Genomic DNA, 63,438 nt, shown 5'->3' on the forward strand with positions numbered 1-63,438 from the left:
TAATATTAGGGGTGTAATGGCTCAAGTATAGTGATGTCTCCTCCTGCCACACCCTGTTGTATTCCTAACGCTCTTTAAGGGGGAGTGACTAATTGACTACCATGGAGCGACTAGTATAGTTAGCCATTGGCATGGTGAGTTTTTGTCCCGCTACTCCTTATAGGTTCCCCCCTGCTTGCAAGTGATGTAAGGACAGACGATTCAATTGTATCGATTGTGACGACAAATGAATAAGAGAAGTAGCCCGTTCTTAATATATTTGTGCCTCATTTTTTATTATGCTTGAGATGCTTATTCATATACGATGCTTATGATATTTTTCCTGATTGACTTGTTAAGCCATGCTAATATATTCATCTTATTGGATAGATTATCATGAGATTCTCGTGGTTGACTTGTCTTGAAAGAGTTCAAGCCAAGTATCACACAGTCCCAAGCGAGTGCTAAAACCTGGGCCCGTGATAGTTGGTATCAAAGCAACCACCGATCTGTGGATGGTGGAGAGCATGAAGGAAGCTACTATACATGTATTTACACGCTAGAGAAAAGGGGTCAAAGTGATTTTACTTGAGGTAATGTACGTCCCACTGATTGTCACGCCAAGCACTTTGAGAGGAGTAGACAGGGTGACTGAGTTACACATTGGTTGAGAATGTGGGGTGCTGCACGCTCCTTTAGTTGCATCTTTTAGAGAGAGGGTGATAATCCCAAGTGGGGGTGTTGCACACTCCATCAGCTACATCGTTTGGAGAGAGGGTAAACAATTTTGAGGGGGCTGGCAATAGAGCTTGAGTCAGTCTGCCTCACTCTTTGAGTAATGAGAAAAGCGCATTAAGGCTTTGGAAGAGAAAATTAAATATCTTTGGCTGTGGTAGCCTAGCTATATAGGGTGAGGTGAGCCAATAGAGCTTGAGGCCACCCAAAATCCATAGCTTGTAGGAAATATCTTTTAGCCATGGTGGCTAAGATTTCTGAGGGTGAGGGTGAGCCAATAGAGCTTAAAGCCTCCCAAAATCTCATGCTTACATGAAATATCTTCTGGCTATGGTAGCCATGCTTTCTAAGGGTGAGGGTGAACCAATAAAGCTTCAGGCCATCCAAGATCCCATTTCTTTTTGTAGGAAAGTTCAGTTGGGTGACTTTGAGAACACATGCGAGAGTTTTAGGTAGTGGCCTATCGTGTAAAAAGGTACTATGGAAAATTTAAAATCTATTACCACTTCTCACAATTCTCTTATAGGGACTGTGATCGAGATTAGCAACGAGGTCAAGGAGACTATGAACACGATTTCAAGGTGAACTACTAGTAAGAGCTACTAGCAATTCTAATGTGAGGACATACGAAATAACTAAGGCCAAAATTTCAAAACCAAAGGCTTTGGTGGTACTCGCAATGCGAGAGAGGTAAAACAACTTCTTATCTGATATGAAATTCTATTCCAATGCTACTCAAAATGATTTTCATGAAGACAAGTTAAAAAGATAATGCTGATGTATTTGGCTAAATGATGCCAAACTGTGAAGGCATGATAAAGTAGAAGAAATAATAGTAGAACTGGAAGCACCATTTTTACCTTATGCAGGTAACACACAATGTGAGTTAAATGAAATACAATAGATAGATTCAATCCAGGAGTATGTGAGGACCTTTGCGACTTTCATGCTAAGATAGCAAGAGTATAGTAAAAATAGACATGCTATTCAATTTTCTAATAAACTTGAAACTTTGGCAAAGAATAAGTTGATGAGATGAAAGTGAAGGGGCTAAATAACAGCTCAATCACAATAGAAAAGTCTAGACAACTACCCTAGCAAATGGGGCAAGGCTTTGAGTGGGGAAGTAATCCGGAACAACTCCATTCTTAGAAAAACAAGGGGAGACAAGCTAGCCAACCTAGGAAGAGAGCAATATTGTGCAAGATCGTAAGATAATCAATACTAGAGATCAAATAACTTAACAGTAGCTAAGCTTAGAATAACTTAACATCGCGTCTTGTAATGTTCCCATAAATGCCTTAAAAGGCCATCCAAGAAGAGGAGAAGGGTTCTAAAGAGAGAACAAAGGAAGAAAGATAGTGCTCCATCAAGGCATATGCCTTCTACTCTTTAGAGCCTTGGAGAAGCAAAAGCTAAAATCAACTATTGAATAGGGGTCGATGCATATTGGTCTGTGTATCAATGAGAAAGCAACCAGAGTTTTGGTGGAAATGAGGGCCATTGATAAGTTGGTAGTAGAAGTTGTTAGTAGTATGCCCTAGAGCATATCATTTAGTATGTATCTTGTACATATTTTTAATAATAAAAGGCATTTCCACTTTTCCGTTTACATAATATATTTATGTGTAATAGAAAAGGTCCATTGATATTTTGTTAGAAATATTATTCTTAAGTTGTTAAGAATATGAGTGACAATATTTCTAGCACAAAGTATCATAAATAGGTTCACAATCGAGGATACTTCATAATAAGGACATGACTTATCCAGAAAGATTGTATTCATGTTTGTTCCCAAGTTATTTATATGAGATATAAATAAGATGGAATGGTGAGTCTCATGCCATATAACAAACATGATAGGCACTTATAAATGATAAGTAGGCCAAACCAGTGACACTTATGACAAGCACATGGAGTTTACTCTTGTCAATGTTTTGTCATAAATCATATCAGTGCATATAATCTTTAGACCTGAGATAGCACAGTTATCTTGTATATAGGTAGTTTGAGTTTGATACTGCTTTCATACTTGTACAATGTATGTGTATATGGGCATGTGTAGGCTCCTACTTGTTATATATGGAGGTAGGTGTTGATCAAGATGGAATCTCTTCCTATAAGTAAATAGAGATAAAATTCTATTTTCAATTAATTGTTATTGATGTTTCAAGTTCATGGCCAGAACAGATAGATTTATTCAGAAAAGAGTTTCTGATGAGAAAATCTTTTTAATCAAGAACTGGAATTAAAAGAGAACATAATATTCATAGCAAATGGAGTTTGACATAAACCATGACTCCAGCTTGAGTTGGGATTTTATAACAGAGAGATTCTAGTGCATGGTAACATATGATTATAGGTTCATTTAAGGTAAACCTTATTACTAATTGGGTGGCCATGGCATGCTATGCTAGGTGTTAACCATGGTCTATGAGGTTCATAAAATGATTTAGAGAAATCATTTATGGTAAAAAGAGTTCTGATGATATTAAGAGTTGATATCATGTCTCATTGCCAATTAGTGATGAGCCTAGTAAGTCACACACATACACAAGTTATCACCTATTTAAATATGATTTAATTAATTAATTAAAGAGTTTAATTGATTAATTAAATAGATTTGGTTTGCAATTAAATTGCAAAGTCCCTAGCATGACTTGAAACCAAATCTAGATTATTGGATGTGTAGTATAAATTAAATTTATATTTAAAGTGTTTAAATATGAATTTAATTGATGAGAAATTAATTAATAGAGATTAATTAATTAATTTATATTTGATATAAATTAATTAGAAGAAGAAAATAATTATTTTGGGTTAAGAACTCAAAATTAAGACACAGAGGCATTTTGGTCATTTCACAGTGTGACACGTGGCACCATGAGATGGTGACACATGGGATTACACATAAGCTTGCCAAATGTTTTTTTTAATCATGTAAGATGATTAAAATCAAGATTAAATATAGTTTTGACACTTGGCACAATGTGATTGGGTCACTTAAACCTAGAGCTAATCAAAGGGTGACATGTGGCAAGGGTTTAATGTGTTAACCTAGCTATTTAAGTGTGGTTATGAAAAGAAAACATAACCAGCAGCCTCTCCTCTCATATGTCACGCCACTTTGAGCCTCTCCAGCCATTCTTCTTCATCTCTCATCAATTCAAAGAGATTAGCCATCAATCTCTTGAATTAAGAACACTAGAAATTGTTTCTAGTGTCTGTTTACATCTCTAATCTCTTAAAAGGCAGAACTTGAATTTCTAATTAATAGAAAAGGCTTTAGAAGCTGTTCAAGGTCTGCCATAGGTGTTCTTGGTGTGGACAAGCTAGAGGGACAACATCCGTGTCCTCAAGACGAATCTCAAAGCGCAGACACCTGCAAAGACATCAAGAGGTTAGTGTAATCGTTCTTGATTTAATCTAGGGTTCTAAAATTAATCTGATTAATTTTAAAATTTTAAATGGCAAATACAGATCCAAAAACATATTAAAAGAGTTTTAATATGTTGTTTATCATTGAAATCAAATAGATAAAAATAAATCTTGCATGGTGCATGTGACCCTAGGTGAAAATTTTTGAATTCAATGGTATAATCTTGTGTTTTTCACGCTTCCGTTCCTTCAATTGGTATCAGAGCCACTATATTTGCCATTTAGATTGTTGAATATATGATTTAATTGTGTGATTTGATCATGAGATGATTGATCCATTGCTGGTTGGATTAAGAGGTGTGGCGGCACACATGGTGAAGCCACCATTGGTGGCGGCAACAATGGTTCCTTGGGTGATTCAAGGTTTGGCTTTTAATTCTGCAATTGTTGTATGATCTAAGGCCTATTCTTTGACTAATTAAAGTGTTTAATTAGTTGTTTTAATCACACAATTAAATTATGATTCAAATCAGAATTTTAAAAAAATGTTTGAATGTGATTCAAATCTGAATTTTTAAAAGTTGTTTGAATGTGATTCAAATCTGAATTTTTAAAGTTGTTTGAATCATATTTAAATCTGATTTTTTAAAATTGATTCAATAAAATTCAGATCTGATTTTTTAAAAAATATTTGAATGTGATTCAAATCTGATTTTTTAAAAAATATTTGAATGTGATTCAAATCTGAATTTTTGAAGTTGTTTGAATGTGATTCAAATCTGAATTTTTAAATTTGTTTGAATGAGATTCAAATCTGAATTTTTAAATTTATTTGAATCATATTCAAATCTGGATTTTTAAGTTGAATATGAGATATTCAATTTAATATAAGTATGTATGTTTTATTTAATTGTTAAATAGTGATATGCATGATGGATGATCATGGACTATAAAAGACCAATGTGATTGGATTTATTTCTTTTATGTTTCTTTGGGATTGTAAATTAATTTATTTTAATTTATTTTGGGCATGTATTATTAAGTTTGTAATATTTTTGGGTTGTAATTTCATTTATTTAAGTTCTTGTAAATTCGCCTTGGTATGCCAAGGATTACTATGTAGTATTGGATTGCAAGAAGTTCAAGGAGGTCAAGAGCATTGGTGGGACCAGTGGGAGGAATTCAATATCAAGTGTTGATTATGTACTCCTTCAGCAACTCTTGTAAAATGAATGAATGAAATGCACCTAGGAATGCCCTGATTCAATTCTTGGTGGCTCAGAATTGAATCCCTTAGAAAGTCCATGATCATACCATATTTACTGCTTATCCATGAATGCATGAGATGTATGTGAATGTATGCAATTATATGATATATGCATGCTAAATGGATAATGTGCAAAGTGAGACCTTAATAGTAATTAGGATGGCTATAAAATCTTCCAAACAAATGATTAAGTTGGAAATGCTATAATTAAAGTAATTATAACATAAGCCCTCCATTGGGGCAATTATTTTAAGAAATTTTAAATAGTTGCATGAGATGCAATTAATTTAAGAGATTTTCTTAAGAATAATTGTTAAGCATGAGATGTTGTAAATATGTAAATGGTTTGGTGGCCAATATTGGATGTACCTGAGGACATTAAAATTATTTGCATAATTACTGGCTCAATGGGATCAACTTAACTAATGCAAGATAAGTCAATAATGGATGTACCTGAGATTTTGAGCATTAGGGGCTAGGTAAAGGATTGAACCTCACATGAGATGTGATGGGCAAGGAGTTGCTCACTTATAGTTTATTGTAATTCCAATAATGGATGTACCTGAGGATGATCAATAGAATTATAAGAATTCAATCACCCACTAGAAATCCATCCAACTAGGATTTCCGTTTTCTACTCTGGAAGTGTAGGATTCGCTAAGTTAGTGGGAGGACCAATTTGATTAAAAGACCATAATCATATTTGGTTAATTACATGATACATTTACTAATTAATCTGGTTATTTCTGCAATTAATTTTCTGATAAAAATGAGCACAAAACAACCACCACCATCCAATATCCTTGCAAGCATACTTGATCACAACAGGTTGACAGGACCTAATCATGCGATTGGCTAAGAAATTTGAAACTTGTCCTGAACCTTGAACATATAGGATATGTTCTAGATTCAAATGTTCCTGGTCCCTTACCTCCAGAGGCCACACAAGAGGAACATGATACTTTGGACAAGTGGAAGGAGCATGATATGAGAGCTAAGTGTTACATGCTTGCTTCCATGAGTAATGAGTTACAGAAGCAACATGAGAACATGCAGAGTGCGAGTGAGATCCTCCTTCACCTACAAGAGTTGTATGGTGAGCACAGCAGGAATGCTAGGTATGAGATATCTAGACAGCTATTCCGTATGAGGATGTCTGAGGGACAGAATGTTGGGGATCATGTCCACAAGATGATTCGGCTGATTGAGCAGTTGGAACATCTTGACTTCAACATGGATTTCCAACTACAGACGGATTTGATCCTTCAGTCCCTTCCTGAGTCTTTTGGGAATTTTGTGACAAATTTCCATATGACTAAACAGGAATGCACCTTAGCTGGTTTACTCAACATGCTAGTTATTGCCCAAAAGAATATGCCAGGCAATAAAGGAAAAAAGGTAGCTTTGGTTGCATCTTTTTCTGCTGGAAAGTCCAACAAGAAGAAGGGCAATAAGAAAAAGAAACCTCAGATTCCTGGTCCTTCTAAGAAAATAGCTAAACAGAAAAGGAAGACTAAAGCTGATGAAGGCAAATGAAAGTGTTTCCGCTGCCAATAGGAAAGTGTTTCCATTGCCAGTAAGAAAGTGTTTCCACTAGCCAGAGTATAGCAATCTAAATGAATACAATGCCATGATGAAAACCAACTCAAGTTCAAAATATATTTGGCACTTAAGGTTATGTCATGTTGCAGAAGATAGGATTACAAAATTGGAGAAAATGGGGATTTTATCCTCATTGGGTTCTGAGCCTACTCCAACTTGTGAATCTTGCCTTCAAGGCAAAATGACTAGATCACCCTTTGTTGGACAAGGGCTAAGAGCTGAAAATATTTTGGAACTAATACATAGTGATGTATGTGGTCCGTTTAAAGAAATGGCTAGAGGGGGCTTTCATTATTTTATTACCTTTACTGATGATAAATCAAGGTTTGGGTATTTGTATTTGATGAAATACAAACATGAATCCTTTGAAAAGTTCAAAGAATTTAAATCTGAAGTAGAAAATCAAACAGGAAAGAGTATTAAAGCTCTTCGATCAGATCGTGGAGGTGAATATTTGAGTACTGAATTTGATGAATACTTGAGAGAGCATGGCATTGTTTCTCAGCTGACTCCTCCAGGAACGCCACAGCTGAATGGTGTATCTGAAAGGAGAAATCGTACCCTATTGGATATGGTACGTAGTATGATGAGCTATACTGATATGCCAATCTTCTTTTGGGGGTTTGCATTAGAATCGGCTTTGTATGTTCTGAATAGGATTCCATCAAAATCAGTTTCTTCCACACCTTATGAGATATGGCATGGAAGAAAACCAAGTCTTAAGCATGTTAAGATTTGGGGTTGTCCAGCTTATATAAAAAAGCTAAAAACTGATAAATTGGAGACCAGATCAGAAAAAGGTCGATTTGTTGGATATCCAAAAGATAGTTTTGGATATTATTTTTATTTGCCTACTTCACAAAAGGTTGTGATAAGTAGAGATGCCACATTTCTTGAACAACAGTTTGTTCAAGAAGGAGGCAAAGGAAGGCAAATAGAGTTAGAATTGGAGAATTCTGACCAACCAGCATCGATGGATATAGATCCATCTAGTCAACCTATACTCATTGATGAAACATCTACACTGTTCCTCGTAGAACAACTGGGTATCTCACCCACGGTGAGATATGGTTTTCTTCATGAAGAAAAAAAAGAGATGTCTACTCATGATGAATTAGTTCATGGAGATGATCCACTTACCTATGAAGAAGCTATATCGGATATAGACTCTTCAAAATGGATTGATGCTATGAAATCGAGATTGATTCCATGTATAAGAATCAAGTTTGGGATCTTGTTGACCCACCAAGGTATTGTACCTATAGGGAACAAATGGGTTTTCAAGAAGAAAATTGGCTCGATGGAAAGGTAGAGACCTATAAGGCAAGGCTAGTAGCGAAAGGGTTTCGCCAAAGGCAAGGAATAGACTATGAGGAGACTTTCTACTTTGTTGCCATGCTTAAATCAATTAGGATTTTATTAGCAATAGTTGCATACTATGATTATGAGATTTGGCGGATGGATGTCAAAGCGACTTTTCTCAATCGATACATTGAAGAAAACATTTTCATGGAACAACATAGTGGCTTTGAATCTCAATATGGTTCCAAGATATGCAAGCTAAAGCGATCCATTTATGGGTTGAAACAAGCTTGAGGAGTTGGAACATCCGTTTTGATGAAGCCATTAAATCTTTTGGTTTTATCAAAAATGAGGATGAGCCATGTGTATATAAGAAGGTTAGTGACAGTGCTATCACTTTCCTTGTCTTATATGTAGATGACATACTGTTGATGGGTAATGATACAGGTATGTTGACGACTATAAAGGTATGGTTGTCAAATACATTCTCCATGAAAGACTTAGGGAGGCAACCTATATTCTTGGTATTCGCATATATAGAGATAGAGCGAAAAGAATAATTGGTTTATCCCAAAGTCTATACTTGGAAAAGGTGTTAAAAAGGTTTAACATGCTTGATTCCAAAAGAGGATTGTTACCAGTGAGACATGGTATCCACCTTTCTAAAGAGATGTCTCCAAAGACACCTGAAGAAAGAGATAAGATGGTCAGGATTCCATATACTTCGGCTATTGGAAGTTTAATGTATGCAATGTTGTGTACTAGGCGGATATCGCATATCTTTATTAGTTTGACTAGCGGTATCAATCCAATCCAGTTTGGAACATCGATAGTCACAAGAATATCCTTAAGTACTTGAGAAGAACTAAGGATTTATTCTTGATTTATGGAGTGGAGACTTGCAATTGGATGGTTATACCGATTCGATTTCCAATCGGATATCGATGATAGAAAGTCTACCTCTGGATATGTGTTCATTTGTAATGGAGGTGCGATCGGTTGGAAGAGTTCCAAAGCGAGCACGCATTGCAGATTCCACTACAGAGGTCGAGTATATTCTTTGCATCGAGATCTTTGCAAAGGAAGGCTATTTGGATAAAGAAGTTCATGACAAAACTTACAGAGTTCCTTCCATTGAGTCGGTTCCACTACACCGTGACAATAATGGAGCAAGCGATCATCTGAGCTAAGGAACTAAGGTCTCACACAAAATCAAACACATAGAAAGGCACTACCACATTATCAGACATATAGTTGGGCAAAGGCGATATAGCCATGCAGAAAAATAACATCAGCTGAAAAATTCAGCTGATCCATTCACTAAGCCTATGTCACAGACTCAGTTAGACCGACATCTTGAGAAGATAGGTCTAAGATATTGTAATGAATGGCTCTAGTGCTAGTGGGAGATTGTTAGTAGTATGCCCTAGAGCATATCATTTAGTATGTATCTTGTACATATTTTTAATAATAAAAGGCATTTCCACTTTTCCGTTTACATAATATATTTATGTGTAATAGAAAAGGTCCATTGATATTTTGTTAGAAATATTATTCTTAAGTTGTTAAGAATATGAGTGACAATATTTCTAGCACAAAGTATCATAAATAGGTTCACAATCGAGGATACTTCATAATAAGGACATGACTTATCGGAAAGATTGTATTCATGTTTGTTCCCAAGTTATTTATATGAGATATAAATAAGATGGAATGGTGAGTCTCATGCCATATAACAAACATGATAGGCACTTATAAATGATAAGTAGGCCGAACCAGTGACACTTATGACAAGCACATGGAGTTTACTCTTGTCAATGTTTTGTCATAAATCATATCAATGCATATAATCTTTAGACCTGAGATAGCACAGTTATCTTGTATATAGGTAGTTTGAGTTTGATACTGCTTTCATACTTGTACTGTGTATGGGTATATGGGCATGTGTTGGCTCCTACTAGTTATATATGGAGGTAGGTGTTGATCAAGATGGAATCTGTTCCTCTAAGTAAATAGAGATAAAATCCTATGTTCATTTAATTGTTCTTGATGTTTCAAGTTCTGGCCAGACAGATAGATTTATTCGTAAAAGAGTTTACGATGAGAAAATCTTTTAATCAAGAACTGGAATTAAAAGAGAACATAATATTCATAGCAAATGGAGTTTGACATAAACCATGACTCGGCTTGAGTTGGGATTTTGTAACAGAGAGATTCTAGTGCATGGTAACATATGATTATAGGTTCATTTAAGGTAAACCTTATTACTAATTGGGTGGCCATGGCATGCTATGCTAGGTGTTAACCATGGTCTATGAGGTTCATAAAATGATTTAGAGAACTCATTTATGGTAAGAAAGAGTTCTGATGATATTAAGAGTTGATATCATGTCTCATTGCCAATTAGTGATGAGCCTAGTAAGTCACACACATACACAAGTTATCACCTATTTAAATATGATTTAATTAATTAATTAAAGAGTTTAATTGATTAATTAAATAGATTTGGTTTGCAATTAAATTGCAAAGTCCCTAGCATGACTTGAAACCAAATCTAGATTATTGGATGTGTAGTATAAATTAAATTTATATTTAAAGTGTTTAAATATGAATTTAATTGATGAGAAATTAATTAATAGAGATTAATTAATTAATTTATATTTGATATAAATTAATTAGAAGAAGAAAATAATTATTTTGGGTTAAGAACTCAAAATTAAGACACAGGGGCATTTTGGTCATTTTCAACTGTGACAAGTGTCACCATGACATGGTGACACATGGGATTACACATAAGCTTGCCAAATGTTTTTTTAATCATGTAAGATGATTAAAATCAAGATTAAATATAGTTTTGACACTTGGCACAATGTGATTGGGTCACTTAAACCTAGAGCTAATCAAAGGGTGACATGTGGCAAGGGTTTAATGTGTTAACCTAGCTATTTAAGTGTGGTTATGAAAAGAAAACATAACCAGCAGCCTCTCCTCTCATATGTCACGCCACTTTGAGCCTCTCCAGCCATTCTTCTTCATCTCTCATCAATTCAAAGAGATTAGCCATCAATCTCTTGAATTAAGAACACTAGAAATTGTTTCTAGTGTCCTGTTTACATCTCTAATCTCTTAAAAGGCAGAACTTGAATTTCTAATTAATAGAAAAGGCTTTAGAAGCTGTTCAAGGGCTGCCATAGGTGTTCTTGGTGTGGACAAGCTAGAGGGACAACATCTGGTGTCCTGAAGACGAATCTCAAAGGCGCAGACACACTGCAGCACATCAAGAGGTTAGTGTAATCGTTCTTGATTTAATCTAGGGTTCTAAAATTAATCTGATTAATTTTAAAATTTTAAATGGCAAATACAGATCCAAAAACATATTAAAAGAGTTTTAATATGTTGTTTATCATTGAAATCAAATAGATAAAAATAAATCTTGCATGGTGCATGTGACCCTAGGTGAAAATTTTTGAATTCAATGGTATAATCTTGTGTTTTTCACGCTTCCGTTCCTTCAGAAGTGATAGCAACACGACTCAAATTTGTCCTTGCTTGACAGGGGACCAACCTTGTGCAATGCTTACAAGTTTTATTGCCATTTGCGAAAGTAAAGTGATATTGATTCTCAGATTCCAGGAAAGTGTTAAGCAAGCTTAAGGAAATTGATGTGTGTGGGAAGGATGAATCCAAAACCACATGTGTGACACAGTAGAAGTATCTTTAAAATTCTTGTTATACCTTTTAATTAACAAATGCTTTGGATATCTTTGTACTTCAATGACCTAGGTGTTTCGCAATTATTTCGACAAGTTGTGGTGGTCCACCTTGACGATACCATGGTGTATGAGCACAATCTAGAGGCACATCTCTGCTTTGCTTTGAGAAGTTGTAAGAGAATAAACTCTTTTATAAGAGAGAGAAAGGCGTCTCGAAGCAACCCAAAGTCAAGTTCTTTAGGCATATGTTTAACCAAGACAAGATTTCTTAAGCACACCACTTCATAAAGAAGTAAGAAACAAGACGTAGAGGTTGCAAGACCTCATTTAGAGAAAGCATATAGACTAATGAAGAAGTGGACATATGAAAACCAAGAGCCATAAGCATTCATAATACTGTTGAAGCGATTGCTAGACAACTGATTTCTTTACAACTGAGATAAGAGAATAATTCCTAAGGATGAAGAGCTAATGTTAATTGTTATTTGGGTTGATTAACCAACTTATAGAGTAGAGTTATCAAAATGACTAAAGATTCAACTACTTTCCCTTATCGCCATTTTAAAGCAATATCATGCAGATGAGGTAGATCCTAGCTGTAGCAGACTTACCAGATTAGCTTTCATCCATACACCACTAGTCAACCAAGGAGTACAAGAGTTCCTGACAGAGCGAGCTATCAAAAACACCAAGCATCAACCATACAAGGAGTACCTCATCAAATAGAGGGGTTCAACTATAGAAGAAACTAGTTGGGAGAAGGAAACGGACCTCCAACCACAAAAGCAGAAGAGTGAAGAGTTCTTGCAGGCTCAATCCCCAATATAAATATGCACTACACTCTTTTTCCTTCACCAAGGTTTTTTTCCACCGGGTTTCACTTGGTAAAGGTTTTTTAATGAAGCAGTATTCCATCGCGTATTCTATAACAGCCACAAGCACAACGCATGAGAGGGTTGGCGCAAGCTCAGTCCACAAGGACATCGATCATTTGAGTGGAGGAGAATGTTATGGGATTAGAAGTTTGGAAAGTAAATTGTAATTTTTAGAGACTAAAAGGGATATTTTGTATTTAATTTCATTTATGTAATATTAGGGGTGTAATGACTCAAGCATAGCAATGTCTCCTCCTATCACATCCCATTATGTTCCTAATGCTCTTTAGGGGAGAGTGACTAGTTGACTATCATGGAGCGACTGGTATAACTAGCCACTGGTATGGTAAGTTTTTGTCCTGCTACTCCTTGTAGGTTTCCTCTGCCTACAAGTGATGTAAGGACAGTCGATCCTGTTGACCCCGTGTAGCTTAAAATGAGCATTGATTTTGATGATAACAAAACTCAAAGAGAATCTATCTAACCCAACTTTAAAGTGATGTGTAGATTCTTTATTTTATTCCTAAAGTATCTTTGAAGTTGCATCTAAGGAGAAAAGATACTCAAAGGCATTTCAAGACAAATTCAAAATGAGAAAAGAACAAGACTATGTAAGCCAAGACTCAAAGAAAAAGTATGAAAGGCATAGTATTAGAGATTGAGTCTTAGGTCTTTTGTGAAAAGAATGGATGAGAATTTAGTCATATGAAGCTCAAAAATAAAATTTTATTTTCTGATTACTTTTTCTCATCATGACCTTGGATACTACCATTGAAATATTTTTTAAGGTCTAAATCATTTGACATTGCAAGTTGAGATATGCAGCTGTTGACATAGTTTGCTAACTGGTTTGCTAAATTTTTAGTTTGCTAATGAGTTTGCTAAAAACGTTAGTTTACTAACCAGTTTACTGACTGCTCCTAAAATTTCATTAGTTTGCTAATTTATCAGAGCTGCTCAACTTCGTACAAAAGGACAAAATAACGGCTATTTTGTCTTGGGCAGTGTGTATAACGTTCCAAAAGGGTTTCAAACGGTCTAAAATGATTTGGGACTATAAATACACATTCTCTACTTCATTTACACTTGATGAAAGCCTACATTTGAACTCCAACATTGATTTTTCATTTATTGCTTTCATTCAAGAGCTTTAAAGATTTTGAGCTTCCATTGGCAAATCAACTCATCTCTTCTTTATAGATTGATTTGTATTGAGTAAGAGTGAGTGTTGAAATATTGAATTGCATTTAAGAGAGGTTGTACAAGCACCTATTGAAGCTTGAGAGAGAAAGTGCTTGTGATAGCACTTGTGAAGGTTTCAAGCTACCTTGGTAAAAGCTTGGTGTTGAGAAATTGTAAAGGGCTTTTGGTCTCTTGCCTTCAAAAGAGCAAATAGTGAAGAGAAGACTCAAAGAGGGTTCTTTGAGAGAGTGGATGTAGGCTAGTTAAGCCGAACCACTATAAAAATCCCTGTGTTTGATTTCTCTAACCTTTACCTTTTACTTTTGTGCAATTTTAAATTTTCCCTCATATACATGATATTGAATGTTGGTTAAATAGATTGAGTTGATAAATTTGTTGACATATTGAGTGACTTGAGAAATTGGTTGTATATTGTATGATAAATGCTTTGTTAGATATTGCCATATAAATTGATTGAGGCTTGAATCGCAACTTAGGAACACATTGTTGAAGCACATATTATTTTCATTTTATATAGAAAAGCACCTAGTTGAACAAAGCCACAATTTTTCATTAGGCTACAAGCAAGGGCCGAAAAATTGTTAAAGTCCAATTCACCTCCCTCTTGGACTATTTTGGGACATCAAATTGGTATCAGAGCCTGACTCTCTTGCTTAGGGTATTACAACCTTAGAGTGATCCATAATGGCTAGTTCATCTAGTAATTCTGCCGGTATACCCGCACCATTAGTTGAAGGCTACTCAATCACTAGACCACCACTCTTCAATGGCACTAATTATTCATTTTGGAAAGTAAGAATGAGAAATTTCATACAATCTGTAGATATTGATGCATGGAGAATTATTAAAAATGGTCCACATGTTCCTCAAGAGAATGGTCCAGGAACTATAAAGGTTCCAAAACTTGAAGATGAATATGATGACAATGATTGGAAGAAAATCTCTATAAATGCTAAAGCTATTAATATTTTGCATTGCTCACTTGACCTTAATGAATACAATCGTGTTTCAGGATGTCAATCTGCTAAGGAAATTTGGGATAAGCTTGAAGTGACTTATGAAGGAACTGATGTTATTAAAGAGTCCAAAGTAAACCTTCTTATTCGAGATTATGAGCTGTTTGAAATGAGGCCAAGAGAATCAATTGCGGATATGAGTACAAGGTTTACTGATCTTGTGAATCTTCTCAAAGCGCTTGGTAAAAGATTTGAGGAAGCTGAACTTATGAAGAAAATTCTTAGATCACTTCCAAAATCTTGGGAAGCAAAGACTACAGTTATCCAAGATACCAAGGATTTTAAAACTTTCACCTATGATGAACTCATTGGCTCTCTCATTGCACATGAGATGGTATATAAGAAAGATGAAGTTGAAAGTGAGCAAAAGAAGAAGAAAAGCATTGCTCTCAAGTCAAACAAGGATGAAGATAAGAAGAAAGGAGTTGCATTCAAAGTTGACTCAAGTGACAACTCAAATGCGTCAAGTGATGATGATAATGAAATGGCTATGCTTGCAAGAAAATTCAAAAGAGCTTTCAAGAAGGGAGGAAGCAAATACAAGAAATTCTTGAAAAAGTATACTCCCAAGGATAAACACTTTAGAGATTCAAAAGAAGAAATTGTATGTTATGAGTGTCACAAACCTGGACATATCAAGCCCAAATGTCCATTGCTGAAAAAGAAGAAAGGAAAAGAAGATAGGAGCAAGAAAGCTATGAAAGTAGTTTGGAGCAACAGTGAAGAATCTTCAAATGATGAATCAAGCGACAAAGAGACTGCTCTTCTTTGTATGATGGCACTTGAAGAGAAAGTCGAGAGTTCACAAAAGGAAGAAGAAAGTGACAATGAGGTAAATTCTTATGAATCTCCTAATGTAGAAGAACTTGAACTTGCATTTGCTAGAGTATATTATGAGTATAGAAATTATAAGAGAAAATGCAGTAAAATGAATTTAGAGATTGAATCATTAAAATCACAAAATATTGCCATGTCCAATGTGTATAAAGAAAATGAATTTTACAAAGGACAAATTGCTTTGTTTAAAGAACTAGACTTAGAGTTAAAAACCTCAAAAGAAACTTGTGAAATGCTCATTGAGAAAAATAAAGTTCTTGAAGCTAAAGTAGAGTCTTTGACAAATGATTTGGCAAAATTTACAAAAGGAAAAGAAACTCTAAATGTACTTCTTGGAAACCAAAGAATTTCAAATGAGAAATATGGAATTGGTTTTGATGGTTTCATGAACTATGACAAGTACAAGAATCATTTCATTAAAGCATCTACATCCTCTTTGCCTAATGTTACATGTTATTATTGCAATAAAAGAGGTCATATGATTAGTTCTTGTGCACTTAGAAAAGGTCATCTTGAGGTAAAGAAGGTATGGGTACCAAAGGAAACCTTACCTAAGGTCACTAACCCCCAAGGACCCAAAGTTGCTTGGGTACCTAAAGTTCAATAATTAAATTTCAGGTTTGTTTCAAAGGGATGAAGGAAAGTGAAAAATGGTACATAGATAGTGGTTGTTCAAAGCACATGACTGGTGAAAAGGACAAGTTTTCAAAAATCACAATGAAAGATGGAGGATATGTAAAATTTGGAGATAAAGGAAAAGGAAAAATAATTGGAAATGGCTCAATTGGAACCAAACCTTGTATTGAAGATGTATCACTTGTTGAAGGTTTGAAATACAACTTGCTAAGTGTAAGCCAACTCTGTGATAAAGGTTTTGAGGTAAAGTTTACTTCTTCTCTGTGTACAATCAATAACTTAGATAATTATACATTGTTCATTGCCAATAGATCCAATAATGTTTACTTGCTTGACATGAATAATTTTGAAACTAATCATGGTACATGTCTAGTATCTCTTGATAACTCTAGTTATTTGTGGCATAGAAGACTAGGTCATGCAAGCATGCATGCACTCTCAAAATTGTCTAAGAAAGAACTTGTTACTGGTCTTCCTAAGATTAAGTATGAAAATGAATTTCAATGTAGAGCTTGTGCACTACGAAAGCATACTAGAGCATCTTTTAAATCTAAAAATATTGTGTCTACCACTAGGCCATTAGAATTGCTTCATCTTGATTTATTTGGACCCGTAACTCCTACTAGTCTTGGTGGAAAGTCATATGCTTTAGTTATTGTTGATGACTATTCAAGATATACATGGACATTTTTCCTTGCTCATAAAGATGAAACTTTTGAAAAATTCACCTCTTTTAGTAAAATGGTTCAAAATGAAAAAGGCTTTTGCGTCTCATCTATAAGAAGTGACCATGGAACTGAATTTGAAAATCATTTGTTTGAGAAATATTGTGATAAATATGGAATTAATCATAATTTTTCAGCTCCTAGAACACCACAACAAAATGGGGTAGTGGAAAGGAAAAATAGGACTTTGCATGAAATGACTAGAACTATGTTGAGTGAAAATAATTTGCCAAAATACTTTTGGGCTGAAGCTATTAATACATCTTGCTATGTGTTGAATAGAGTTTTGATTAGACCAATTTTGAAAAAGACCCCCTATGAGCTATGGAAAGGAAGGAAACCAAATATCTCATATTTCAAAGCATTTGGTTGTAAGTGCTATATTTTAAATAACAAGAAGGATAACTTAAAGAAATTTGATACTAAATCCGATGAAGGAATCTTTCTTGGGTATTCAACAAAGAGTAAAGCCTATAGAGTGTTCAATAGAAGAACTTTGGTTATTGAGGAAACTATTCATGTTTTGTTTGATGAGACTAACCTTTCTATTAGAAGGAAAAATGCTTGTGATGATAATAATGAGCAGATTTTTGGAAAAGAAAATTTAATATCAAGTCAAGAAATGGAACAAGTTGATGACAAAGATGAGGAAACTCAAGGAGAAACTACAATAGATGTCCATGATGCTAATGAAGATCAAATTAATGAAGAAATGCCAAATTTGAAAGAATTACAAGTAAATGAGCCCCAACATGAAGATTTACCTAAAGAATGGAGATTCTATAGAAATCATCCTCAAGAAGACATTATTGACGATCCATCTCAGAGGATGATGACTAGAGCTCAATTGAGAAGATATTTTGGTAATGTTGCTTTTGTTTCACAAATTGAACCTAAGTGTTTTGAAGATGCTCAAAATGATGAAAGTTGGATTCTTGCCATGCAAGAAGAACTAAATCAATTTGAGAGAAATAAAGTTTGGAATTTAGTGCCTAAAACAAAAGATCATTCAATTATTGGTACTAAATGGGTTTTTAGAAACAAAATGGATGAAAAAGGCAATGTTGTTAGAAACAAAGCTAGACTAGTGGCTCAAGGCTACAACCAAGAGGAAGGGATTGATTTTGATGAAACCTTTGCTCCGGTTGCTAGAATTGAGGCTATTAGGATGTTGTGTGCCTTTGCATGTTTCAAGGATTTTATGCTTTATCAAATGGATGTCAAGAGTGCATTTTTAAATGGTTATATTGATGAGGAAGTGTATGTTGCACAACCTCCAGGCTTTGAAAATCATGAGCATCCAAATCATGTTTATAAACTCACTAAAGCTTTATATGGTTTAAAGCAAGCTCCTAGAGCATGGTATGAAAGGCTTAGTAAATTCCTTTTACAAAATGATTTTCAAAGAGGCAAAGTGGATACAACACTTTTTGTTAAGAAGCATCATGATGATATGCTCATTGTGCAAATTTATGTTGATGATATAATTTTTGGTGCTACTAATGAATCTCTTTGCAAGAAATTTTCTAAGATTATGCAGAATGAATTTGAAATGAGCATGATGGGTGAGCTCACATTCTTCCTTGGACTTCAAATTAAGCAAATGAAAGATGGCATCTTCATAAATCAATCAAAGTACATCAAGGATATGCTAAAGAAATTTAAAATGGAAGATTTGAAGAGCATGGGCACTCCTATGAGTTCAGCAATTAAAATGGACAGTGATGAAAAAGGTAAAGAAGTAGATACCAAGCTTTATAGAGGTATGATTGGCTCTCTTTTGTATCTTACTGCATCTAGGCCAAACATACACTTTAGTATTTGCTTGTGTGCAAGATTTCAATCATGTCCAAAAGAATCTCATCTAAGTGCAGTTAAAAGGATTTTTAGATATCTCATTGGCTCACAATCAATTGGTTTATGGTATCCAAAGTGTGAATCATTTAATCTTGTTGGCTATAGTGACTCTGATTTTCTTTGGAAGTAGATCGATAGAAAAAGTACTTCAGGTACTTGTCAATTTCTTGGTCTTGCACTAGTTTCTTGGCACAGTAAGAAACAAACTTCAGTAGCTTTATCCACAGCTGAGGCAGAATATATAGCTGCTGGTAGTTGTGTTGCTCAAATCTTATGGATGAAACAACAATTTGAAGATTTTGGTCTAAAATATAATCTTGTCCCAATTAGGTGTGACAACACTAGTGCCATAAACTTGGTCAAAAATCCAGTCCAACATTCAAGAACTAAACACATTGAGATCAGACATCATTTTATTAGAGATCATGTTCAAAATGGAAATATCAAAATTGAGTTTGTTACCTCTGAAAATCAACTTGCTGACATTTTTACGAAACCTCTTAATGAAGAAACATTTTGTAGAATTAGAAGGGAAATTGGTATGTGTGAACTGTTTGTTTGAAATTTAATTCATAATAATTTTATGTTTTACATTTTGTTTAATATGTGAGTGAACTGCTGTAATATAAGTTTGCTAAGAAATCTTTAAAGAATATTAGCTAACTTGTTTGTGTACTCGTGAAATTAGTTTACTAAGTTGTATGCTAATATTGCGTGACGAAAATTAGTTTGCTATATTTTGTACTGTTCAAATTTCAAACCGAAATGTGATTGTTCTTGAAATTTTTCTGCATGTCCAGCAATATATTTATCTTTTCACATTTGATATCACATTCTCAGTGCTGTGTCAGACATGTAGAAATGTTTATGTGTGCATATAGGGACAGATAAATTTGTTTGAAATATAGAATAAAATAAAAAGTAAGAAAACTGGTTCAGTTGAAAGTACAGTGACACTGAAAAGCACGGGACTCAAGAGGACTTAAACCCTCTACCACACGAAACCTCCACGCTTTCTCTCTCTCCTCTATTTCAATTTCCGACACCTCCCAAAACATACCCAATACCTCTTTCCGGCGAAACATACCCTAACTCACCAAAAATCTCAAGTTTCCTTTCCTCTTCCTCTCTTCACTCACCGAAACACCATTACCCGATTTCATTTTTGTCTTAATGGCTCGCACCAAACGAAAATCCCCTGTCGCTGCAGTTGCTTCTTCTTCCTCGTCAGCCTCTGACGATGTTCCTGTCGCGGCATTGCGAAAGAAAATGAAAGGAAAACAAAACTTGCCAAAATCGAAATCAGCTAGTGAGTCTTCAAACTCGTCTAAGGGTGTCGAATCCTCTAAATCGACGCCAGAAAAGAAAAAGGCAGGACAGAAGCAAGGGATGGATACCAAACGAAAAATGCGTACCGAAAAATTTTCGGGTTCAGTGGATAAAGCACTGTTGGATTGCAAATTCATCAAATGGGAGAACTTTAATCAGGTAAACTTTCAATTTAAAGAGCTTTTTGAGTTTCAAGGATGGTTGGATGTGTGTGAATGTGCAAATGAGTACTACCCTAGGCTTGTTCAAGAGTTTTATAGAACCATGAGAACTGTTGATGATGAGGATCGATTTGAAGTGATTTTGAATACCAATACATATAGTGTTTCTGTTGAACTGATAGCCACGGCTTTGAAATTTCCCAATGATGGAAATAAAATTTCCACACATAAGGATGTTGCTAGGGTGGCAGGATTCAATTTGGTTGAGTTTGAAAACGAGGTGTTCCCAGCCAACACTGCCAAAAACGAGAAGTCCACTAGCACAAAGGCACTTCAACATATCAAAATCATTCATAGTATGGTGAACTATATTTTCTGTCCTAAATCTGGTAGTTATGGTTATTTGAGTCACTTGGACATGTGTATTATGTGGCATATTGTGCATAAAGTTAGATTGAATCTAGCTTATTTAATTTTCAAAAACATGTGCAAAGCTTATGGGATTGGAAAACTGCCGTATGCACATCTTCTGTCTGCTGTGTTTAAAGAGCTACATGTGAATGTTTCTAAGGAAAGTTCTAGGGCTGACTTGATAGTACTTAGAGAAATACATTCAGACACTGATGGGAGAAAGACACGATTTGAAAAGGGTGGTTCCTCCTCTGCTAAGGTTGATTCTGAATCAGCTAGTGCAGTTTTGAGTGAAATTCAAGGGATAAAAGCTGCTGTTAATGAACATTTTAGTTCAACAAATCAGTCCCTTGACATTCTCAGAAAATTTGTGGATGTGGTTGACTATAAAGTGAGTCACCTGCTCACTCAAAATGAGGAGTTAAAAAGGCTGATTATGGATCTTCAGCAGACCAAGGAAACTGGTGTTCCCACTAAAGTTGAGGCTGCTACTCAAGTCTCTGCTGATAAGGGTGAAAGCAACAAAGTTGATGAGTCTCCTGCTGCTATGGCACATGCAAGTGGCCAAGTAGCTGAACCTGACCTTGAACCTGCAGTAGAAGCCCATGTTGAGCATGCTAGTGACCAGGTCATTGAACCTGAGATTGGTCCTACAGCTGATGTACCTACTGAGCTTGATGGTAAAAAGGTTGTAGCTACTGAAAGTGAGTTACCAAAGGAAGTTGAAATGGTTCTAGAATCTGAAAAAGCTGTTGAACCTCCACCTGCACCACCAGTTGAGCCAGCTGCTGCTCCTACGCAGCACCAGGAACCTTCTTTAAAAGATCACCAAGCTAGTGCTCAAACTTAGCTATCTGCAGTTGCTGCCCCTGCAGCAAAGAAAGGTAAGAAAAGGCACAAGTCAACCGTGTCAAATCCATACCAGACCCTCGCTGCTGCTCTTCAACCACAATCTGAAGAAGATGAGCCCGAGAAAGATGATCAAGTGGCTGAACAAGCACCTCAGCCCCCTGTTATTAAACTCCCTAGGAAGAAAATGGTGCCTTCAAAATCCACTCGCAGAAGTAACAGACTTAAATAGCATCTCATCTGGATTTTTAGTTTACTATCTGCATATTTAGTTTCCTAGTCTGTTTGGTACTATTGGTTTTTAGTTTGCTACTGTCTACCTTACTGCGTTTACCTTGGGCTAACATGATTCTTTTTGGATTATTTTCTCCTGTTTCCTTTTTGATTGATGACAAAAAGGGGGAGAATGGATATGGATATGTGATATGTGAATATGTGTTCATGTGTTCATACTTGTGTTGATGAACATGGAAATATGGAAATGTGTTGATATACTTGTGAAGTGTGATGATATGTGTTGATACTTGTGTTGATGGAAATGTGTTTATACTGGTGTTTATACTTGTGAATTGTGAATATGCTTTATAGCATAAATTCAGGGGGAGCTTATAATAGATTTCTTGGAAATTATGAGCATATATTTAGGGGGAGCATTTTTGGTATACTATACTTGAATTTACATACTCACATAAACTTTCACACACCTTTATTTTTTATTGTTGATTCAGTTGAGTTTTGTCATCATCAAAAAGGGGGAGATTGTTGACCCCGTGTAGCTCAAAATGAGCATTGATTTTGATGATAACAAAACTCAAAGAGAATCTATCTAACCCAACTTTAAAGTGATGTGTAAATTCTTTATTTTATTCCTAAAGTATCTTTGAAGTTGCATCTAAGGAGAAAGGATACTCAAAGGCATTTCAAGACAAATTCAAAATGAGAAAAGAACAAGACTATGTAAGCCAAGACTCAAAGAAAATGTATGAAAGGCATAGTATTAGAGATTGAGTTTTAGGTCTTTTGTGAAAAGAATGGATGAGAATTTAGTCATATGGAGCTCAAAAATAAAATTTTATTTTCTGATTACTTTTTCTCATCATGACCTTGGATACTACCATTGAAATATTTTTTAAGGTCTAAATCATTTGACATTGCAAGTTGAGATATGCAGCTGTTGACTTAGTTTGCTAACTGGTTTGCTAAATTTTTAGTTTGCTAATGAGTTTGCTAAAAACGTTAGTTTACTAACCAGTTTACTGACTGCTCCTAAAATTTCATTAGTTTGCTAATTTATCAGAGCTGCTCAACTTCGCACAAAAGGACAAAATAACGGCTATTTTGTCTTGGGCAGTGTGTATAACGTTCCAAAAGGGTTTCAAACGGTCTAAAATGATTTGGGACTATAAATACACATTCTCTACTTCATTTACACTTGATGAAAGCCTACATTTGAACTCCAACATTGATTTTTCATTTATTGCTTTCATTCAAGAGCTTTAAAGATTTTGAGCTTCCATTGGCAAATCAACTCATCTCTTCTTTATAGATTGATTTGTATTGAGTAAGAGTGAGTGTTGAAATATTGAATTGCATTTAAGAGAGGTTGTACAAGCACCTATTGAAGCTTGAGAGAGAAAGTGCTTGTGATAGCACTTGTGAAGGTTTCAAGCTACCTTGGTAAAAGCTTGGTGTTGAGAAATTGTAAAGGGCTTTTGGTCTCTTGCCTTCAAAAGAGCAAATAGTGAAGAGAAGACTCAAAGAGGGTTCTTTGAGAGAGTGGATGTAGGCTAGTTAAGCCGAACCACTATAAAAATCCCTGTGTTTGATTTCTCTAACCTTTACCTTTTACTTTTGTGCAATTTTAAATTTTCCCTCATATACATGATATTGAATGTTGGTTAAATAAATTGAGTTGATAAATTTGTTGACATATTGAGTGACTTGAGAAATTGATTGTATATTGTATGATAAATGCTTTGTTAGATATTGCCATATAAATTGATTGAGGCTTGAATCGCAACTTAGGAACACATTGTTGAAGCACATATTATTTTCATTTTATATAGAAAAGCACCTAGTTGAACAAAGCCACAATTTTTCATTAGGCTACAAGCAAGGGCCGAAAAATTATTAAAGTCCAATTCACCCCCCTCTTGAACTATTTTGGGACAACAGATCCAATTGTATCGATTGTGATAAATAAATAAGAGAAATAGCTCGTTCTTAGTATATTTGTCTTATTCTTTGTTATGCTTAAAATGCTTATTCATATACGATACTTATGATATTTTTCCCGATTGACTTGTCAAGTCATACTAATATATTCATCTTATTAGACAGATTATCGTGAGATTCTCGTGGCTTACTTGTCTTGAAAGAGTTCAAGTCAAGTGCCGCATAGTCCCAAGTGAGTGTTAAAACCTGGGCCCGTGACACTGTGCACGTGCTTTGTACATATGTCCTAGAATCTTTTTTTCAAGCATGGAAAATGTGGGCGTCTGATCACAAGTGAGAAGGAGGCACTGGAATTGAAAAGGAATTCCATATTATTTTCCGATGTATTAAAAAAAATAAAAAAGAATTGAGAATGGGATGAATATTGTTTGTGTATTCTTTTCCCACAAACCATTTTTATAAAGACTCAATCGTAGGACTAGGAAAGATTAAGATCCCTGCAATTGCCAAGAAATCGGCAAAGTGTACTTTCGTTTCGGTGATGGGTGTCTCAGCATTTAATATTACAATAGAATATAGCGATTTGACTCAAATTATGTAGGACAGAGAAGGCACCGTAGTCTATGGACTCAAGGAAATTCAGTTTCTGAATGAATATCGCCATATTGCCAAGCCTTTCTGTAGACCACAGAGCGACAAAAACCCAACCTCTTGTCACTCATCGTCAACCTACTTCATCAATTTAGAATTAGCGCCGGCACCGGCGGCAGGGACGATGAACTTTCAAGACAACTTCACAAGCTTAACCAGCTGAACTGAACTTCTAAAATTTTTTATTTTATAGCCATTTACTTTGATTTTTAAGTACGCGGTATTTCTGAAAAGATCAATTCCCGCTATTGATCTAACCACCCCTTGTTGATATAAAATTTTCATTTATAATTCATGGCTATTTATTTTTTAAATAAATATAACAATAATTCTTTTTTATTTATATTAGTTTTTAAATTATATATTTAAATTTATATTTTTCTTTGGTAAACAATAAATATAATAATTTATTTAAGTTATAGTTCAGCTTAAAAGTTCTCTGGGAAAGTTTAAAATTAAAAATTAGGAAATGAATAGTAAATTGTAAACAAACATGTATAGAACTATAGAATTTCATTCAGTAAACATAAAAATTACTAATAATTTTTCCATAGTTAATGTAACTTGTTAAATTACACTTTCTTGTAATTGATTATGTTTACGTAAAAAAATATAAATTAATTGAGAAGGTTAATCAACCTAATGGGGTTGGTATGAATGATAACTCTATATCCTTTAAGCAAGGTTAGTGTTTCATTTTTGTAAACAAAGAAAATCCTCGTTGGAAACGCTTTACTCCCATAATAAGCCTCCCTGGTAACCGAGTAAGTTAGAAGATATTTGTGATTTAAGTAAAAAAAAAAAAAAAAAAGTTGATCGAATGCTCATCTACCATCAATTGAGTTTATCCATTGCATAAGAGCGTTGAAATAGAAAAATTCTTACTTAGATTGTATTTATTTTAGATTTAAGATATAATATGTATAATGAAATTCATATATAAAATAGATAAGATTCACATATGTTTGTTTCTTGAAATCATGATGGTTCAAATTTTAATAAGATTTTTCATCCAAAGATATATTTATTAGTAATATAATTAATGGACATGGCATTCTACTTGTGAGATCATTTTATAATCTCCAAGCTATCAGAAACTAAATAATGTTGTATAAGTGTCTCTTCCCTCAATCTTTTGATAGTAGGAGAAAAATATTGAAGCGAGTTCTCATGGGATAGAGAATTTTGATTAGATTTAAAGCATTTGGCAGGAGTAGTTGAGCAAGAAATGTTGCGTTTAAGTCTATCCCATGAAGCTCAGATGAACATTTCCCAGATGACCATAGAATTTGCCGGAATATAAAAGCAATTTGTAATAGTCAGAAAGAAGCATGATGAAAGTGTGGAGCCATTTTTTTACTTTGAAAACCTGTCATGGCTTACACAGTATCGCGACAGATTTGCATGAGATTCAATTTTAAAGAAAATCATGCAGATAGTGAGCAATTCTCAGCTGAATTTGATTAAAGCTTTTAGGCTCTTTTGTGTCTTCTCCAATTTTATTTCTAGGCACTAAGTGTGTGACCAAGCAGTACCTAGTATAAGTAAGGTTGTCCAATATTGTTACCTCTCTTGAAAAGATTCTACTAATTAATCTCTTCATGCTCATCAAACTCTCTCTTCCCTTTCTTTCTTTGCTCTTGGGAATCTTCTTCCATATTCTGGCAGTTGATATACGTTAGTTATGTCACATTTGGACCTAACCAGCTGCAAGAAAAGGAAGAGAGGAGAGAAGGTGTTTAGGTTCAAGACTTTTGGTGAACATGGGTACCCAGTTGAGTTTGATGGGTCGTTTGGACAGAATGTCCAAGCTCTTCTGGAATTTGGGTATTCTGAGAGTAACATCTGCAGTGGAATTCCAAGCTGGTCATTTCAACTTGAAGTCAGCTGCCACCCTCCTTTCCATATCTTGTTATTTGTCATTGAAGAGCCCATTGAGGCATCTCTGGAACACCATTGCAAGCATTGCCTTTATGTTGGTGAAGTCTCGATTCCCTGGTTATTTCAATGTAGCTTTAACTATTTCTCCCTTTCACTTCCATTAAGACTCTGTTGGCTTAAATAAGAACCACTAATTGTTATCTAAGAAATAGAAGTAATTGGAACCACATTCTTTATAGTGCAAGAAGTTGTATTATGTGAGTTATGGCTGTTTTTTTTTTTTTTTTTTTTTGACTTTCTTATTCTCTCATGGAGTTGTTGATTTCTTTATAGCTCAGGCTGGGGTCACCATCTAATTTGCAACAAGAAGTATCACTTTGTGCTGCCCTCCAAGGACACAGTCATTGCTTTCCTCAACTGTGAAGACAACTTTGATGGGGCAATTTCAATTAAGGGTAGGTTTAACATAGTGGAATTGCAGGGACATATCATGCATGGTGTCTTTCATGCAAATGGGTTTGGGCATTTGCTGTGTGTTAATGGGATGCAAGCTGGTTCCAACTTGTCTGGACGGCAGATCATGGAATTCTGGGATCGTTTGTGCACTGGATTACGAGCAAGGTTTAGGCATCTCTCTTATCACCTCCTACCCATCCATCTTAAAGAAATGTTCTACGTGCAAGTTACATTATAAGAATGTCACTTTGTTTTGTTGGAAAAATTTTGAAGGAGAGTGCTAAATTTGAATACCTGAACTCTTTCCACTATCAGACGAGCATTCAACTATTGAATTACTAATTCAGTGATACAATAAAGAAACATGTTTACATCCTTTGAATGATTCATCAACAAGCTGATAAAAAATCATGCTCAATTTGCAGGAAAGTGAGTTTGAATGACATCTCACAAAAGAGAAGCATGGAATTGAGGTTACTCCATGGGATTGCATATGGGGAGCCCTGGTTTGGTCAATGGGGTTACAAATTCGAGCGAGGAAGCTTTGGTATCACTCAATCAATCTACCAGAAAGCCATAGGAACCATCCAAGCCATTCCCTATTGCATATTAGTCCATTATCTTGGCAATTCTAATCATGATCTTCTAGCCATTGTCTCTAGGTACCAAACTTTATCAGACTATTCCCTGGCGACCCTTGGTGACCTTTTCCGCTTCATGCTCGAGCTTAAAAGTCGCCTTCCTGAAGATAGTTGTATTGATTCCTATAACACAGGGATCTTCGTGGAGACTGCCTGTAGATGGTCTCCAAAACGAATTGAAATGGCAACTCGAGTGATCGTGGAAGCCTTAAAAAGAGCAGAGTTCAGGTGGGTTTCAAGGCAAGAAGTTAGGGATGCTGCTCGCGCATATATTGGTGACACAGGGTTACTAGACTTTGTTCTCAAGTCGCTGGGAAACCGCATCGTCGGAAACTATTTGGTTCGCCGGAGCTTGAATCCAGTGACAAAGGTTTTGGAGTACTGCTTGGAAGATGTCTCCAATGTATTTCCCACCCAAGAAACTTTGAGCATTAACAATTCCAAAGTGAAGGCTCGATATAAGATAACAAGGTCTCAAGTAATGAAGGATATGTACTACTTTTACAAATACATTATCAGAGACCAAAAGCAAACCCTCAACATGGGAATTCTTACTGCAATACAAGCAGCTGCAAGGATAATTCTTGACACTAAACTCCTTGCCAAAGACTATCATACAGAATTGCCTTCTAGAGCTGAATTAGGCCTAGAAGGGAAATTAGAACTTTATTGCACGGTTGTCTTGAGAAACATTGAAACTGCTAATGAAGGTACAAACAAGGCAATGCCACCATTTGAATGTATCTTATTGAAAACCAATGCTACCTGTGATGAGCTTAAGCAACAAGTGGAAAAGAACTTCAGGGAATTGTACTGGGGTTTGAGAGGCTTGGTCGTTGAGTCGATACTGAACTTGAATGCTAAGGGGAGTGATCTAGTTTTTGGACTCGTCCAAGTAGGTCAGAAAATCCTGTGCGAGGGAAGCAACAGGGATAGAGGAATGATCAATGAGTTGATATATGAGAGTGGTCTTAATAACCGAGTTATCGATTGCCCTTGTGGAACCAAAGATGATGATGGTGAAAGGATGGTATCGTGTGATGTTTGCGAGGTCTGGCAGCACACCAGATGTGTTCGCATTCCAAATCATCAGGAAATTCCCCATATATTTCTTTGCAGCCGTTGTGAACATGAAATCATAATCTTACCTTCTATACCATAGAAACTATCAAGCTTCCTTTCACTTCTAGTTCATGTGTTATGTTAAATATGACCATACTAGGTAGCATAAAAGAATGAAAGTCGAGCTTTAGGATATGTTCATGATTAGGCAACAATTTAGCCTGCAATAAGGCTAAAATCTATCTACAAATTTCTGACATGCTTTCGTAGAATGATCTTGAGCATGTTACACGTGTTATCTGAGATGAAGTTTCTGTTGGAAAAGTAAATGAGGAAAATCAAAGAACATTTTTATTGAATGGTAAGTAACTTTTTATACAACTCAAATTGACACAATACTAATTAAATGACCTGTTTATATAACACTAAAGTCTAACTAAATAAAATAAAATCCACGTAAATTTCAATTAGTCAAGATTAAATTACTACTTTAAAAATTAAAATGCAAAAATCTAAAAAACTATTATTATAAAGACTAAATGAACCTATGTTTGAATTAAGTTCTAATAGTTTCCTGCATGCATCCCTCCAAATAAAAATTGATTTGTTACATTTAATTGATATTATATAATATGCTAAGAAGCTAAGAGCAGTTTTCTCCAACAAAAACATACTGAACAAGCTTTACAGGTGGCAGGGCATTTATTTCTTATTAGGTACGGCACCACAATGATCCTACAGTATGCATCTCCCAATGCGTCAAGCTTCTTACATCAAATGATAGTCCATCACACCGTAGTGCACACTATATACACATATAAGCAAACCACAAGCAAATTCCACGAAAACACATGGTCAGCATGCTACAATAAGACTGCCATATTGGTTTCCCCTATACCGTTGAACAAGACATGAGGTTAACAAGTACTTCTAAACTATTATCTACGGTGTTTGAACCCTGCCAGAAGCCAATATTCTTCAAAGCAAATTGCGGCTCACTGCATATTCACAGCTGTCAATAACCACTCCCCATGTACTCCTAACAAATCACAATGATACACTAGTGTATATCTGTTTGATATTCACAAAGCTCCACAGCTTTAAATTGTAGAGTCAAATGGCTGAACTTCTCTAATGTCACCTGTTCCACAATATACATGTTACCAATTCCTTAGTGTAATCAGAAGTGCAAAGACAATTAAAATTTCATAAGAGGATTTTTGGAGAAATACAATATACATCACAAATAAAATTCTCCCTTATGCCTGGCATAACATCTGAATGTGCAAGTGCATATCTCTATGTGTGTGCATCGGTCTTCATGTTTCCCAGGGGAAAAAAAAATGCTAGTGTGCATTATCTTTTTTCTTTTCTTTTCTTTATCAATTATCCTCATATTTATTGCTTGCCACAAATAGGAACTGTTGGATATGCATCTATTACTACAACAGAAAAATATGCTAAGTTGTTACAAAAGATTAAGTAAAAAGCTGAAGATAAGGAGGCTGATTAGTTTTGTTTTGATGTGTTAGTAGTTGTTTTGATTTAATGAGATTTTTATGCAGTTTGTTATATTGCATTGTGGGCTGTAAAATTCAGTAAACATTTTTCAGTCTCATTATAATCCTATTATAATATTTTGTTTGCTATCTTTTGTGAAATTGAGAGAGATTTAAAATAAAAAAGAAGAAGAAAAAAAAAAAGGGCTATGAATTACCAAGACTGAAGATGGAAAAAAAAAAAAGAAAAGAAAAACTATAAAGAGCCATAGTTCACAAACCATGTGCAAAGAAAAAAAAAAGCCAAGAAAGACTAACAAAATAGGCACAAGCAGAAAGCAAGATTGAAGCAAGCAACCAGGAAGACTCTTGTCATTCAGTCCACATGAAAAACACAACCAGCGACTTCTCCGAAAACGACAAAGTCAAATCAAGAAGGGCAAGCTATAAACAAAATATGCCCTGATATTCTTTAAAAAAAGGACATAATGCTAGGACCAAAGTCATGAAAAATATGCAAGATGAAGATATTATGACCAAAGCCATGTCTAACACCAGATTTGAAGTTTTAAAAAATAAATTTGGAGTTAGCAGCAAATGACGCAAGGAGGAACGTGGATATGCATCTGTTGGTGCAGCAGAGAAGACTTATTAGTTTTGTTTTGATTTGTTCGTAGTTTTATTATTTAATGAGAATTTTATGCATTCTATTATATTTTGGGTTGTACAATCTTTTGTCTGTTGTCTTCCTTCCATCTCTATTAAACACTTCTTTTCTTTAAAAAAACCAACACAAACAAAAAGAAAAAGGCAACGGTTAAAGTTAACCAAAGCATACCACTCACAGTTTTAACTTAACACTGAGGAGGAGAGCCTGGCTCAGAATCACAAACAGATGCAAATGACATTGTGTCTTCCTTTGTTATGGCCACAAAGTTCAGTGGTGCAGTAGACAACCTTCTCATTTCCTTGTAGTATCCATTTTGACGTCCAGAATAAGATCGAAGTGTGAGGAGCTCAGGAGTTGCACCACCAACTGAGTTCCGACGAGGTGTGGGTGTCATGGAGCCATTTCCATTTGAACTATAACCATTTGGTTTCCTAAAGCTGTTTGCTTTTCGTGGACTGGGTTTAGAACCATACATGGCTTCCTTCTCTGTTAGCAGCAAATCTTGGAGTTTCTTCTGCTCCTGTTAAAAATTGGAAAAATAAATTGTAAGCAGCAGTAGAATTCAACATTGGATCATTTCCATGCATAGGACCTCAATAAGAATATATTCTATTATTAATCTAAATACAGTTAACAAAATAAAGCTTGAAATTAAAAAGGAAGAAACCAGTTATCGTTTTTTTTTTCATTTACAAGAAAACATATAGTATGTGAAACACCAAGGAATTCCTTAACAACAGCAATACATCAGCACAACTTAATCTCCTCTTATTTACCCTGCATCTCTTTTTCTCCTCTTCTCTCTGTTGTCTGGCCAGTTTGTAATCCTGCAATATTGACACTAATCTTACCTGCAAACAATATCAAGATATAAATTTATAAGAAAATGATGTAGAAAAAAATCTGCATAAATACTCTGCAATTAAAATAAAAAAACTCACCCCATCATAGAGAAATGACGTCTTCTTTTCATCTTCCCAAGCAAGAGTTTTATTTATCAGATTGTTGACCATTGCTGGAAAGAGTAAATTATTAGACTCTGAAAGGTAGTGGAGACGAAACAAAGAATAACATCATCCAAAGAAAGCGCTACCTGGAATTTTGCTAACAGTAACTCGAGCTCGTTCTGCACATTTAAGGTTAATGTGTGCACCCCTCCCAGCATTGTACCGGTTGCCATCCTGAAATGCAAGAAGAATCTTTTTAAGGATGACTAGATAGGTCGGGAGCAATTGGTGGGTGGTATCTTGTAAAATACTATTATGGTCCAAAATTGTATCGAATTGAACTTCTTGCCATGCCAACAATTAAAAAAATGAGAGTAAGAAGTGAAAATTCCCTATTCTTAATGATTTAATGCTACAATAAAAACTAATCCACTACCTCAATTAACATTAAATCCAGGCAGTTGAACATAAAAACCTAGACACAGGGCATGAAGAGAAAAAAAACAATGTGATGATAGACCAGGTAGCACTAGCAGATGGTTTCAGCTTACTTGATTATACTCTTCAAGCCATTTTTCCTCCTCACAAGCCAAAAGCCACCGATCAGTCCTATCCATAACTTCTTTTCGGTTCATAGCTTCCTCTTTAGCTTTGACTATCTGGGCTTCAATGCTTGCTAAAAGTTCAGAAGGATCCACTAAACCTGAACAACAACGGAAAGCCATATAATTCAACAATTCCTTTACCAAGGAAATAGCCATATTAAACCATGACAAACTAACCAAACAAAAAGAAAAATGAGAGAACAGGACTATCCATACCAGAATCTATTAATGCAATGGATTTCTCAGTAGCAGTACTTGTATCAGGTTCAATATGAGTCATTTTGCATATCTCCTCCAATTCTGATCTCCTTTTCATGACAAGTTCTTTCATTCTACTTGCTTTCAATTTAGTAAGCCTCTCCACTTCTGCTGATGCCTGTCATACAGGTGAGTAAACCTAAAGATGCATTCTCCAATCATTAAAAAAGAACCATTTCAGAGTGCATTCAAACCTGTTCAATCATCTCTGTTGAGAGAACACCTGATTCAATGACCTCAGATTCAGATGATCCAAGAATAGAAGTAATTCTCGAGAAGGTATTTTTCTCTTCTTTTGGTGAGTCCATCAAATTCCAAAGTTCAAATAATGATGCCACGATATCTTTCAGCTGGATTTCAAATAGGGTTTTACTTAATATGGGAAAGGAAAATCAATAGTGAAGCACAGGTGTTATCCGCATTACCTTCTGGATTCGAGCTTTTCTTTCTAACTTCAACTTGATAATGGCTTGTTCTAAACCTTCCAGAGTGCTATTGCTTATATTAGTGGATTGTTCTTGGTTTGCTCCATGCAAACTTGGATGCACATCACTGACAGTCTTGCCAAAATCCAACCCAAGCACACCACACAGAGAGTGCACCTCATTCACATAGTCAAAGACCTTATGGAGACGATCAGACTGCAAACAGAAGGAAGAATAATAAATTATTAGACTAGAATGGTAAAATATCATATTTTACCTTGCTGCCTTCCCAAGTGTTAAAGACACCAACAAAGTTCTACACAAGTATAAGAATTGCATCATCATCTATCCAAGTGCACCTCTATATATTTATGACCTCTACATATATATGTAATATCAACTGCATAATGAAAGAAATGCAAAACATTTCAGCTTTTCAATTATGCAAATTATGACTGCACACACCGGAAAGTAGTAACAAGACAATTTCTTGCAAGAAAATTTCTCAAAAAATAGAAGTGGCAACGTTTGTTAACTACTCATGCTTTGTTGAAACCTTACGCCCCTATTATATTAATCAAGAGTGCCCCCTCCTTCGATTTTGTTCTCACTTATTTACATAGCAGAATAATTATGGATTGCCAACAATATAAGACGTGATATGATAAATTTAACGCTAGCATCCACTAGGAACTTTGGCATCAATTACATACCTTCTTCTTTTGAAGGGTGCGAAGATGTGTTTTATATTCATTAAGCTTTCTTAGAGATAAATCTTGCTCATCTAGAGTTAAAGAACTCATCAGAGAATTGTTGAGATTGTCGTATCCAGAAATTTCCCCACTGATCTTTTCAATTTGTGCCTTTATATCTGCAAATTGCTTCGTCCGTTCCTCTTTCTTCGTCCTCAGATCATCCACCAGTGGATTAACAGATGCAAGTTTCACTTTCAATGACGGTGCCCTCTTCTCTGTCCAAGTCTGAAAAATTAATGACAATGAGAGTCAAGTGAGCGAGCATTCACCTACAGAAATTTGTTCTGCCCAGAACAGTAAGTAATAACTACTTAGGAAAAGCATTCACTTTGCGTAGAGAACTTATTACCGGTGAGTGAATATTAAGTTCCCCAAGGGCAGCCATGAGTGTCGCAAGTTCAGCTTCCTTGGCTGCGACTGATTGATTAAGGCGTGCTTTGGCATTGGCAGCTTCCTCCACCTTTCTCCGATAAACTTCCAAGCATTCTCTTTCCAACTCCACCAGCATGCGGTCCTTATCTGCTTCACTCTCACCAATGTCATTCCAAATTTGCTGCTCTCATAACAACCAAGAAGTCCATTAAAAAAAAAAAAAAAGAGAGAATTTTCTTCTCATCATGATAAATATGCAGAAATATTACTCAATTTCCATTTATTATGATAAAAGACATATTAAATGCTTTTGATAATATTAGCAAATATAAAGTTAGCCATCAAACTATCTACTTGAAATAAAAACAGCGAAATACGAGAATTAACAGAAGAAATATAAGGTATAATTCAGCTTTCAGAACAAAGCACAGAAGTTGACATGAAGTAACAGCAGAAATTTTAAAACTAGAAAAATCCACTAAAATCCATCAAAAACTAAAAGCCACATCGTGAATTATCCCACTTTAAAATCCACATAGAAAAAGAATGCTGAGACAATGAAATTGACCCAAAACCACTAAATTTAAATTTAGAGAATACCCACTAAACTTCAACAACCCACCAGTTCAATTAGAACAACTACCCATGAATGAATTAGGAAATGTAAGCCAAAAAAAAAAAAAAAGATCACAGCAATCATGCAGGAGGAAAGAGCAACTAAATTTTGAAATTAGCAAAAAAAAGAAGCAGCAATTAATTCTCTAGCAAACAGATCACTATTAATACCAAAAGAGACGTAACACATAACTCCCGCAGACCCATTATGATTATATTAAAAGAAACAAATGATGCGACAGAGCAAAACAATAAACTTTCTTAAAAATCCATCATTACTAATGTCAAAGTAAGTTTCAAAGAAGCTAAAAGGAACCCACATATTTTCTTAGCCGCCAAACATCAGTGATCAGACTGTGCCAGCATCAAGAAAAACCACACAACATACCAAGAAAAATAAAAGAAAAAGAGAAAAGGGGAAAAGGAAAGACCTGAAGCTCTCTGAGTAAAGCATTACAGCTAGTGCTTGTAAGCACGCTGATAGTAGGACTCCCAATAGCCAGCATTTCCACTAACGCCTCTCTCTCCTTCTCACTTTCTGTGTATAGACTCCTTTCTTTTTCTAAAAATTTAAGCAAGAAAAGCAACTACAGCTTCTCTCAAAAATAAGGCTCAAGAGTGGAGATAAAAAAACCCAAAAGGAAAAAGCAAAACTTACTGAAAAAAACCAAATAAAGAACTAGAAAGAGGAAGAAGGGAAAGAAGCAAGTGGGCTTTTACTAAAATGACAAAAGAAATAAAAGAGGCATTGCATGAAACAAACTTCGCTTCCTCAGATCTGAACCTCAAATAACACCAACTCCTCTCCTCTCTCCCTCAATTCTTTAATTTCCCAAAACTAGAATTAAAGAAATAAAAGAAAAGAAAAGAAAAGCAAGAGAACAAAAGGAGAAGAAGATAATGATTGGCAATTAAAAAAGAAAGGAAAAGGATTAAGCTGAAAGAGCACAACAAAGAAAGAGGACCCCACCCCAACCCAAGTGAAATAAACAGAGTGACAATGTGAATTTTTGGAAGTTAAGCTTAAATGCGCCAAAAATATTTAGCTAGCTGCTTACTGACACAAGGAAGGATCTGCTTATCCGAAATCTTCCTTTCTCTTCCTTCTCTGCACAAGACTGAAAATACAACTGAGACTAGTGAGTCGAAAAAGGGCACTGTCCAATAATACGAATAGGGTGAATTACTCTGACTTTTTTTTTTTTTTTGAAAGAATTACTCTGACAAAGTACAGTGATTATTTCTTTGGAAAAAAAAAGTTCGGTGATTATTTTTTTTATTTTTTTTTTTTTCATCATATGGGTGGAGAGGGTATTGGTGTGCATTATTTGATTATTAAGAAATTCATGTAATTTAATTATTTTAATAAAAATAAATTTTATTTAATTAATAATATGATTATCTTTCAACTTAATAATTAAAATAATTGGATTATTATTAATTAGTATATTAATTATAATTTTATTAATAATATATTATTTATAATTATTATTTTTATAATTTTATAATAATATTTAATTTATGTTTATTATTTTATTAATATTAAATTATATTTATTATTTTTTATAAATAAAAAATTATAAATATATTTTTTAAATATTTTATTAAATAATTAATAATATAAAATTTATTATATTTTATATTTTTCATTAATTTAATTATAATTTATAACCAATTGAATATTTTTTACATTGATTAATTTTAATTTTTTTCAATCTTAATTTAATTCTGATAATATTTTTAAAATTAATTAATAATTTAATTAATTAAAATTTTAATTCAATTTGATTCAGTTAATGGAATACTCACATTTAATAGCAGAAGAGGGAGTTGAATCTACTGTTAGCCTATGCTCATTATTTCTTAGTTATTTCTTATTGTTGATTAATTAAAACTTTATTTTAAAATTATTAATATAATTTTATTTTAATTTTGTTTAATATTTAATCTTTTCATAAAATTCAGATTTTTAAATATAAATTACAATTTAGTCTTGAAGTTTGGCAAAAACTAAAGATTAGTCTTTATATTTTTAAAATTCACCTATTTAATCTTTAATATTTTAATAAACTTATAGATTAGTCTTTATTATCAAAATTACAGTTAAATCATCGTTAACTTTAATAAAAATGATTAAAATTTTTATTTTATTTTCTCTCTAAAATAACTTAGACCCTAAAATTTAACAAAACCTATAAATTAGTCTATGAGATGTAGTGAGACACACAAATTATGTTCTTGTATTTTTAATCTACCCATTTAGTCCTTGACTTTTAAAAAATTTATAAATTAGTCACTCCGTCTAATTTTCTATTCAAATTATAGCTAATTTAAAAAAAATAAATAAAAATGCCCTTCGTTTATGAATTTCAATATGAAACAAAATATTTTTTGAAATTTTAATTTATTAACCAAATAGTCCATGTGGCAAAATTAAAAGTTTTAGTATTTTAATTTTTACAAATTAAAATTTTTTAAATTACACATTAACTTTTTAACATAATTAATAGTTACAAAATAACTATTAATTAAAAAATTAACTATTAATTATTGGGTGAAATTTTACAAAATTAACTTTTAAATTGTGTTTATGTTTTATATTGTATTGTTAAAATGTAAGGATAAATTTGTAATTAATAAACATATAAGGATTAATTTGAAAATAGTTAAAACTATTAAAATACAAATTAATTATTTTAAGATCCTTATATATTTATTAATTACAAAAATATAAAGATTTATTTATAAATAATTATAATATTTAGAAATATTTTGTAATATATAGATTTTATCAAATTTTAAAAATTAAATTATTTTAGGTAAAAAATAAAGTAAAGGGTATATTAATATTTTTACTAAAATTAATAGTGATTTAATTACAATTCTAACAGTATAAATTAATTTTTATGTTTACTAAAATATAAATAACTAAATAAATGTGTTTTAAAACTACAAAAATTAAATTATAAATTTTTTCAAACCCCATATACTAAATTATAATTTAAAAGAAAGATTTAAGAAAAAAATTAAAAATTCAAATTTGTCCTCATTTCTCATATGTCTCTCTCTTAACTGAAATATATATATACACCTTTGTGACATAATTTAAAAGCTTATTTACACTTTTATAACGTTTTGAGCTTTTATATTTATCTTTTAATGAGAGTTTTGCCTCGTTGTGGGAGCTTTTGATCTTGAAAATTAATTAATTAATTGTGATATTTATTTAAATATTTTTATTCAATACAATTTATTAAGATTAATCTATTATATTATATAGATTTGAACTTCAAAACATTATAAGTCACCAATTATGGTGAAAATCTTCAATAAATAAAATTTATCACTAATTCTCTTTTAATTAATTATAATTGAAATTAAAATATAAATTTAAAATATTATAATTTTGAGAACTCCAGTATTATTAAAGTAAAATTTATTCATAATAAAACTCAATTATTTGTTAAGCTATACAATTAATGTGGCTAATTGCATTTATAACATTTTAATTAAAAAAAGCTTTAAACTTCGAATTATAATTTTATTTGGAAACATTTAAAATATTTGAAAAAACTATATTTTTTATGGAACTTGTTTGCATTAGAGACATTAAAAAGAAATCATATTCAATGACAAAAAAAAAAATCATATTCAAATCCATTAATTTTTTTTTCAGTTGGGCAATACTGATTTTAATATGCTAAAATCATCATTAATAAATTAATATTTTATGTCAAATAAATAATTAATTTTCTTAAACTATTTAAGAAACTATAAATTTAATAGAACACAATTAAAAATTAATAAATAAATCTAAAAAAATTATAAAATAAAAAACATATATATATATATATATACACACACACAGATTACTTTATATCTAGTGGCATTAGAATATCACTTGTAAAAATTACAGGAGAAAAACCACAGTAAATGTAAACCCTTTTTCCCATTATTTACACAAGAAAATGAAAAACTTCAAATTCTCCCATTATTTCCAATATCTAATAATGGCCTTCCATACCCCAAATTTAGCAATGAATAGGAAAAAAAAATTAATTTATTATGAAAAAGAAAATTTTGATTATATATATGTATAAGGCTAACATTTCAATTCAGTCATTTCATGATGGGAACTTGGTAGGATCTACTTTCACTCTCATCCATCTTAATTAGGCAGAGATTGTTATTGTTAAACTACAATTAAGGTGCACTTATTGTCTTTAATTTCTTTTGTTATCAGATAATTAGCAGTTTATTTTTATCTTGGCAATTAATTTCTCTCATCATTTTATGAGCTAGGTTGTCTTTATCTTAATGTTGGAGTATACCTACCATTTTCTGGTATATCATGGTTTACTACAACAAAACATGCCTTTTGTGAGAAGAAAATTCACCATTAAAGTCTTTAATTTTGTCATTAATTTTTTTAGTGGTAAAAATTAAAATTGCTATTAATTTGTTACAGAAAGTGCAGAGCTAAAGACTCTAATGTTAAAACAATATGTTTTTTACATAAAAATTATTGCCCAATTTATTTATTATTAATTTTTAGTTTAGAAGATTGATTACATTTAAAATTTTGTAATATAAAAATTATTAAAATTTAAAATTTCAATTTTCTATGTTATAGGGCATACATTTGATAAAAGGAAAAGGCAATTTCATTTTAGACAATGCAATTATGCAAAGCTAGGAGGCTAGGCCCACTCTTAACTCTTTATTTCATTGTCTTTGATTACCTGAATTTTGGGTAATTTGACTTCCATTAGTAACATGATATCATGATATTTAGATCACATGCAATCCAAATGTCCTCTCTAAATTATTATTATTATTATTATAAGGAATTAAAAAAGCGAGAACTAATAGATAAATAATATAACTTTAACCGCTGAATCAAGTTAAACCGTTTATTCTTCAAATTAGTCGAATATAACGTATATCTAACCTAAATTTAAAAATTAAATAAAAAATAAATTATTATTTGAAGTACCTTAATTTATCTCCATTTATATATTTTATAATAAGGAACATGAATTCATGTATTATTTTTAAATTTATTATTTTAAAATGAAATTTGTTAAAAAATGACTATTTTTATTATATATAGTTAATTAATTATAATTTAATTTATTAAATTACTTTTAAATAAAAATAATAAATTACCCTATCTCAAATGTTATTGATGATTACTTGATTGACATACGATCTGCCTTCAATATAACATTATCTCAATTATATAATTATTGAGATAATTGAGATAATGATAATTGGGTAGGTGGATTAATTAGGTGGCATAATTTATTATTTGCCAAAAATATTTACAAAAGCCCATAATAGAATATCTACTAAAAATAATGAGCAATTTGAAAATTTTTGCAAAAAAAAGTAATCAAATTTTTGAAAATAAAAGGAGTATCACCCAATATGCTGCAAAGTAGGGGTGAGCAATCGGTTCAAACTGAATCGAACCGAACCAAATCGAATTAAATTATTAAAACCGAACCGCCAATTTTAGAAACCGAACCGAACCGAAATTAGTGAAAAACTGAATCAAATCGAACCGCTTTAATTCGGTTCAGTTCGGTTTAAACCGATCAGTTTGATTTTTAATTGATTTTTTAATTTAGACTTGATTTTCAAGTTATTTGGTCTAATTTTAACTTTGGTTTGAACCTAATAACCATTAATCAATGAAATTAAATAATTAATATATATATAATTAAATATAATTCATAAATTTTCCATAAAAATAAATTAATTCAAAAATCGATTCGGTTCGATTTAGTTCGATTTGACTATATAAATCACTATTTAGTTCGGTTCGGTTTTTTCTCTTCAAAACCGAACCGAACCGAAATAATCGAAATTTTTATAAATTAAAACCGAACCTAACCGATTAACTTTTAAAATCGAACCGATTGAATCGAATTGAATCGGTTCGATTTGATTTTTCGATTTGAACCGTATTATGCTCAGCCCTATTGCAAAGGAGGAATCCGCATCGAGTTAACTCATTAAGAGATATAACATTCTTAATAGACATTTTTTTATTAAAATAATTAAATATCTAACTTTACTTAAAAAGTAAAAGTAACACCGTTCATAACAAACATCCGGTTGGTTGTTGCTTCTTCCTTGTTGGTAATTACCAAATTGCTAGAATGGCTAACTGATCAAAGGACAGACATTTTGCCGTGTGGATGAGGTACATGCTATGCATTTAAATTTCAATGCCACTAAGTACATTTTTCCAAAGAAAAAAAAAGTACCAAGTACAAACAAACTTATTGTAGTGGGGATAGAGTCTTCTATTGCCAATTATTTTTTATATTCATATGGCATATAAGTATACAATTTTGAATTATAAATAATTAAATATAATATAAATCAAAATAAATGTCTGTTTAGAGAAAACAAATGAGAATTCAGATCATTTCGAGTTTATTATTAAATATAAAATTTAAAAATTCATTATATATAAAAAAAATTTATTAAATAATATTAAATTGTTATATATTAAGTCAGTGTAAGCACCTTAATTAGACAAGGGAATTGTTGAGGGAGAGATGTGGAGTTGGAAAGGACAATACTTGACAAGAGTGAAGAGCCTGCCCAATTGTAGGTACATTGTCCACAAGAGAAGTGAGAAAAAGCCTCTCCACGTACCAACCTTTGCCACATTAAAAGAAGAGGAGACCTTTGGTCGTTGGGTGGAGGAGATAAGTTGTGCAATTTTTGCACCAATTGGAATTGCGGGGTTGCCTAATTAACAACTACGGCCGACACAATCAAATGATATGTGGCCTTGCCCTAAACAAAAACAAAACCCATTTGCACTTTGCGGGTTTTGTTTAAATCTTAATTAAGGTGCCTTAAATGTGATGATTAGTGAATTTAGAAGACAAGCAAGCGTCACATTGTAACTACTTAATCATGTTCACATTGCTAGCTATTGTGATTTGCATATATAACACACAAGCAAATGAGTCATTTTGCCATGATTGACTTGCTTAATTCATTTTATACAGAGAATGTTTGGAGAATTTAATGTTTTTGGACTTTAAGCAATTATTAGCATCATTAAGTCATGGATTTGATGGTTCATACATTGTCTGGATAGTAATGGACATTCGCCTACACCACAAGTTTTAAAATAGTTACACCTAATAGGATTGGAAAAACAAAACAATCATAGGGGTCTCCTGCATCAGGAAATTACACTTGAACCTTGACAAATTCATCCTATGGGAAATAAAACCATTTCTAAACACTGCTTCCCGTTCTAGCATCTTACTATAATTTTATAAAATTTTAGAATTTACAATAATTTAGTATTTTAAAAAAAACAATAGCATTAAAAAATGGGAAAAATCTGTATGATTTTTACAGATCGAATCAGATTCCCCCGTGTGGTGGACCTAAAGCGTAGCAATTTAATTTTGTAGAGAGAGAGAGAACTCTAGACTTCAAGAAAAAAAAATGATCCCACAATCTGACCCCTGAGCAAATAATGATCCCACCAGGGGCCTCAGCCGCTCAGAAAATCGCCATCGACTGGCACTGTCTGTATGGATCCCAACCGCGTGCCCCATCAATTTATTATCCTAATAAAACTAGTTTGATTCTTTTTTTCATGAAAATCAAATAAGATTTTTCCTCTTTTATGCCTTAATAATATATATATATATATATATATATATATATATATATATATAAATATTAATGCTGAAATGCAACAAGGGACATTTGAACAACTTGATATGAATAACAGATGCCCATCCCGATTATTGAATCGTTTATGTATCTAAATGTCTACGTAAAAATGAACTTGATGTGAAATTGAAAAGGTTTTTATATGGCTTGGGATGAGTTCACTCTTCTAGGTATGTTGGTGTATTCAATTAGAGTCTGGCCCTCTAATATCATATCATACAAGATATAAAATCATCATGGGATCAATTAGAAGGATAACAGTAACAGTAAAGATGGCAGCACACAAAGTTGAAATCTAAAGGCAAAATATATCTCTGCATTCCACTTTTTCTCTTATGGAACCACGAAAGAAAGCTTTAAAAAAAAAAAGTATTCTTTTAATTCCCATTGGAAATTAGTTGGCAATGAGGTAGAACACCATAGGCCACAGATAGATCATCACAGATTTGTTGGAAAGCAAAGTATTCATTTATTGATCAAGGTCCCACCATCTTTCCCTCAAATTTAGTCTTTATGTTCCTCTTTTACAGAGCAGATGAACTCCATTGAAATGCTGACAGGGAAGCTTTTTTACTTTCCCCAGCACCATGTCAAATTAACTCTCGCAAAGGTTAATAAAAGTATGGAGCTACTGAGACATTTTTAATGGAGTAGGAGAGACATACGGTACTCATACACCTCAAAGGAATGGTTTCACTTCCAATTCCAAGATTTTGCATCTGGTTTGTCGAGGATCAAACACATGCTTAAGAATGTCTCTCACAATTTCTACAATATCCTCTTCTTTGAATGAGGTCACAAACTTCACTGCATCCACCAACAAAATTCTCTACATTAATGTTTCGTATCTCTGTTGGACAATCGACTAGCTATCTATCTTAAACTCCAATAAATCAGATTTAAAGGCTTCACATGCTACCATATTTGATAACTAATATAGGAGATTACAGAAGTTTCCACACGTGGGAGCTGACATATAGTGTACTTTTTTTTTTTTTTCATTGAAGATTACTTCTCCTGTGGTTGAGAGATGGATAAGGGAAAAAAATTTTCGGCATATTCATGGTGGAGCCCACCCAATGCAGTTAAAAACATTAACTGAATCTAGTAAACACTTGACTAGCCATGTGTAATCATTGATCTACTAGAAAATTTTTGATAAAGGATGCAGCAAACACAGGTTGATTTGGCTTATGACCATATATATCGACTAAACTTAGATAATACCATAATAGTATAGTTTTGAATAGGATTAGTTTTTAGCCAAAGGAAGCTTCAAATAAGACAAGCTTTACACCTATGCACCATTAAATAGTAATTTTTAACTATACAATATTAGTCTAAGCATTCAACACATGAATGACAAAATCACGAGTCTTTTTAAAAAAATAATAATAATTCATGTGATCAATGGACAGATGGATAGAAATTGACCTAGAGAGAGAATGAATACATTGAAAGTAGAAGTAATGCAAGGATCAAACATCTGAGGAGGCTAGGCGGCACTTGCATGATTAACATGATATGATACAGAGTAATACTGTAGCAGGAAAACACAGAATAATGATAACCATTATTTAAAATAGAAATACAGTAAGCACCGAACAACTAGGTAGAGTAGGTGGAGAAGCAAGAATGGCATCTTCCTTGGAAGTAAGACAACTAAAACTGGGCACCGGTCGGTCCAGTGGAGTCCTTTCTATGTTATGATAATCGATCTAGCAATATCAAAAATTATGTCTGTTCGCAGTGGATAAAATCCAATATACACCAGAGTCATCGACAGGCTGTTGAAGGAATCCATCCTACCATCATCATTATCATCTTCTTCCTTAATCATACAAGTCCATACCTACTCACTAAATGATATTCACACATGCGGTTCTCTCCTGGAAAAATTTGGCATTAAAAAAAAAAAAAAAAAGTTTCATGCATCACCAAGCCAAAATTCCAGTTTGATGGGCCCCCCAATTTATATATTATGCATCGGTATAATGAATACAATTATTGTTTCTTATCAAAATGTGTAATAGCTTAACAAGAAAAAATTCAGGCAATTCCGTCACCCGAACCAAATTCTCTTATGTTACTAATATAAAAGTAAATAAAACAAAAGAGGGCAATATTTGCTTTGGAGAGGTGGGTTTGATTAAGAACAAGGAATTTTTGTTTGGAGAGAAGGGGGAGTCTTTTCATTTATTGGGAATTTTTTTTTAGTTTTACAATTTGATTCAAAAAGAAATTAAGTACAAAATACTCAATAGTAATATTTTATTTATATAATAAATTCCTTATTGATTGAAAAAGGGGAAACTGACCAAAAGTAAGAAGCGTATCTTAATCAGGCCAAATTAAAATTTTAGGGAATTTGGCCTTTCTCCATCTTGACCCTTTGATTTCCTTTTTTACACAACTGTATACAGGCTGGCTATTTTGCACAGCCCTTGTATCATATTAACTTATGGGTACTGGTGAAGGGACATCTAAACAGAAACAGCCAAAAACCTTACCTACCTATTAAATCAAACACATCCAGGAAGGAGACGACTAGTCCAGAATAAATGGGACCATTGAAAACTGGTGAATCATATGATCTCATCGATGATCCTGGTCACTTCCTACTGTGAATCTTAAGCAACATATAACTCATCATATGTAAATTCTTGAAAGAAAAAAAAATACATTTCACGTTAGTGGAGTATAGTTTATACTGTTAAGGAGATAAAAATAATAAAAAAAAAAAAATTGAAGTTACACAAAGGAAGTATTAAAATGATTTCGTGTGCAAGTTCTTGCATGCCAATGGAATTGTCTGAAAATAAGTTAGATAAAATTTGCTCATTCAGTGTTGTACTTGTACATGTGAGAATTTAGATATTCATGAAAACAAAGCTTATCTAGTCATCTTTAAGAAGTTTGATTCTTGATGCAGTTTTCTATAATGCCATTGATTGGTGACTTATCAAATAAAACATCCAAAATGTAATCAATTGGAAAAGTTTTGAGTTGTTTTAACTTCAAATATGACAACGACCCCCAAAACATTGTGCGTGTTTTCCATTGTGTATTAGTTGGATTGCGGTTCTCTAGTGCTCCTTGCATGCGAGACAAACATTACATATGACGACTCGAGCATATAAATCCAATGTAGGCTTTATGGTACAGAAGATTTGGATGCATTCTTATTGGCATTACGGCTTACCGAAAGAGAGGCCAATTTGAATAAAGAAACTTTGATTGGGACCCATAAGTTGGGGTACTCTGGATAGTGGATACAGCTTGTAATCCGCCAAGGCAAGAACCAAACTGAAGAATGAAGGAAGAAAAGAAAAGGACTGTTGAAATTTTATAGTGACAATTATCTTCTACAATGGTAATAGGGTGTGTCAGCGGTGATTTTTTATGGATTATGTACCAACGATAGCATGGACCATACTCCACAAGGGCTGAAATTGGTGGTGGACCACCAAATCAAGTATCTGATATGGCCGGTGGTCAGTAGTCAATTTTTGTTGGCCTAAAGATCTAAAGTACCAACGAAAGGGAAGTACTCGGTTTATTAGGGCAAGAAATTGGAATTGATTTGCACCGGTTAACAAAAATCTCGAATACAAGTTTCAATTAAGGAAAATGGGCCTGACTAACATCAAGGCTCAATGTGCAACTCACTAACTTTCAAGCCCAAATAATGGTCAATAACAGTTTCATGGTTGACAAAATGTCTACCCAAAAAAGAAAATTGAGTCAAAATTTTATAGTGCCATGATATCTTCAAATCAGGGTATTATACTCCATTTGGAAACATAATTCTCTGAATTCCATTTCTGGGGATCTAGAGAACTAAAAGAAGACCAGCGCTTAGAGTTCAAAAGAAGAAGTTGAAGGAACAAAATGCATATACCATATATAGAGGTTGCAAATTTATGGAACCTCCAAGAAAGTAAGCATCACAATGTGGTCATACTAAATTATAACCTACTCAACCAAGGTGTGGGATTGGCTAAATTCTGCACCTGTAAATCATTTTCGATAACAAAATGTACGTAAGAAATGGTAGATAAGCCATGGTATTCACATCATAATAAATTAGCTTCCTAACCATTGTCGTCTCTTTTTCATTACTCCTTTGGGATTTAGCCTTTAGGACCACAACTGTTGCTGTGATCTCGAAGTGCATGTCCATTAATTTCTTGTATTACTTCATCTCTGTTTTCTATAATGCATGCAAGTAAACTTTTTTCTGACTCATTGTATGCTAACGTATATATTTTTCTCAAATTTTCCTAGAGAAACACTCACAGATTTATTCCAATTGGCAGGTTTACCCTGTTATTGCGTGCAACAAATATTGAAATCTAAATATACTATTCCTACAAGGCTACAACCCCTTTGTTGTCCAAACTATTCTCGCAGTCCTTCCTTAATGACCCTATAACCCGGAGAAACCAATATTTAAACCATTCTCAAGCATGAAAAATTTTCTGAAAACCAACACAAAACCCACCCAGCTAATTAGTTTTCGGAAATTTTTAGTTTCCAACCAATAGAAAAGTGTTCTCTGGGCCAAACAATCAGTTTCTAGAATAAGAGATTTGAATGGGAACAATGCTTGGATTTATGGTTATTATTACACTTCCTAACATGGAACTGCGGAAAGGTCTTTATTTTTTATAGGTAAATGTTCATACTATGTACCTCTAGTTTGGTTTTTTTCCAAACTTCTACCTCATTCATCTTGAGGAATATCAGCAAGACATCAAAATCCTTTGGAAAACCAGAACACTTTAACTCAGCAAATTGGCCACTGGAATTTCAATTATCAGTCACTTTAGTGCTAGTCATGGAATTGATGTTTTATAGAAACAAAAATCTGCCCAGCAGTCCGATAAATATGAAATCAGCCAAAAAAAATTAGTTGAATCTCCAAAATCCCAAGCCAGAAATGTTTCACAGGTTCTTGTATCAATATATTGACATTGGTTTACCATCCTACAATCAATAATTCCATGGTAGAAACCTTCCATAAGAATTAGAAATTTCATCCAGGAACTTTTCCAGCAACTATATAATGACTACCACCTCATTTAAGGCTTCAAAAGTGGTGTAGTGCATTTCCCTGTTGACCTAGATATCTTGTTTAACTAGGTCTCAAGCTTTTAGAACAACTGCAATGGGCACTAATGGTCAGAGTAGACAATTAGATCTCAGTATCCCAAGAAGATCTATTTTCATATTAAAGTCATGCTAAGCTAAAGATTATCAAGGCAGGTTATAAAAAAAGGGTAAAGATGTCTAAGACTTGGTGTTTGGAATGAACATTGCTGGAAACAAATTACCAATCTTTAACAGCCCCACATCAGAAAGCAGAACAGAACTAAATAATTTATACACACACTAGGAAAAGCTTCCACATCACCTTGTACACTGCTTAAATTCGTATTACCGTTTGTTACAAGATTAACAACAATGTTGTCAAGAGGCGTCCAGGCGAGGCGAAATCCAGGTTCCTCACCTAGGAAGCCTCCAAGCGAGGTGCCTTCAACTAGGCACCGCCTGCCTAGGTGCCTAGGCGAGGCGGCACCAAGCACCCTCAGGCAAGAAAAGGCGACAAATTTAAAAATAAAAGAATGAGAAAGAGAAAAGCTGATATGATTTCTTTTCAACTTTTGACATCCAAACATGTCCCCATGCTCCCTGCGACCTAATTCCAATAAAGTACAAAGTAGAGAAAGTGAAAAGTTGTCTTTTCCCAAGACTCAAATCAAGTCAACTTCTTTTCCCACTCTCACACATATTTCTTTCTGCTTTCTTCTCTTTTTTCTTCTTTCTCATACAACGGGCTGCTATTTTATTCTCCTCCTCGTCCTCCTTCATCTTCTTCTTCTTCTCTAAACCCTAATTAGGTACTTGCTATGATGGAAGAAATTGTGTAATATGTTAGACTTATTTATATTGTATATTAAATTATTTATTATTTTAGAATTAATTAGCATCTCACTTCGCTCAGGCAAGCACTAGCACCTCAAGTGATGAAGGACTTCTCGCCTTAAGGGCACCTAGGGCTTTTGACAACAATTGTTAATAAGGGTAATTATTAATCTTATAATGTTTAACCATTCATTAATGTTATTTGAATACTTAAGAAAAACTAGTAAGTTTTTACTTCATTGATACTTATAGCTTTTGAGGGGTTAAATGTTATTCTTGAGGAACTAGGTTTATAATTACTCTATTTAAAGTTTAAAACTTAGAAAGGTGATTTTTTAACCTTCTACCAAACACATTAAGAGATTAAAATACTTTAAAGTTTCTCACTCTCCACCAAGACTGCCAAGTTTCCCAGTGAGGAAAGCAGAGCAAAAGCCCTGAAATATTTAATGAATATTAGAGAGAAAAGGGAATTTTAATGATAATTTTGTCCGTAGCATTTTTTTTTTATCCTAAGATGACTTCTAAGTTAGTCTATAAATTGAGCTCTAGAAATCTGAATGCAGGACAAAGTATCGTTGTATCAATCATGCCATAATAAATTCACTGTCTTAATTTGTTCACTCTTTTGGTTCGTTCAATTTTAAAAATGAAGGGAAATATACTAGTGGAAAGAAAAACAATGAGCACTTTGAAATGAATCTTACGCCAAGGAAGGACGGGAAACCTCCATCTCTGTGTAGGGACAGTAATAACATATGAAGCAACCTGGTAGAGATTGAAATCTATTAAATCTTGCTAAAGGAAAAAGAATAGCAGAAAATAAAAATTAGAAGGGGATAGTAAAACATGCCAAGGTGGATGCAGCGAGAGAACGAGGAGAACAATAAAGAACTGATGTCTCCTCCTTTTCGTAGAGAAGATCCATGATATCCATACACGCCTCAAAATCGATAAGTTCCCCAACTTTGGCCACTCCCCTGAATTCAAAGATGCGGAAAACCATTCATTATAGGCTACTTTAGTCATCCATTTGAGAAAACATTAATTCACAGCATACATAATCTTTGATCACTTAATGAAGACAGTTACCTGAATTGAGCTAGGAGCTCTTCAAGGAAAACAAAAGCAATATTTCCAGCACCAATCTCATAATTCAATACCTTAAAATTCCAATATCTTAACCATCCGAGTGGAATTAAAGTTGTGCAACGAACACCAAAAATTCTATGAGATTTACCTGCAAAAAGACCATCTCCTACACAATGGCCTCATTAACCGCTCAAGTAAATGGGAAACTAGGAGTAAGGAGATTCTAAAACCTTAGTAGATGATAACTAGCTTACTGCTTCCAAGAAATCTCGAGCTGTAAAATGTTGTTCTTTGATGCTTTTATCTCCCAAGGTCTTCAAACTCTTGATAGACAATGGACAAGAATCATGTATCTAAAGAATATTGATACATTACTAATTATCAACACTCAAAGAAAATGAAAGGTAAAGTCATAGCAATGAAGCATGCTAACTTACTTTGCTGGAAATCCATGTAGAAACAAGTGCAAATAGCTGCAAATTGCTTTGTGTTATCGGTTGCAAAAGCCAGTTTCCCTTGTTGTGTTGTCCCCCAAACCTTTTAGGAGCAAAATGAAGAGGTAGCATAAAATTGGAATTATCAATAAATCTAAACAGTGAACAAATGAAGAATATAACATCAACAATCTAGAAACGAATAATTGGACAAAAATACAAATTCCTGGAAAAAAATGCACTAGAATGAAAACTACGCAAAACAATGTTTAATCTCTTGACATGCAAAAGTTGAATTTTGATCCAAAACACAAATTTGTAATCCAAGCTAAGGATTTCTTACTGACACATTCACGTATCAATAAATACGCAAATTCACACGAATTTTCAGTCTCATAACTTTTTCCAAATTGAACTTAACAATACGACGCACAACGATTATAGAAATTTCGATTGAATGGCTACAAAATTGACTATTCCATCGACTTAAATTCGACGGCTATAGCATATATACCTGGAGAGAGAAGGATAGAATCGATCAGCGAAGAGGGACAATGCAGTGTATTTGACGATCGGAGTAACTTCAAGTCGCTATAATATTTTTTTTTTTCAGCAATCAAAAAAGTAAACTAAATCACATTATAGAATGTACAAAAATTCCAAAAATATAAAGTTGTGTGTGTTTACACTGACATGAGCAGATTCTATGAGAAACTCCATAGCTAGAAGTCGGAGATCGGACATCGCTGTTTCCTTCTAAAAGCTTCAAATTAACCGCGTAGATTTTGGTGTGGACTTTAGCGGGAGCTTTCAAATCAAATTTCGGAAATGCCTCTCACTCAGGCTCAGCAGGGCGTCACTGCTTTCATCTTGTATTTCGCCCGCGGAGCCGTTTCTATTAGTGGATCAGTTATTGGACCTAAGCTGGGCCCAAAGTATGGGCCAATTCTTCAGATTTTTTTTTTCTTAAGTTCTTAACAAGTCCTCCATTGACAGGGTCATTAATTAAAAACTTTTAAAATTTAACAAAACTAATATAATTTCTATATTTTTAAAATATTATATATATATATATATATATATATATATATATATATATATATATATATATATATATATATATATATATGCTTGTGATAAGAGAAAATTTTTTACCTATGCTAGGGTGTTAATTTGTATAACCAATCAATAAGAAACTATCATCATGTATTTGTATGTGGGACCTACCAAATCATGCTCGACCAAACAAAACATCTATAAACTTCTTAATATTTGTAGTTGTTAATCTTATATATAAAACTCAATTTCATATATTGTTTTTTTGCCATCTAAGATTAGTACCTGATTCTTAAAATGTGTTTAGCTTAATTTATAAAAATCAGCTTATAAGTACCTAGTACTTATAAGTTAATTTGAGCTTATTAGTATTTAAAATTTTAAACAATTACGTCTTTAGTTAAATTGTTTATTCAGATTAAGCAGTTAATGTATTTGATAAAAAATAGTTTATAAATATATTTATTTTTGAAATGATTAAAAAGGATATTAATTGAGATTTATAATAAATTTTTAAAAATTAAATAAAAATAATATAGTAAAATACTTAATCAAACTCGCTTATAAATGTATGGCTTATATGCACAAAAATAAAAAATTGAGCTTCTCAACTTATTTTTTTTTTTAAACTTATAAATCCAAAAATTATTATAAACAAATAAGTCAATCTATATTTAGAGTTTATAAATTAATTTGATCAGTTTATATGCTAAAATAAATATCCTTTTAATTAAACTACCGAGATCATTAGAACTTTAAATTAATTAAAATTAGAACTTTAAATTAATTAAGGGCCAGCCATATGCTTGTATGGGGATTAGCATACAACGCCCTAATTGGGAGCAGGAGATTGGATAAGTTTTGGAAAGATAGTGTCATTAGACCAATAGAAAACCTTAAATTATAGTAATTAATAATTAATTAATTAGTCTGGATAATTCTATAATCCATTGAAAATGAAAGGATATGACCACGACAACTCCTCCCCCATAAAGAAGCGTGAAAACCATCACTAGTAGTGTACACTCATCAGCAAGTTCAACTCCAAGCAACTACAATATATAAATAGTATTTTTCATTACCCTTCTTCTTCTTCTTCGTCTTCTTTCTAATAATTATTATATATTACACGACCTAATTTGTTTTTAAGATCACATGTATATGACTTTATATCTTGAAGCTTAATCTGCGTTCACATAGAAATTTGTCGCAAGACGGCTCATCCAATTTGTTTCTTATATTTTGATCGAACCTCTCCGATAAGAAGAATTGTTGAAGTCCTTTTAATGTTTGCAGAACCTCAACTTCAGCAGAAAATATTGCCTTAACTGGTCTATGATCAGACAAGTTTTCTTCACCTCTAGCATACAAATGTTGCTTTAATCCCTCCCCGTACCAAATTATCCGGTCGCACCTGTATCGAGCAAGAAGAAGAGATTAAAAAATTAAAAAAAAAAAAAGCTCAACTTGATAGCTATGGATCACAGTATTTTTAATCATTTAAGAGTATTCTTGAAAGAACATAGTTGAATTCTAAAGAAAATTACCATGCCGGAGCCCGCCATTTTTCGCTTTTTTTGCCTTCCTTGCAGCCGAAGTATACATTAGAATTAGGGTAATACTTGTAAGTAGGAGCAAATTTGATTATTCCTTCATGCCAACCTTCAAATGCTTGACCATTCATGAGCTCCATCCTCAGCTTCATTTCCATAAGAGGAAGAAGTCAATATATAAGTTTTAAGTTGAAGTATATATTGATATAGTCCCTTAATTTGTTTATGATTAGTTGGACCTGATCATTTTCTAATAAGGCTTCCCATTCTTTTCTATCCACCAATAATCTAGTTGTTTCTTCAGGTAGTGAAATTCTATAGTTCAAATCTCCAAGCAAAATCACATGACTGCACCATGTAAAGAAAATTAGTTAGCAGCAGACATCATCACCAAGATTAGCTAATTTTTTTTAATTTCTTTAATGAACAAGACAAACGAAAACATGTTAGTGTTTTGTATATTCTAATCCAAGCAGCTTTGAAGGGCTTAGAGAAAATTTTAACTTTCTGATAAAGAAGTGCAATTTGCAATTAGAAAAGGGTTTATACAGATATTATATAAACAGCTATAGATGAGTGTGTTTAGCATAGAAATCATCCCTTTCAGGCGGTTTAGCTACCCACATATTTCAAATTTCAATGAACACATCTCATTTTCAATTCTTCAACAACTGCCCTAGTTAATTTGACATTATCCTAATATAATAGAGAAAAGTAATTTTGCATTAATTAAATAAATCTTTGGCGGCCTCAAGCGACACCTAAGCAAGGTATATCAATAGTGGTCGTTAATTTAAGCTCTTAGTTTATTGTCAAGCAACATCTTATGCTCATGGTTAGTATTGAGACCGAGTGTTGAATAATCATTGATTAAGAAGGCATATTAACTTAATAAAAAATGGGTTTTGGACGATTTCAACTTTCAACAATTAATTAAAAAGATTAATATTTTTTGTAAGTAATTAATTAAATTTCGCATACTCGTGATCTAGAATCTTTCTTGGCAAATCAAGTGAAGCGCCTCTAGGGAAGCTTGTTCGCGATAAGATTTCGGCTACATCTGAGTTTCTATATTTTTCATCCCCTTCTCTACCCCCTGATGCTAGATGACTGCACAAAAAGCAGAAGCTTGTTTCATGTAACCGAAATCTAACTGACACAGAACCCTGCAATTTAAATGAAAGTAACTTTTAGATATATAATAGTTATTGGAATTATTTATTGTAATTAATACATTGGTTTGATCAGGCATCGTGTGCTTTGCTAGATCGATACTTTTTTTTGTATACCTTATTGCCTAGGCAACCCATGATGCCACAGCCAACGCAAGAGACACTAGGATGCCGAATGTAAGGACGAAGATTGCTTCGAACCCAAACTGATATTAATATTCCAACCATTTGCTTGCTAATGATGCAGCGAAAGTCTTGAAGAATGTTGCTGCTTTCTATAGCCCTTTCATCTTTAACGGGAGGCAGTAGGTTTTTCCTTTTCTCTAGCGGATCAATATTACGCTGCAGGTCTTTGTCGTCTCCTCGGCAGCATTCGATCTTCTTGTTCAATGCTTGTCTAATCAAGGAATTCCATTTCATGGAAATCTTACTGTTTTCTGAACCAAGAACATTCGATGCTTTAAGCTGCACAATCTCTTGAAACCTGTGTGAATTGCATAGTTAGAGCCTAACTTGAAAAAAAAAAATTATGAATACACATACACACACACTTACCCAAGAACATAGATGTCACTGATTTGGGTGGTGTCTAGCCAAGCCGCCATATCCAAATCTTCACTTGGTGCAATCCCACCAACATTCCACGTGCTAACGAAAACTCTTTGTGTGTGTGTGTGTGTGTGTGTGTGTGTGTGTGTATATATATATATATATATATATTCATGGAATTGAGAATGATCAATAATTATGAATAAATTAAAGGATACAAAATATATGACTTGCTAGCTAGCTAGCTGCTTACTTGTAGTTGTGTGTGTTCTTGTGATGATTAAAGATGGTGTCAACGCTCAAAGATGGTTGACCCAAGTTTGAAATTTCAAGCAAGCTAGCTTCTGTGTTGCTTGGAAAATCTGCGACAAAGTTGTTGCTTCCCATTCTCTTTCTAAGGATCTTGTTAACTACCAATCTCGGCCACATGACCTGATAAATAGCATAAACAATTAAATTAAACCAGGAACTAATTATTAGCATACACAAAACCAAGAAGATGGATAGAAGAAGAAGAAGAAGACGAAAGGGTTTATTACTTCTCCTTGGCTAGGTCCTGCCATGGTGAAAAATGGGGAGGGAAGAAGGGGAAGAAGAGGATATGAACGAACAAAAGGTTAGAGAATGCCAAAGAAGGATATAAAAAAAAATGGCTGAGAGATATAGATCATGCTGAGGGATAGGGAGAGTGACCTCTGCAAGTTGGAGGGAGGAAGCACTTGTTGTGACGTGGATGATGATCGAAGCCTGCCTATTGGCTGGGGTTATTTTTGTTGCCTTAATATCTTTTTCTGCTGCTTGGGCTACATGATTCGGATTCGTAAAATATATTTTTCAAGTCCCTTAACTTTTTAAGCTTTATCCATTGAGTTTATATTTTTCACTTGTAACCCAGACACGTTTTAAATTTAAGATATCAATAGAACTCATTTGACTTTATTAAATAAAACATATAAAATCATTAATCAATGTGTAATAATTACTAAAAAAATTGTACTTATATATATAAATTATTGAGTGCATCGGTATTTATATATTTCTCTCATAAAATAAATGTAATACTTTTTAAAATTAAAGAAGAAACTGTTTTATTTTTTTAATAAGAGAAGAAATTACTTTTTATTTCTATAGGAAGTACTATTTTTTAATGTTTTCGATGTATTTTAAATTTTTTTATTATTTTTGTTTGAATTCTAATGGATTTAAAAAAAAACAATTTAGATGAATTTATGTATGTGGACATTTACTGTGTTTTTAATTTGGAGGGAATGAATCAACGACTAAAACTGAATTGAAATAAATTAATATATTTAATTCTATTCTTTATTACTAATTTTAGTTATTTTGAATTTATTAAGAATTTAATTGAATTGATAGATATGCATATGCAGGGGAAGCATTCGGTCGATTCGATTTCGAACTGAACCGAATATAAAAAACTGAAAAATCGAATTGCTTAAAAATATAAACCAAACCGAACCGATCACCTAAAAAGAACCGAACATAACCAAACTGAAAAATATCGGTTCGGTTAGGTTCCGTTGCATTAAACAGAAAAATATTAGAATTTTTATTGTTTTGGGCCGGGTTATGCATCTTGGACCGGGCTATGCATCTTGAGCCTTGAGGCTTATGCATCTTGAGCTGAAAAATTATTTGGGCTATTTTACTATTCGGTTTAATTGGTTTTACCGGTTTTAACCGATAAAAAACCGAACTAAAAACCGAATATGTTCAAATTTCAAACCGAATTGAACAGATAAAACTAAAAAACCGAACCGATTGAACCGGAATGACATAGTTCGATTTGATTTTTCGGTTCACACCAAAACTGCACAGCCCTATGCATCTGCTATAGCTATAGTCTTTAAATGAGAGAGATCAGTGGAAATAATTACCTTCTTGAGTGTATGACCACCATTAATTGATTATCGAAAAATGATATACTTATGGTGATATGATAAATTAATGTGATTAATAAACAATTGTTAAGGAACTTAGGTATTGAAAATGAAATTTTGTATGTTGATCCTATTTTGAAGATTGTTTATGGTAGGGGAATGCAAGTGGGGAGGCCAGAGGGTCCATCCCATAATATATATCTATTCAACAAATAAGTATTTGGATTTTTTTTACCTAAATTAGGTTTATATATCATTAGTAATAATTGTTCGTGTTATTACTATATATTAACTTTATAGATAGCAAAATTAATGTTACAGTAAATTTTAATATTTGTTGTAATATTTATTGGATGGATCTGTAGATCTAATTGTAATATATTCTTTATTATTTTTTTTAAATATTTAAATTAATAAAACATATAATTTTAAAAAATAATGAATGTTAGTTATTATTTTGATAAAAGTGTAATTTGTAATTAATTATAATAATTAGATGACTATCTATGTTTTTGACCCTGCTGTATAATTAACTCTACGTTGCATAGTATTTATTTATTTGTTTTATTTTTTAAATTTTATTACTAAAGTGTAATGATTCTTAAGACGATTTCAATATTATAGAATTTTTTTATAACAATTAATTATTATATAATTCATATTACGTAGGAATAATTGAATATTGAGAGTACTATTTTCAAAAATAATTAGAATTTCATATAATAAATTAAACTTGTATGCTTATAAAGAAGCGAAACTCGATCTTTCAGGATTCCATATCAATTGTGGACAATGTACTTTTATAGCTTATATGGGAACAAAAACCTTATTAAAATTGCTATGGTTTTAACAAATGTCCATTTTTATCATTGAGCCATATGCGCATCCATTTATTAACAAGCAAAACTCATAACATGCATTGGATGGTCGGCGGCCAACAAAGATTAATTATTCTTGTAATCTAACATGATAAACTAAAACAACATCACAATCATTCCATAATTGGCAATTCTAATTACGATTAGATAAAGGGCATGAGCCAAAAGGGGGCATAATCCTATGGACCACCTTTTCTTTTCTACAAAATTTATGGGTAAAAAATTGCATCCAATTAAAGATCATTGTGCTAGCTATTTTGATGGTCAAATGACGTATTCCTGGTTAGCTAACCATGGTCATAATTTTCCAAAATCATATTTATATAATTGCCTGATGTAATTGTTATAATATAATGCAAATTCATTTTAATTGAGGGGACCATTTCTTACTTCTGCATGTGATCAACTTAAGAATTTAGTAGTTCTTCTTATACATATGATGATGGACTACGCACAACTTTTTTTTTAAATTATTATTATTATTATCATTATTATTATTTTAAAATGTTTATTGGTCTATTTATTTAATAGAATAGATTAATAATAATTTAAAATTAATAAAAGCAATACTCACAAAAGAAAAAAGACGATCACATAGGCAATTCAATTCTACACAAAAGAGAGAAATAAGAACAATAAAATAACTCCATGCAAAGAAAAAAAATAAAAGTAATAATACGTCATTAAAGGAACATATACGAGTTTATTTAAAGCAAATTAGGGAGAGTTACCATTAAAATTGATTTATAGTGGTCGCTCCAAATTAAAATAGGTTAAAAAAATTAATTGATAATATATAATTAGATGTTTGCATGTTAAATTTTTTCTGAATATTATTAATAAAATAATTTTTTTTATCTATAAAAAAAGTTAAAAAATAAATTAAATTGCTATATCATTTAAAAAGTCCAAAGAATAGACATATTAATGAGGTATGTTTCTATATATAAAAAAAATTAAATGAGAAGGGAAATGAACATGGAGTAAAATAGAGGGTTTTAAAGGAGCAAGAGGCTCTTGGCCTCTTCGTCCACACAATAGCTCTTACTTTTTTTGTCGTTGAACAGAAAATGCGGTGGGAGCGAGGGAAATTTGTACATGTCCTTTTTCAGTTTCTTCCTCATTTTCTTAGCGAAATTTTGCTGCCATAGAAGAGTTTCTTCAGAGAGAGATATGTCAACTGTAAGGATACCTTCAGCACCACCTTCTGCCCGTGATGACGCCACCCAACTCCACCGTGCTTTCAAAGGTTTTTCTTTATCCTTCCTCCTGCGATTGCTGGTTATGTTCTTTTGTTGATTAATTATTTGCTCAATTTTCCAATTTCATTGCACATCATGGCTTCTTGATCTTGATCGCAAATTAATAATGAGAGCTTGTGCTATTGCTTTCATCGTTTATTCGTAAAAGCTTAATGTAAAGACAATATATATATATATATGCATGTGGATGTATGCAACGAGAAAGGTTTGTCATTTTTTTCATATTTGCCAAGAGGAAATCAAATCTAATCTCATAAACTTAACATTTTAATAAACTATGCCTCAGAACTGCAAGTTCTTGATTATAATTGAAAGTATGAAAAATTAAAAAATAAATAAATAAATGCAGCTTTTACTTGAACAGGAATAGGATGTGATGCTGGAGTGATTGTCAATATTCTTGCGCATAGGGATGCATCGCAACGAGATGACATCCTACAAGAATTCGAAACCTTGTATTCATATGACCTTAAGAAAGAGTTATCTTCAGAGCTTCATGGCCATCTCAAGGTATATAAAGAATTGGCGTTTCTTTATACTTGAACGGCATACGTATTCTACATGCAGATTAATCCTTTCTCAATAAATATTAGCTAGTTCGTTTGAATATGGTTTCTGCAGAAAGCGGTTTTGCTCTGGATGCAAAATCCACTGGAACGTGATCTTACCACCCTGAAGCAGGCTCTAACGGGACATATTCCTGAACTTAAAATTGCCACTGAAATTATATGTTCTCGTACTTCTTCCCAGATTCGACAAATTAAACAGGCTTATGCTTCCACTTATGATGTTAATCTTGAACATGATATTGAAGCTCACGCATCTGGAAATCATAAACAGGTTCTCTATGATCTCTTTCTCTCTTGATTTCTTGTTTCTGTACTCGTTTGATCATCGTCACATTGTTTTTATGATAGTTGATGCTGGCATATTTAAGTACAACAAGGTATGAGGGCCCCGAAATCGACAGAGTTCTGGTAGAGAATGACGCTAAAACAATGCGTAAATTCGGAGAGAGGAAATTTGGAATGGATGAGAGAGTTTTGATTCAGATTTTCAGTGAGAGAAGCAGAACACATTTGGTTGTTCTTGATTCTGCTTACCAAAAAATGTACGGAAGAGAACTGAGAAAGGTACAAATATATACCTTCATCAGCACTGAATTGTTTAGCTTATCTTCCACTTGTAAGTCCTTCGAAATTAATACTCGATATTTCAGGCAATAAAAAAAGAAACATCCGGGCATTTCAAGCATGCCCTCTCAACAATTTTGCAGTGCGCTCATAATCCTGCCAAGTATTTTGCTACGGTATTGTTCTGAAATTTTCCAATTAAATCTTTTTATGTGTATGGGATGGTGATCCTATCAGATTAATTGACTTGATCTTCAGGTTTTACGCAAGGCGATGAAAGGTTTGGGAACGAAAGACACTACACTAATCAGGGTAGTTGTTACAAGGGCTGAGGTTGATATGCAGCAAATTAAGGAAGAATACCATAAGCTTTATAAGAAGCAATTAACTGATGCTGTTCATTCTGAGACATTAGGCCATTATAGGACCTTTCTTCTTTCACTCCTGGGCTCTAATTAACCAATAGCCATCGCAATCTCCCATGTGGGGTTGTGTAATCCGTTTTGAAATGTTGGTGGTCTTTGCAATTAGTGTGAGGAAATTGCAAAATAAGGCAAGGGTATGATTTCAAAGCCTGGAGTTAGTAAGCAGAAACTGCTGCAAAAGACCAAAGAGTATCTGAAATATACTAGAATTTTCATATTGTTATTCAATTCTTTTAGTTCCTTAATTCAGTATGCTTGTCGGCTCGATTTCAAGGAGAGATTGGTTATCTGTTTAGCATATTTGTATAGGTAAGATTGAAGATAATAGACCTGTATATGTAATGTCTGCCAACTTCTTGAAATGTCCAATACACTGATGTGTTGCTTGATTGTAGCAAATTGGCTTCTTGATTTGCCATATACATATGTTATCAAGGAAGATGAATCAATAGCTTTAATTTGTTAGTATTGTCATCCATTTAGAGTCTTAAAATCTCGTATTTGAATCTCAATCAACATATATCTGATTTTCAATTTTTCTTTAGAGCAAAAGGAGTGGAAGCCTTCGCCAGTAGCACAAGCCATTAGGCTTCCATTTATGCTGCCATCAAATTTCATTAGCTTCATCGCACAAAAATTTATCAAGAAATTTGGAGAATCCACCCTTTTTTTTTTTTTGTTTTTTTTAACCAAAGTAGGAATAAATTAGATTGAAACAGATTACAAGGCCTATGGCCCATAATGTACAGATCCCAGCACTTAAGCTACAAAGGCCCCCAGCCCAATAGTAAGGAAAAGCCCTAGCTAACAGACTGGGCCGGAGCTCTGAACTCATTATAAAATTATTTACTTTAAACCATTAAATAGACTGCTCAAATTATTGTGATGCTGGAATCTCTGTTCATTTGATATATATATATATATATATATATATATATATACATGCACTCCCAATTTGTAAAGGGTAGCTAGCTGTTTCTCTTCAATTATTTTGAATTTTCTTCAAGATCCATCAGGATAAGATGAATCTGAACAGGAATTTGTTTGAGTTTTTAATTCCAACTCCTATACTTGAGGAGTCCTACCACCTCTTGATGCATGATAATTAACATATGGTACAATCAAATTAACATATATGAGTTAGATTAAATATATTATTAATACATTAAAAATTCAAGACTTACATGATAATTAACATAGGCAATATAAAAATGTGCAAAATTAGAAATGTCGAAGTCCATCAATTTTGATTCTATATTAGAAATTTAAATTTAATCTTAATATTTAAGTGTTGAAGTGAGAGGAGGCTGGGCCTTTTTTTTTGTGTGTGTGTGTTATTTAATTTTAAAGTGGAAAATTATATTTCTCTATAAAAAAATATAGATATTAATAAACATAAAAAATGTTAATTAATATATAATGTTAGTAGTTTACATTCTGATGACCCTTCATTAATTTTCAATTTTTTTTAAATAAAATTTTATTAATATCAAGAAAAAAACTTAACAAATATCTAATCAACTAAAATACAAAATACAGTCCTTATTAAAAATGGAAATTTATTTAATCGTAAATCGTCTAGATTTTTAAATTAAGAATCTTTAGATTAATTAAAATGAACTTATAAATAAATCCAATTATTTTAGTAAAAATAATTAAGTTTTATTATCTATTTTTGAAGGAGCGGAAGCATGTTGATTAATTCATTAGAGCATTGAATTTTAAAAATTTTCTTTTAGGGTTACATATATTATGTTACATCTCTTATTTGCCTAATTAATTTCAATATTCAATTCCATATTAAAACAATTTTAATATATATTAAAATCTATATTTGTTATTTAAGATTATGAATTAACAAATTAATTCATTTAAACCCTAGTTTAAAAGATGAGTTAGAATACTAACATCTTTGATGCACTATGGATGTAATTGGCACCTTTAGAAAGCACCTAGGACCTCAAGTGTTGTCCCTCTAGTTTGTCCACACTAAAATCACTAATGGGCAGCCCCCAATTTTCTTCTCAAACTTTGCCAACCAATTATAAATTGGGTTTTTGCCTTTAGAGAGGTAGTATGTATGTATAGAATACTAGAAATAATTTCTAGCAATTTTAATTCAAAAAAATTTGAGCAATTCTCTTTGAATTGATGAGAAAAGAAAAAGATGAGAGGGAGAATGTTGGCTGCCGCCACCTTTGAGGAGAGGAGTGTTATGTTTTATTTTTCATTCTTTTCTCTTTTATATAATTAAGTCATTAAGTCACTTAAACCCTATACCATATGCCACCATCTCATTGCATTTTATTTTTACTTGACTCAATCATATTAGGCCAAGTGTCAAAACTAGACTTAATCTTGATTTTCATCATCTTACATGATAGGAAGATAAATGACAAGTTTATATGATGTCATGTATCACCATCTCATGGTGCCACATGTCACAATGTGAAATGACCAAATTACCCTTATGTTATAATTTTGAGTTCTCAACCCAAAATCATTATTCTCCTCTTCTAATCAATTTATATTAAATATAAATCAATTAATTAATCTCCATTAAATAATTTATCACAATTAAATTCATATTTAAACACTTTAAATATAAATTTAACTTATACTATACATCCAATAACCTAGATTTGGTTTCAAGTCATGCTAGGGACTTTGCAATCTTATTACAAACCAAAAATATTTAATTAATTAATTAAACTCTTTAATTAATTAATTAAATCACATTTTACTTGGTGATTATCTTGTGTCTGTGTGTGACTTACTAGGCTCATCACTAATTGGCAATGAGATATGATATTAACTCTTAATATCATCAGAACTTTTTCTTACCATAAATGATTTCTCTAAATCATTTTAGCCATCTCATAGACTATGGTTGACACCTAGCATAGTGTGCCATGGCCACCCAATCAGTAACAAGGAATACGTTAAATGAACCTATAATCATATGTTACCATGCACTATAATCTTTCTGTTACAAAATTCTAATTCGAGCTGGAGTCATGGTTTATGTCGAACCCCATTTGCTATAAATATTATATTCTCTTTTAATTCCAGTTCTTTATTAATTAGATTTTTTTGTCAGAAACTCTTTTCTGACTAAATTTGTTTGTCCTGGCTAGGAACTTGAAACATCAAGAATAATTAAATGAACATAGGATTTTATCCCTATTTACTTAGAGTAATAGATTCCATTTTGATCAACACCTGTCTCCATATATAACTAGTAGGAGCCAACACATACCCATATATCTATTACTCTAAGTATGAAAGCAGTACAAGTATGAAAGCAGTATCAAACTCAAATCACCTATATACAAGATAATTGTGTTATCTCAGGTCTAAAGATTATATGCATTGATATGATATATGACAATACATTGATAAGAGTAAACTCCATGTGCTTGTCATATGCGTCACTGGTTTGGCCTACT

At 33.0% G+C, this 63,438-nt stretch overlaps 5 protein-coding genes across 8 annotated transcripts; 2 read left to right on the forward strand and 3 right to left on the reverse strand.

Moving 5' to 3' along the window:
* Positions 1-26,288: 26,288 nt before the first annotated feature.
* Positions 26,289-29,100, forward strand: LOC110636061 (PHD finger protein MALE STERILITY 1). The gene is made up of 3 exons (XM_021785589.2): positions 26,289-26,680; positions 26,921-27,203; positions 27,464-29,100. Exons 1-3 carry the CDS (start codon positions 26,386-26,388, stop codon positions 28,839-28,841), a joined length of 1,956 nt encoding a protein of 651 aa, XP_021641281.2. The 5' UTR covers positions 26,289-26,385; the 3' UTR covers positions 28,842-29,100.
* Positions 29,101-29,412: 312 nt separating this feature from the next.
* LOC110636084 (65-kDa microtubule-associated protein 6) lies at positions 29,413-36,006 on the reverse strand. Of its 2 annotated transcripts, none has more exons than XM_021785635.2 (12): positions 35,319-36,006; positions 34,250-34,453; positions 33,859-34,125; positions 33,146-33,361; positions 32,915-33,070; positions 32,679-32,838; positions 32,409-32,560; positions 32,004-32,091; positions 31,852-31,925; positions 31,687-31,761; positions 31,086-31,430; positions 29,413-29,882 (listed from the first exon to the last, which is right to left on the reverse strand). In XM_021785635.2, the coding sequence occupies exons 1-11, from the start codon at positions 35,391-35,393 to the stop codon at positions 31,095-31,097; spliced, it is 1,803 nt and encodes a 600-aa protein (XP_021641327.2). In that variant the 5' UTR covers positions 35,394-36,006; the 3' UTR covers positions 29,413-29,882; positions 31,086-31,094. The 2 variants fall into 2 exon arrangements, with proteins under 2 accessions (XP_021641327.2, XP_057996664.1); XM_058140681.1 differs by having other exon boundaries at positions 31,079-31,430.
* Positions 36,007-42,895: 6,889 nt separating this feature from the next.
* On the reverse strand, positions 42,896-50,908 carry LOC110636066 (cyclin-J18). Of its 3 annotated transcripts, none has more exons than XM_058141155.1 (9): positions 50,754-50,908; positions 50,575-50,651; positions 50,064-50,163; positions 49,881-49,949; positions 49,775-49,792; positions 49,627-49,697; positions 49,388-49,514; positions 49,242-49,302; positions 42,896-43,413 (listed from the first exon to the last, which is right to left on the reverse strand). In XM_058141155.1, exons 1-9 carry the CDS (start codon positions 50,802-50,804, stop codon positions 43,286-43,288), a joined length of 702 nt encoding a protein of 233 aa, XP_057997138.1. In that variant the 5' UTR covers positions 50,805-50,908; the 3' UTR covers positions 42,896-43,285. The 3 variants fall into 3 exon arrangements, with proteins under 3 accessions (XP_057997138.1, XP_021641287.2, XP_057997139.1); XM_021785595.2 differs by having other exon boundaries at positions 42,900-43,413; positions 49,881-49,979; XM_058141156.1 differs by lacking the exon at positions 42,896-43,413 and adding an exon at positions 43,449-46,619 and having other exon boundaries at positions 49,881-49,979.
* Positions 50,909-52,283: 1,375 nt separating this feature from the next.
* On the reverse strand, positions 52,284-54,819 carry LOC110636088 (type IV inositol polyphosphate 5-phosphatase 9). Its single transcript, XM_058141094.1, has 9 exons — positions 54,644-54,819; positions 54,397-54,501; positions 54,210-54,325; positions 53,959-54,131; positions 53,651-53,835; positions 52,909-53,017; positions 52,664-52,815; positions 52,369-52,530; positions 52,284-52,302 (listed from the first exon to the last, which is right to left on the reverse strand). The coding sequence occupies exons 1-9, from the start codon at positions 54,817-54,819 to the stop codon at positions 52,284-52,286; spliced, it is 1,197 nt and encodes a 398-aa protein (XP_057997077.1).
* Positions 54,820-58,327: 3,508 nt separating this feature from the next.
* LOC110636090 (annexin D5) lies at positions 58,328-60,396 on the forward strand. The gene is made up of 6 exons (XM_021785641.2): positions 58,328-58,418; positions 58,796-58,941; positions 59,053-59,271; positions 59,349-59,564; positions 59,651-59,740; positions 59,823-60,396. The coding sequence occupies exons 1-6, from the start codon at positions 58,343-58,345 to the stop codon at positions 60,021-60,023; spliced, it is 948 nt and encodes a 315-aa protein (XP_021641333.2). The 5' UTR covers positions 58,328-58,342; the 3' UTR covers positions 60,024-60,396.
* The last annotated feature ends 3,042 nt before the right edge of the window (positions 60,397-63,438 follow it).

This window comes from Hevea brasiliensis, chromosome 18 (genome assembly GCF_030052815.1).
Source record: "Hevea brasiliensis isolate MT/VB/25A 57/8 chromosome 18, ASM3005281v1, whole genome shotgun sequence".
NCBI lineage: Eukaryota > Viridiplantae > Streptophyta > Magnoliopsida > Malpighiales > Euphorbiaceae > Hevea > Hevea brasiliensis.

Coding starts and splice junctions, on each gene's coding strand:
- LOC110636090 (XM_021785641.2), top strand. CDS start 58,343: ATGTCAACTGTAAGGATACCTTCAGCACCACCTTCTGCCCGTGATGAC. Junction 59,565..59,650: donor ACGGAAGAGAACTGAGAAAG/GTACAAATATAT, acceptor TCGATATTTCAG/GCAATAAAAAAAGAAACATC. Junction 59,741..59,822: donor CTGCCAAGTATTTTGCTACG/GTATTGTTCTGA, acceptor CTTGATCTTCAG/GTTTTACGCAAGGCGATGAA.
- LOC110636066 (XM_021785595.2), bottom strand. CDS start 50,804: ATGTCCGATCTCCGACTTCTAGCTATGGAGTTTCTCATAGAATCTGCT. Junction 50,652..50,753: donor TTCTCATAGAATCTGCTCAT/GTCAGTGTAAAC, acceptor AAAATATTATAG/CGACTTGAAGTTACTCCGAT. Junction 49,303..49,387: donor CTCTCGCTGCATCCACCTTG/GCATGTTTTACT, acceptor AATCTCTACCAG/GTTGCTTCATATGTTATTAC.
- LOC110636084 (XM_021785635.2), bottom strand. CDS start 35,393: ATGCTGGCTATTGGGAGTCCTACTATCAGCGTGCTTACAAGCACTAGC. Junction 32,561..32,678: donor CATTGCATTAATAGATTCTG/GTATGGATAGTC, acceptor GTTGTTGTTCAG/GTTTAGTGGATCCTTCTGAA. Junction 32,092..32,408: donor GGCTTGAAGAGTATAATCAA/GTAAGCTGAAAC, acceptor CTTGCATTTCAG/GATGGCAACCGGTACAATGC.
- LOC110636088 (XM_058141094.1), bottom strand. CDS start 54,819: ATGTGGCCGAGATTGGTAGTTAACAAGATCCTTAGAAAGAGAATGGGA. Junction 54,326..54,396: donor AGTGACATCTATGTTCTTGG/GTAAGTGTGTGT, acceptor CAATTCACACAG/GTTTCAAGAGATTGTGCAGC. Junction 52,816..52,908: donor CCTTATTAGAAAATGATCAG/GTCCAACTAATC, acceptor ATGGAAATGAAG/CTGAGGATGGAGCTCATGAA.
- LOC110636061 (XM_021785589.2), top strand. CDS start 26,386: ATGTCACATTTGGACCTAACCAGCTGCAAGAAAAGGAAGAGAGGAGAG. Junction 26,681..26,920: donor CAAGCATTGCCTTTATGTTG/GTGAAGTCTCGA, acceptor TTTATAGCTCAG/GCTGGGGTCACCATCTAATT. Junction 27,204..27,463: donor TGCACTGGATTACGAGCAAG/GTTTAGGCATCT, acceptor CTCAATTTGCAG/GAAAGTGAGTTTGAATGACA.